The 70429-nt window shown below is 37.3% G+C and overlaps 7 protein-coding genes and 1 long non-coding RNA gene across 18 annotated transcripts; 5 read left to right on the top strand and 3 right to left on the bottom strand.

Moving 5' to 3' along the window:
* Window positions 1–8151: 8151 nt before the first annotated feature.
* Window positions 8152–11124, bottom strand: LOC147859285 (F-box/LRR-repeat protein 4-like). Of its 2 annotated transcripts, none has more exons than XM_087326388.1 (2): window positions 9946–11124; window positions 8152–8581 (listed from the first exon to the last, which is right to left on the bottom strand). In XM_087326388.1, the coding sequence occupies exon 1, from the start codon at window positions 11082–11084 to the stop codon at window positions 9996–9998; it is 1089 nt and encodes a 362-aa protein (XP_087182514.1). In that variant the 5' UTR covers window positions 11085–11124; the 3' UTR covers window positions 8152–8581; window positions 9946–9995. The 2 variants fall into 2 exon arrangements, with proteins under 2 accessions (XP_087182514.1, XP_087182513.1); XM_087326387.1 differs by having other exon boundaries at window positions 8152–8592.
* Window positions 11125–16170: 5046 nt separating this feature from the next.
* Window positions 16171–17949, top strand: LOC147859286 (uncharacterized). Its single transcript, XR_015530329.1, has 3 exons — window positions 16171–16423; window positions 17591–17708; window positions 17887–17949. It is a non-coding gene; the product is annotated as an uncharacterized LOC147859286 (long non-coding RNA).
* Window positions 17950–18096: 147 nt separating this feature from the next.
* Window positions 18097–23099, top strand: LOC147859287 (protein DYAD-like). Of its 5 annotated transcripts, XM_087325469.1 has the most exons (14): window positions 18097–18142; window positions 18281–18474; window positions 18571–18653; window positions 18726–18797; window positions 18916–18984; window positions 19050–19203; window positions 19296–19387; window positions 19563–20473; window positions 20571–20966; window positions 21055–21157; window positions 21236–21331; window positions 22093–22148; window positions 22272–22323; window positions 22957–23099. In XM_087325469.1, exons 2-14 carry the CDS (start codon window positions 18450–18452, stop codon window positions 23056–23058), a joined length of 2211 nt encoding a protein of 736 aa, XP_087181595.1. In that variant the 5' UTR covers window positions 18097–18142; window positions 18281–18449; the 3' UTR covers window positions 23059–23099. The 5 variants fall into 5 exon arrangements, 4 of the variants coding, with proteins under 4 accessions (XP_087181595.1, XP_087181594.1, XP_087181596.1 ...); XM_087325468.1 differs by having other exon boundaries at window positions 18103–18474; XM_087325470.1 differs by having other exon boundaries at window positions 18103–18474; window positions 18571–18635.
* A 2151-nt stretch (window positions 23100–25250) lies between these two features.
* On the bottom strand, window positions 25251–26046 carry LOC147859288 (putative germin-like protein 2-1). The gene has a single exon (XM_087325472.1). It carries the CDS (start codon window positions 26023–26025, stop codon window positions 25339–25341), a length of 687 nt encoding a protein of 228 aa, XP_087181598.1. The 5' UTR covers window positions 26026–26046; the 3' UTR covers window positions 25251–25338.
* Window positions 26047–31069: 5023 nt separating this feature from the next.
* On the top strand, window positions 31070–37205 carry LOC147859289 (CDP-diacylglycerol--glycerol-3-phosphate 3-phosphatidyltransferase 2-like). Its single transcript, XM_087326301.1, has 7 exons — window positions 31070–31358; window positions 33983–34080; window positions 34153–34203; window positions 35431–35544; window positions 36056–36112; window positions 36197–36285; window positions 36779–37205. Exons 1-7 carry the CDS (start codon window positions 31070–31072, stop codon window positions 36900–36902), a joined length of 822 nt encoding a protein of 273 aa, XP_087182427.1. The 3' UTR covers window positions 36903–37205.
* A 2631-nt stretch (window positions 37206–39836) lies between these two features.
* On the top strand, window positions 39837–43548 carry LOC147859290 (cytochrome b561 and DOMON domain-containing protein At5g35735-like). 5 transcript variants are annotated; one of them, XM_087326583.1, is made up of 5 exons: window positions 39837–39897; window positions 41279–41352; window positions 41498–42147; window positions 42672–42920; window positions 43054–43548. In XM_087326583.1, exons 3-5 carry the CDS (start codon window positions 41500–41502, stop codon window positions 43387–43389), a joined length of 1233 nt encoding a protein of 410 aa, XP_087182709.1. In that variant the 5' UTR covers window positions 39837–39897; window positions 41279–41352; window positions 41498–41499; the 3' UTR covers window positions 43390–43548. The 5 variants fall into 5 exon arrangements, with proteins under 5 accessions (XP_087182709.1, XP_087182710.1, XP_087182711.1 ...); XM_087326584.1 differs by having other exon boundaries at window positions 39847–39897; window positions 41289–41352; XM_087326586.1 differs by lacking the exon at window positions 41279–41352 and having other exon boundaries at window positions 39876–39897; window positions 42672–42925; window positions 43054–43222.
* Window positions 43549–48851: 5303 nt separating this feature from the next.
* Window positions 48852–53466, bottom strand: LOC147859291 (peroxidase 57-like). The gene is made up of 4 exons (XM_087326005.1): window positions 52750–53466; window positions 51510–51698; window positions 50776–50938; window positions 48852–49741 (listed from the first exon to the last, which is right to left on the bottom strand). The coding sequence occupies exons 1-4, from the start codon at window positions 53065–53067 to the stop codon at window positions 48981–48983; spliced, it is 1431 nt and encodes a 476-aa protein (XP_087182131.1). The 5' UTR covers window positions 53068–53466; the 3' UTR covers window positions 48852–48980.
* Window positions 53467–62519: 9053 nt separating this feature from the next.
* LOC147859292 (pyruvate, phosphate dikinase regulatory protein 1, chloroplastic-like) lies at window positions 62520–66576 on the top strand. Of its 2 annotated transcripts, XM_087325881.1 has the most exons (5): window positions 62520–62795; window positions 62826–63401; window positions 64570–65203; window positions 65315–65438; window positions 66052–66576. In XM_087325881.1, the coding sequence occupies exons 1-4, from the start codon at window positions 62583–62585 to the stop codon at window positions 65416–65418; spliced, it is 1527 nt and encodes a 508-aa protein (XP_087182007.1). In that variant the 5' UTR covers window positions 62520–62582; the 3' UTR covers window positions 65419–65438; window positions 66052–66576. The 2 variants fall into 2 exon arrangements, with proteins under 2 accessions (XP_087182007.1, XP_087182005.1); XM_087325879.1 differs by having other exon boundaries at window positions 62520–63401.
* Window positions 66577–70429: the final 3853 nt, after the last annotated feature.

The following is a 70429-nucleotide window of genomic DNA, read 5'->3' on the forward strand; positions in this document are numbered from 1 at the left end:
CGAGCCTGTACCATCCGGTTCTCCGTAACCGGGTCCACCTCATACGGATTCGGCCTCGGCCGAGTTTGTTCGTCGGCACTATTCTTCTCCCTTCCCATTCGGAGGGACCTGTCTCCCAACAACAAGATGGAATTGAACAAGAAGACTAGATTGATGTGTCAATGACTGGCTTTGAATCCCTTGAAAGGGACCAAGGAGGTTACAAGTATTTATACAAGTTCTGAGATTCAATATCTCTAGAATATACCGTGCAATATTTCTAGAATATACTAACGACTAGAATATTTTGATTCTGAAATGTATTATATGCTAGACTATACTAGAATATTAAAGTACTATACACCAATGCATGTTCATATCAAAATGGTTGAGCATGACATTTTGTTGATGTGAGATTTTAGGTTCAATCCTCACCAACTATATATTTCATGTCATTGTGTCGTGACAGGCGGGGGAACAGATGTGGGATGTGAAAGGGGGATAATGTTAGTTGTGTTATTGAGGTTAGCAGGGTTGTTGGGAGGTGCCTTGGGGCCTATTGATAATGATCAGGCAATGTCATCATGGTCTTCAACGTTGGCCTATGGAGCTATCATCGCAATACCTATGGTCAAGTAGTGTGCATGTAAGGTGTGGTTTGGTTTTTCTATATGCTTGGAAGTTGGGTGGGATCAGTGAGCCCCTTAATGAATAATATTATCATGATTGCTATTTTTAAATTAATTAATCAATTAATTTACCTATCTATCAATTTCATCTTTTGATTATATTTAACCATTTGATTTAATTATGCATTTATCGACTATGTAATAATAATAAGCATAATATTGTTATTACGGGCATTTCTAGCTTATACTTACTATTATTTATATAAGTATTTACTTGATAATTACTAGTAGTAATCTTATTTATTTGTTATAAGAATTATTATGTGTTTATTTAGATTTAGATTTATTTATGTGGGAGTCGGGAGTATGACAAATAAGGGGATGGACAAATAAAGTTTACTCTCTACCAAATAGGAGAATTGGTGGTGCCATGCATAGGTGGGGTGTGGTTTTGAGAAGAGTTTTTAGCATGTGTAAGATGGATGGGTGGTCCTTGGGTAACAAGCTTGCATCACATCATGTGCAGAGGCGGGTAACCAAGACAAAATAGTTCACCGAAACCATCTTGGCTTTATCACAAATTGCTTCAACACATGCCAAAAAGAATTCCCTTTTGTCACCCTTGGGCAACCATTAGTTTTTCAAGTACTTCTTGTGTGTGCCTTCCACTACGATGCCATGTACATTCACCCACATAGTCCTTTGTATTCCGTTCATGCCTCCCTCGGGAAACCATTAGTTTTTTACACACTTGGTATGTAGTTGAAGTTCCTTTGTGTGGGTCCCAAACCATTATGACATGTTCAATCACCGATGCATTATGTGTTATGTAATATTGTGTGTTTGGATAGTTGAAAGTCTATATTTTGTTTGTGTCCTATAGCATTTGCCATGTACTTGGAGTTCCTTTGTGTGGCCCTTAAACCACGATGCCATGTACATTCACCCATGCATTATGGCGAGTCTTTTTAGAGATCATACTAGGATCTAGAATACATGATGGGCATTCATAAAGTTGGCTTGCACATATAGATGTGATGTTAAGGGAGTTGTTGTCATTTTCTTTAATTAACATTCCTATAAATCTTAGTGTTCCCAATTTACAATATTGATCATAAGCCAATTGTATAAAAGAAACATGACATATTGTAATTTGTGTGGAGCTACCCTTTCTTAGATGGTTGGATTGGTTAATGGCCAATGGGCTTTGTAATGTGAAAGGGGCCTTGTAGAGTTTCCAACTTGTATAAAAGGCCAAGAGGTTTCATATAAAAGGAGCCTTTGGGTGCCCCAAGTTTAGGTCCTCATTCTCCCCCCTTTGCATCTATTAAGAGCCATCTTCCTCTATGAAGATTTTCTACACTACTTAATCAAGATATACATATAATTTTTACTTAGTAATGATTTATTTCATTGAGACATTTCATATGTTGCTTATATACTAATTATCTACTTATTACGATAATCATATATTCTTAATTAGTGTAATGATTAGGTGTGTGTTTAATTTATATTAACTTATGATGCCTTTAAGGTCTCTGTGGTTATAAGTGCTTTTATATGTTGATGTATGACATGGACGTTGCCATTGGAGAGTGAAGCCCCTCAATGCCACATTTAATGCACCAAGAGGAAGGCGACCCCTCATGATTAGGTAGTGAACCTTTTAAGTGCAATACTCCAAGGTTTGAGTCATACTACCCCCCTTGAGAAAACGCGATTCATTTGATTAGTTTAATTTCAAGTTTAGCTCAAATAGATGTGTTTAAAATGAGAGGTGCAAGATCATGTGCAAGCGTAGGCATCGGGGAGACGATTGGCTTGAAACCAAACCCTTCACTACTAATTCTAGAATGAGGTCACTTGTATTACACTAGTTGCGCACTTGGAACAACCTTACACTTATTAACTTCACATCGATCTTGTCCAAGCATGCATGGTTTTGATGAAGGTTGAGGCATTGCCATGTGTCTATGTGGGTGTGAGGCATTCATGTCAAGTGCATGTCTTCATATCTGTAGAGTTTTGCCTCCGCGTTGATGTTATTAGTCGAGGGATTCAAATAATCGTATACCCTATAAGTGGCAAACTAGGCATGAGTGGTAATCAATTAATCTTGAGCCACTAGCTTCGCAAGCAATACCCACATGAACTCACTCTCACTTCCTTATGACTATCGTAATATCCCAAGCTTACCCTAATTAAGGCTTACGTCTCAAGCTTACACATACACAAAAGACAAGTTTTACACATAGTAATACCAATGACCTAAAGCTCTAGAACAAGGTTTGTTCTATTCCACCTTTTTTGCTAGTGTTATGTTTATTCTTTTGTGTCCTTTCAAATTTTGTTATCTTTATGAGTTTCAAGCTCTTAATAATTTCTCAATGATGGGCATTTTTAAATCACATAAAAGTGACATCAAAGTTTACAAATACCTTCCATGAGGATATGTGAACCAAAATCTAACCAATGTTTATATGATATGTTTGTGATCATTACATAGATTGTGGGATTCCGAGACAAGATACATTGTTCCAATTTCGGACGTTGTCTTCAATGAGTCGATAATACACAAAGCAATTGAACGATAGATCAAACTTCGACAGGTAACCTTTGTTGACCTAACAACTTCTTTTGATGGCCCAACCCAACACATTCGATCAGCTACATGGCAAACATATGATCCTACTCTTCAAATCTTATCGACAACTATCAACATCCCTAACACTTCGAAAGACATTAAAAAATGATATGATGACTTTAGTCCTACCATGATGATCCAAGAGACCGTCTCATCCACTTGAAAGATATTCACCTAGTATCTTCTACATAGATGTTGTTGAACCTTCAACGTACAAAGGCGCTACGACAACAATTGACTACACTAACTAGTAGCTAACCATGGAGTCAAAGATGAACTCCAATCGAGAAAATCAAAACACCTAAGACTCCATTACCAAAGAATCAACAAACACTTCCATGTACATAGATGGGTCTTTCGACTCAAGCAAACATACATTCTTGGACATTTGTACGTTCCAAATTCTTTTGTTAATAATTCATCACTTGCATAATGCTGGAGTTAGAGACTACATCCCCACAACACATATTGGGCCATGACTTGTTGCCCATACATTTTTCATTTCACTCACATTCGGCCTCATTGAACTAGCCTTTTTTTCTTCCTTCACTGCTAATTTAAGTTTAATCTTGTTTAAACACTCATTTGTTCCTTGTGAACCTTGCTTATATTCTCTAATCTCATTGAGTTTTGAAACTATTTTCTTAAGACTCTCATTCTCAATAACAATAACTTCTAGTTTTGCATTCTCTTTCATGAGGGCATTAATCTCTTCACCTAATTTGTTTATGTTTTCTTGAAGAGAAATCAAATGGTTGATAAGCTATGGTTGAGTTTGTTGAATTAATATTAAGAATATTTTCAATTTGTTCTAGACACATTTGAAACCACAATGAACTTTCAAACTTAATAAATATGGAGAATTAAGGATCTACATACATTTTGAAAGAGATATTGGTTTGCAAAGAGGGCCATGCCGTAATGTGATTACTCATCCATTTTTTCGTGCTCTAAAACACCAAGGAATCTATGGAATTATCAAGCCTACTTAAAACATAGTGGTATATGATCCATATTCACACTTATAATCAACATTGGTTTTGTGCAAGAATCCATATTTTGGTAAGGCAAATGTCACGACTCACTCTCAATGTTTAAACTTGATTGTTTGTAGTTAATTTACAAAAAGTTTGAAGAACAAGAACTTAATCTGTTTTCTAAAAAGATAAATATCAGGTTTTCTATCTATCCACTTTAGAGTCGGTCCAAAGAAAAAGTATTAAGTACCCAACACAATTAGTGGGAGAAAAGTATTTAGAATCCACCTCTGACAAGCATAGATAGAATCATAGATATATTATTATCTCTCCTCTCAAAGTTCATACAACCTCCGAAAAGTATTAAGTGACCAATCAGCCTCCAAAACAATACAAAGTTACCTATCTCTCCTCTCAAAGTTCATACATCTTTAACCTCAAACCTTGTAAGTATCGACAACGGTTTACTATCTATCAAATTTTAATGAGTCCCAAGATAGGTTCTTTTCACAGGAGATTATTAGTTTCCTCTATTGATTGATCATGAGCCCATACTCATTGAGTTTGGGCATTCTGATCATTCTATGCTTGGAGGATCTGTCAAATCTAAAGTTGTCCATTGTTTGAAAAAACTCACAACATATTTTTCTTCCACTTGTTACATGTTTTTATGCCATAGCTCATTAGTATTGTAGGGTCTACCCTCTACAAATTGAATGTTCTATTTTGAGATTGCATAGTTCGAAAACATGTCAAAAATGCGATATTAAAATGTGCTAGATTGGTCATTTATTTGATTTGTTTGATTGTCCACCAAGGTTTTTTGCACTTCGATGTATCCTTGAGTAAACAAATTTGTATTGGTTGCACAACCCAACCATTTTGTCCTAGAATCTTGTGTACGTGCTTTCATTGAAAATTTTGAGCATGGATGGTTTGATCCTTGTTCCTTTGTGAGAACTAAATCCTTCAAGAAGTTTTTTATTTTTTCAAATAGAGTTGTTTATCTCTTGTATCCTCGAGGGATTTGGGGAGGTAATCGAGAATTGTGATGGTATTTTGATTTGAAGTTTATCAAAAAAGATGCTTGTATTGTCCATGTCATGCGGTGGTGGCAAAGGTCTCTCCTAACGAATGTTGTGGAAAGGATTGCCCCACATACAATGGTTACAGAGATGGTTGTCCCACCATCATATTTGGGAGAATCGTCTCAACAATCATCATGTGTGGGACAACCCTCTCCACAACCTTCATTTGTGGGGAGACCTTCTCCGCAATCACATGATACGGACAAGAATGAGCACCTTTTCAACAAATCGAGACACGACGATATCAAAATGTCACTGCAATTCCCGGATTACCTCACCAAAGCACTTGGAGAATACAAGAGACTAATGATTCTCCTAACAAAAACACTTCTTGAGTTCAAAAAAAGGAACAAAGGTTTCATCCTGATAATTTGTGGACCAAATTACCCAAGTTCAAAATGTTCGACAATAGAAGGTGCAACCAATACAAAGTTGGTCTACTCGACGTTTACATTGAAGTATAAAAAACTTTGGTGGACAATCAAACACATCAAGCAAGTGATTATTTTGGCATATTTGAATCTTGCATTTCTCGAGCTATTAAACCTCAAAATTTTCGACACATGTGAGGTTATCATAGAACATTCAATTTTAGGAGCTACACGCTACAATGCCAATGAGTTGTGTAACACATGTAGCAAGTGAAAATAAAATATGGAGATCAACAACTTTAAGCTGAAATAGTTCCTCCAAGCGTATGATGATCGCAATGCTCAAAATCAACGAAAGAAGGTCGCACTCAACCTTATGCCAAACAAATTGTGAAAGTTCAATGTAACCAAAAAAACAAAAGAGATGGCAATCCCACTTGTATCCATAGATACAAAACTCGTGGTCAAAATAACACCGCCTCTAATCAACAAGGTGTAGCACAACCATAGAAAGGGAAAGAAAAAATGGAGATCCAAGGGAACCAAGAGAATTGTAAATAAGCGAAGCCTAAAACTAATAGATGAGGAGGGGACGACTCAATCCATCCCTTTAATTGTTCACATTTCATCTTCACGGCCACACTAATGTTTTAGAGATATGGTTTTGTGGAGAAAATAAACAATTCTCAACCATCAAATAACGATTCCAAACATTGATAAGAACCCTCTTTTGGCTTCCTTTTGTAAGCCCAAAAGAATACAACGTTTGTCTTCTCAAAAAATAAATAAATCAAGGAGCTAAGAATTTTGGGATATCCAATAAGGCTATCCATAATCTATCTTCCTACTCTTTGACATACCAAGATTCGAAACTTTGGGTCCTTGACTGAACTTCATCCCCCCATCCAAACCCCCTACAACACAACTCCTTAGAGATTATCGAAGCTTCATTGGACAACTTCACCTCCAATGGTACTTCTGTAATTTGGAACGAGCCCCACCCCTTTTCCGATCCCTAATCCAAATGGGAATCCCCCATCAACTTGCACCCCCCTAGAAAAAATCATTCAAGCCACTAAACATTTGAGCTTGAACTCCATCAAAAGTCCTAGTTTACCATGGGTCAGGTTTTCTCCTTACCTTATCATCATGCTTGTCAACAAAAACCTCGGTCTCATCTTCCTTGACCACAATTGGTATATTCAAGAAGGAAACATGAACTTGGTAATAAATTTGTCTACAAAAAAGTTAACTCAATACTCCTCAACAAGTTACATAGCCAAATGATGTACAATTGCATTGGTAAATATACATATCATTTGAATTTTACATTCTTCGTCTTCATTTTCTAATTGACATATCATATTATGTCCTAAGTGATTCGTGTAGCTATTGATAAACAACTCAATACACTTGAGATGTTAGTTTTTTCAATAACTTCTCACTCTCTTACCCTCATAATCATCTTGCCTCTTCTATTATCCCTTGCTAGACATAAAAAAGTAAACCAAAGCCATTAGCACAACCATGCTGTGCAATGAAAATTGGAAGCATAACGTAACTAATTGGTCTATGCATATTGACAAGGATGGAGAAGCCACAAAATATTCTTGCTTCAACGAATATCCATGATTGAATCCCTAGATCAAATGAAAGTTGATCATCATAGCTCTATGATAGTCAAGATGCGATGGGAAAAAAACTTATATGATAGTGCCATAATCCTTTCGAAAGCTTCCCTTAGAATGTTGCGCGAGAGCATAGTGCTAGATTCAAGTAGTCAATATTGGCTCAGTGTATAGAAAGCAATAATTGAGCCATACAAACTCAATACATCACCTAAGGCCCAGGACTCTAAGCCATTCCACCCAAATGGGATCATAATCAAGAACAAATTGCCCACCTTAAAGAACATATTTTTAGCTTGCAAGCTAATTATGTCCTCTAGGAATGGAAAATGACTTAAGACAGATTCTTGAGAAAGTGTAGATGATGATAAGAAGAAACGTGTTTTTATGTGAGCGGAGTGGTGTCTACCTGAAGATAAACTCTTCTATAGGTTCTTGTCATAACACTTGGCCACTTTTCACAATTTTTGAAATGATAACCATTGCCACATATATCACAACTTGTGAATTGAAAGCAACTACACAACATAGTAAGTCAATGTTTACAACATACAAGTCCATGGAATAATATATTTGGAATTACAAAAAAGAATACAAATACCTGGAGCAACACATAAATATTCAAATAGCTTGACAACATATACAAGTCCATGGAACACTATATTTGGAATTACAAAAAGAATAGGAATACTGGGGCAAAATATAAATCTTCAAATAGCTCAACAATGTAGTAAGTCAATGTTAACAACATACAAGTCCATGGACCACTATATTTGGGATTTCAAAAAAGAATAGGAATATCTGGAGAAAAATATAAATTTTCAAATAGCTCAACTGACTGCTACCAATAATGAGATTAAATTAAAAATTTCTATATTTTACAAATTAACATGTTTTACAATTTACATTTTTGTTGAGTACCAATTTTGGCCAGTAAAAATCCTGTTATATGCTATTGTTCATTCTCATTTTGTACATATTCAACATTCAAGTTTTTGTGTACATCAACTTTGTGTATAAAAATTTGACAACGCGGAGTATTTTATACAATGCGGAAAGTAAGAACCTACCAGTGTACACGCCTTAGTACCCTTAATGATCATACACACAAAAGTCTCATTTTCAGAGGCAATAACTGAGAACTATCCAATTAAGGATGAGAATTTTTGCGTCTTCTGTACATTGCTGCTACTACTACCACAGTTGCAGGTATATCTTCTTATGAGGTATATAATCTATCTTCAATCACATGGGAGGAGGCCAATCTGCTGCACCACTGTTACATGAAGATATCATTAACTTTTAATAAAAAAGGTATTTCAATGTGCAGAATGACACTAAGAAGTTTTCTCGGTCAAGAAGTGCAAGACCATACAGCACTAATTACATCATGTATATCCTTACACAAAAGCTAATGCACTGAGTGAAGGCACATAAAAGAAACAATGAACCAGGTTCCAGTCAGAATTTGAGTTAATATTTCGATAACTAAGTTTTAGCATCCCTTAGCCTAACATTGTAGAGCTAATGGAATCATTACGCTCACATGGAATAAAGGTCATTCCAACAGTTACATCTACAAAATTTTCTCATATCCGTCATATAAACCCTCAACTTTCTATGTTAATATCTAAATCTCATGTACTACCTTCAAGCATGAACAGCCATATTAGTTACTTCAACTGTGATGCTCATTGGCGATGCCTTAGCTACTCAGCGATTGATGGACAGAAGACATGCCTATCATTTGCAATAAATTCACCTATGACCCAAGTGTAAACATTATTAGCTAATTTAGTTGAAGAAGGAAGCCTTCAAACTTTTTTAGCTGTACAAAATTGTGCCCAAATCTGCTTAGATAATAGAGTTGATGTTGCTCAATTAACACATAAAGGCCAGGAATCACACACTTGTGTACATATGTACACATGCAGAGTGATGATATTGCTCTTCAAAATAAAAAGGCAATGCATGATGATAACACAATGAAGGAATGCTTGTATTTTTTGTGGAAGATTTACGAAGATATTCTCAGGGTTAGCCAAAAAAAGATGATCTTGCTCTTATATGCCTTGAATTCTTCGTAAAGTAATATACATCAAAGCCGTGTCATTGACGTTCATTTATTATATTATACTTGTTTTCCTAATATTCACTAATCTTTTCAGTTTTCAACCCCACTTTTATTTTGGCTATATGATCTAAAATAAGTCAGGCTTTGATGTACCGCAACATTTAACTTGGACTATATTGACTCTCCAATGCAAGGGAATCCTAAACCAATACCAAAGAAGACGAGATATGAAATCCCACAACCTGTTATAGAATAGAGTCTATGAAGAAAAAGGCATGAAAAGTGAGCTTTCAATTGGTGCAAACAGAAATGACTCATTCGGAGCATGAAATGAGATCATAACAATAACTATTCTAAACATGATGGTCCATGAATGGTGCAGTATGTAACTATTCAATGAATATTCATTCTCTTGACATGACAACATTATTCTCAAATAGCTCCTTATGACACAAATATTAACCAATCTGACAGATTCGTACACTCAGCATATACAATACTACATTCTTCCATTGAATTAACATCACTCCAGACATCGTAAGTATAGAAAATTACCTTGAAGAGGCCACAAGAATTTTGAAGTCTGAAACTGCCTTTTGGAGAAGCTACAGCCATTCGATAGTGCACTTGCTCTCCATGTTCTTTAGACAGCTTAAAGGAATGTATCTCCTCAAATCTTTATCCAAACCAAGATACTCTAAAATATGGCAACCACTGACTATTGCTTCCACATCCTCTCTTAGAATATTCTGACAAGAAGAAAGAGTTATTGCTTGAACACGAGCAAAACCTTGCAATGACAATCCAGTGACTAAATCACATCCTGAAAGTACTAACTCTTTGATATCATTGCAATCTGCTTGGATTGCAAGTATGGACAAATCCGAAACTTTTGAAAGCCATGAAAGATTCAATCTTTGTAGTGACTTCAACGAAGCTAGTAATATAACCCCCCTATCTGTGATGCTTGAACCGCATTTAGCAAGAGAAAGGTCTTGCAAGGATACCATTTGAGGTAAAAGACCTATTCCTTCATCAGTTATTCGAAAACATTCACATAAATCTAGCGTTTTCAGGCTCGAAGAAGTCTTACCTCGAGCAAGAAAGTGAATGCCAACATCACTAACCATCTTACAACCCTCTAAGATCAAACTTTCCAAACAGTTCGCATTGGATATAGCCTCAAGGGCAATATTCGTGATCCTTTCGCATCGAGAAAGATCGAGATGAGACAGAGAAAAACATCCACATATCAGAGAACGTATACCCCGATCCTCGACATTGCTTCTCCACCGTAGATTCACTCGCTGAAGATTCTTGCAGGACGAAGCAATGGCTGAGATTCCCTCACTCCCGACCCCCCTACACTTCTCATTCTCTTCGGTGAAATTAAGGTCGACAAGGTCACGTGACTTCGATAAGCCAAGATTTAGGGTTTGCAGGGAAGAGCATGAGCGTGAGATGAAAGAGAGGTCTGCGTCTGAGAGACCTCTTCCTGCGTCTAAAGAGAGGAGACGAGGGAAGCGATGGAGGAAGCTGAAGAGAAGGGATGGGTCTAAGATTCGAAGCTCTGTTCTGGTTTTGCCTTCAGCAAGGAGCCATCGTTTGCAGACCTGGGCACAGGATTTCCTGTCGACGCGACCTCTGATTCTGCACAGGATGAGGAAGAGCTCATCGTCGCTCAATCGATTCATGGGGAAGGAGAACGGAATATGGATGGGACGCAGGGTTTCGCGTACATACATGAAGAGAGGAGCTTCTTCTCCTACTACGTATGTATGTATGTATGTATTTATACGTACGTACGTACGTATTTATACATACGTATGTGGGGTACGTATTCGTATGTGCATCACAATGTATGTACGTACGTATAAAATGTAAGTACGCATTTCGACTCATATGCATATGTACGTACATACACACGCTCGTGTCTTGACTCTTATTACAATACAAATATTAGAGAGGGCAAGTGAGTGGGCGCGGACGGACGGTGCAGGTCAGCTAAGCTAATGGATGGCGCGCGCGATCTCCACCGTCCGATGTGGATAAAAAAAACACTGACAGCGTTCGTCACCAGCAGCCCGACTCTCTCACAGCTTCTCTGTCACAAGGAGCCCCGCTCTGTTGTCAGACAACCCTCTGTAACCTAGAGCTCGACTCTGTCAACAAAGAGCCCCGCTGCCTGACAACCTCTGTCACCAGGAGCCTGACTGACTCAGGGCAAGACCCCAGCTCATACCATGAGCCCGACTCAGAAACAAACTCCAAAAAACTTTTAAGTGTACAACAAATATTTGCGATGAAAATTATGCATAAAGATTACTCAAAAAAACAAACCCCAACTTCCAATTGCACAAAACCTAAAACTTAAAACTCAAAAATCACACAAACTTATATCTCCAGGCTTCAACTAACAAATCAACTTAAAGTTTCAAATAACAAGTCTTACATAAAAGATCAAAACATCAAATGTCGACAATGGGAATAATCCAAACCAAAAACCCTAAAATGAAATAGGAATACACACATTACATTTTAAGATTATGGCTCATGTCAGGATGATAGAAAAATGCAACCACAATTTTTACAATATGTAACAATCGAGTCCCTTGAAGTCAAGGTCAAGCCCATCGCAACGCAAATACCGAACCTTGTCATGGTCACATATTGACAGTTGCCTCCTAGCCCAACTTGCACCTCTTTGTAGTTTTCTGGTGTGGGATTTGGAAATGTTTGGGGAGTTGTCAATAAGTTCTTGCAAGATGTCTATTGTTGAGCTTCTTTAAGCACTGATTTTGTTGGTTGCGACTTATTGATATGCTATCTTCTTCATTGGTTGATTTTGGTGCACCAATGCGACACACCTTCTCAGTCATATCTTCCAATGTTTGTATACATTCCAAAATAGTTGCACAGTCGAAGGTTCCTAACCCTTGCTTGAAACATTGAAGTGGCTCCTCAGTCGTTTGTATTTTGGACTTCAATGATTCCATCTTTGATGTTGTGGGGTTTGTCTCCCCGACTCGTTCTACCTCTGTCTCCACTTCTATTTCTGTATTATGGTCCATTCACATTTGGGTCGTGCGACCTATAAAAGGCAACGAGCCACATAAATGTGGCATGTGCCTCTCAATAATCATTCGGATACCGAGTACATGCTTACATCGAAGGTCTTGGCAATCACAATATGAGCATTAGAGTGAGACATTATATACCATAGAGTGGGAGTCATCATGCTCAAGATTCTAAACTAATATCGGGCCTTGTTGACAATATGCATTGCGGAAGTATCGTCGACGTACCTTTCCAATATTCTCTCGGCATCTTTAAATCAGGACCTTTGATCCCTACAATTTGTACAGGGTGCAAATTGACCACTCTCAGATATTTCTTGTCATTGCTTGTACCACTCTACGACTGTTCCTCCAATGCAAGTGCCAATTTCATTGTCCTCGATTAAGACATGCACAAGGCCGGTAATTGATCGGTTTATTCTTCCTCTCGCGACAATATACTTGATAAACTCTCAATGTCTTTCTACAATATGGGTAGTGTCAACATGTCTATAGTTGAACATTTTACCAAACTTGGGCCAGAGTTTCCTCCACACACATGTCAAACCACACCATCCTCCTATATATATGCTAGACACCGGGCTTGTATGCATATTCTACCTTTAACTCCTCACACATCGCATTGAATGCGGATTCAATAATGCATTGCATCAAGTGGCACATTCGTTGATATAGATTACTTCTCTCGGTTGCACTTACTTTTGGCAACAAGTTGTCCACCCATGATTTTTTGGCGTGAAATTGACACAACAAAAGGCGACAATGTGTTTGTGACTGTTGCCCATTTACAACAATCCAAGATTGACGGTCTGTTGCAACCACATTAGTTATGGCATTATATGATGTCCAACATTTATCAATCATTATCGTATTTGACCTCATCATGGGCATCCTTGTGAATATGACTCTCAAGCAAGTTTCTATTGCGACTTGGTCATGGTTTGACCCCTTATCAGAACTACAAAGTATGTACCATAGCGGGATCCCAATTCCCATGGTGTTGGGGGCAACAACTGCATATAATGGTAGCCCGAATTGGTTTGTTTTAAATGTCGAGTTGATTGCCCAAGAGTTGTTTTTGGGTCAACCGCTCACACATTTCCAACATCCATTGATTTTTAAGTATCAAGATAAATGGTTGTCTAACGGGAGATCCTGGTTTATAACAATCCAAGGTTGACGATCTGTTGCAACCATAGTTCCTAATATTCGCGTACGTCCAATTTACTGGACGTATGCGAACGTTTGCAAACGTACGAGTATGATACGCGATATTCGTTTGGCTGTTTTTTTTTTACTTTTTTTGGGTTTTTAAAATTTTTGATATTCATAATTCTTTGTGAATAGAAGTGACGTTTGACACACACACACACACACTCTCTCTCTCTCTCTCTCACAGGAGAACTGACAGATCTTCTCTCTCTACAAAATCTAGATATCTAATATACATATTACACACTCCCTCACACAGACAAAACCCATAGCTCCTCTCTCTCTCTCTCTCTCTAGAGTCTAGATATACACTCAACCACGGTCTCCTCACACATGCAAAATAGGGCTTCTCTCTCTAGACCACACACGCTCTCTCTCTCTCTCTCTCTCTCTCTCTCTCTCTCTCTCTCTCTCTCTCTCTCTCCTCACACACACACACACACTATGTACACCATATACACCATATGTATATATCTATGTACCACGTATGGATTTCAATCATACTTGAAGCCTTTTCACATATGAGCATGATACGAATATTGGCGTTTGAGTATGACACAAATGGGACGTATGGCTAGAACTATGGTTGCAACCACATTAGTTATGGCATTATATGATGTCCAACATTTATCAATCATTATCGTATTTGACCTCATCATGGGCATCCTTGTGAATATGACTCTCAAGCAAGTTTCTATTGCGACTTGGTCATGGTTTGACCCCTTATCAGAACTACAAAGTATGTACCATAGCGGGATCCCAATTCCCATGGTGTTGGGGGCAACAACTGCATATAATGGTAGCCTGAATTGGTTTGTTTTAAATGTCGAGTTGATTGCCCAAGAGTTGTTTTGGGGTCAACCGCTCACACATTTCCAACATCCATTGATTTTTAAGTATCAAGATAAATGGTTGTTTGGCGGGAGATCCTAGTTCACTAGGCAAGTAGGGTTGAACATGAGCCACTTGCCCAAGATCTCGGAGTGCATTGCCATCTTGCATCATCAAAGACCAATCAACCTCTCACATGGCACTCCCAAATTTAACCTATTTGCCATGTTATGAACCTCCATTGGTATCATAAAGAACCTATAGCTAACAAGCTCTAATGGAATAGCCTTGGACTTATGATATGCTTTCTTATGCATGCTCATTTGTGCCACATGCCTTGCACACCCAACATCAAATAGGTCATCTTTGCAACAACTTATGGCATTAGGGTGTGCTGGCAAATGGTAACATCCGACCTACTACATGGTACATGACCACTATGAGGTCCATATATTGAAATGGTCAGTGTCTCATTGTCAACCCCGTCATTCATTCTATTGTCCACATGGAATGTACACTCACATCGGGGTGTGCACCTACATCGTTGAGTGGAATTAGACGCAAGTTGAGATATCCCAGCATGATGACAACTATACCTAGTCACACGCATACCCACGTTGACTCCTTTCTTTACGTGTGTGTGATACTTGGTTTGCAAATCCATGAGCGCATCATCTAACTGGTGGGTTTCTAACTTGATTACTTCTATGGGTAGGGTCTTGTTATATTTGGCCATGCTCGCTCCCAAACCTTCATTCGGGCCGACATTCAACACCATTTGGCAACCACAACTTCTAATGAGTGTTTTTACGTACTCCGCTGCGATGCCATAATTACGTACATCGGTCGGCGCGTAATCCCGCTTTAACACTTTAAGAGTATTTGAAAATGTGTGATGGGATGTGTCACCATGTGACGCTAATACTACCTCCCTCCATTTCTCAACGTATTACTTGAAGATTAGGTGATGCCTTAAGGTAGATTGCACTCTCTTTCCCGAGTATGAGACGATAGACATATACATACACACACACACACACACACACATGTAGACAAATACACATCCGTATACGGATGCATATACAAACACTTTTATACATGTATGTATACAAATACAAAGAAAAAACATGAATTGACTCACAATGAGCAATTGTGCGAACAATTATGCATAGTAAAGCATGTTGCCCAGTTGTGGTGAAGTGTTGCATGGATGCCTTGTGGATGAATATTGTGCCGGAATTGTGGGGAAATGCAATAAAAACATAATCTCACGTACAAGATATGTACATATACATATAAACATGAGATAAATATACATATACATATGAGACGCATACATATACAAACACATATATACATATACATGTATGTATACAAATACACATATGCATATACATACATATATGACGTACATATACATATACAGGACGAAGGAGAGAGAGAGAGAAAGAAGAAAGATATATTAACGTCTTCTAAGGCCAAAATTGGCCCATGAGACAAATGGTGTACAACAAAAATGGGATATTTACCCATTCATCGAAAGTAAAAATAAAAATAAAAATAAGATAAAATAGAGTTTAAGCTAAATAGTTCTAAGAAAACAACAAACATGTTCTATATAAAAAACATGTTCTACAATGAGACATTGCAGCGGAAAAAGACATTGCAGAAACGGCCAAGGAAACGTCTTTTTAAAATCCTGATTGAAGCGAAACGGAACGGAACGTAACGAAATTCAAGTGCATTTGTTGAGAAGCCGTAGCTGCAGCAGCTTGTTGGAGAAGCTACCATTTGTCCTCTGGATTCTCGCAGAGAGAATCAGTCAATCAATCATCTTTATTCACCATCTTCAGATTTGCCTCGTCTTCGTCTTCATCTTCATCTTTATCCACAAACTAGCGACTCCAGCGCAGGTAACTCTAGTCCATCTTTTCTCTCATGGTATAATCTGTCCATCTATCCGTCATGGAAATCCTCTTAAATTAGGTGAACTGTATTACTTTGGTAAAAAGCTGGTTCCTACTTAATTTCCATGGTATTTATATACTACAACCAGAAAAACACTGCTGAGAGATGGCAGGCTTTGTATATTCCAAGTCATGATCAGCTCGTTCTTCCGAGCTCTCCATGCGTTTTCTCTGCTTATAGAGATAACTATTCGAGATTAACCTGTTTGTATATTGAAAATGCTATTGAATTATGTTATTCTTCTGGCAAAAACTCGATCGTATTTTCTGTGCCATCCTTCCTTCTCATCCGATATATTAGGGAATTAACAGAATTTGCAGTGACATTATGCATTGTACTACCTGTGAAGTCAGGTAATTTGATTCTGAATCTTTCCAGGACCTTGTCTGCTTATGCAGACATCAGTTTTAGGTTTCAGTTGGTATATTGAAGAACTATCTTGGATTAGGTTCTCTGTAGATGTTAAAAGACTTTCTTTCCATGGGATTATAGAAGCACAATTCTCAGTGAAATGGTGTGCTCTATACTACTTTCGAAGTCAACTAGCTATTCTTTTGAAGATCTCTCTGACTTTGTCTGCTAACAGTTTTAGATGTTTGGTTGCATATTACAAATGTTCTAGGTAATTGTCTCTGGTAAAATTTTGATCATCTTTCCATGCTGTCCTTTTCCATGGCAATGTAAAAGCAGAAATCACTGTAAAATGGAGTCATTTGATTTCATTTTTAAATCTTTCTTTTCCTGAAGCTCCCTGTTACTTTGTCTGCATGAAACTTTAATGTTTCTATTGGTATATTGCAAATGCTCTACCATTAGGTAATTTCGCATAAAAACTTCTTCTTGCCTCACATCCTGTTCTCCCTTTCCATAGCAGTATTCAAGCAGAAATCTCAGTGAAATGGTGTGTTTTGCTTCCCATTAGGTGTCAAAAATTTCCTTTCCAGAAGTTCTCCATGATTTTGTATGATTTAAACAGTTGTAGGTGTTTAATCTAATTGAGGTAGACATCATCTGGCAGCTTTCCACAGCTTTGTCTTTTTATACTTTATTCCTCAAAGATCTCAAGTTGTCACTTTTTGTTTTTTCTAACTGGAAATATCCATTTCTTGCAGCATGTCTTGCAATAAGTGAATTGGACCAAGCAAAAGGTGACATGTTGCCCCCCACACTTGGGACACAATATCCTCCATAGAAGTTGTGCACTTCCATTGGGAACCATTGTGCATATAGGTAAGAAGAAATCGATTTTAATGTGGATCTTAATGCCGCGAGAACAACAGAAATGCAATATGGTAAGTAATTCTCTATTGATCTTAATGTTATTGGTATAACTAACTACAGAATTGCAATACAGGGAAAATTCTGTTTTGCTCACACATAATAACAAGTGTTTTCTTTCATGTTGGAGGTGATTTCATCTATATTTTACCAGGGGCTGACCCCTCCCATGAAGCATTCATAGAAAGAATCACCATTTATCTGAGCCTGAAGCAGGAAAACAGTGTGTCCAAGTTCGATGGTATAACATTCTGCAAATTGCAATTCAACATTTATAAGATTTATAGACAGCTCAAGAAATAACTATTCATCTTTAGATTTCAGTGTCTTCAACTACAGGCTTCATCATGATCCACCGTCAATTCTGATAGCAAATGAAGTTTATTGTATCCTTTAACTCTAACATGGATGGTCAATTTTTCATAAATATTTACCTTCTATGGTTTAGTTGCCTCTGTTTTGTAACATGGCTACACATTCTCATCCCGACAAACATTTTACAGTTCCTTTAACAATTAATGTAGAAATAAATTTCCTTGCCTCTGTCTTCCTGTTTAATTTCCATCAATCAATATCACAATAAATATGTGTCTCTTATCTCCTATAACATGGAGGAAATCATATATATAATCTCGAAGCACCACCAAAACACACATCTCTAGGTACGCATATTCTGCAGAGGCTGGCATATTTATGGCTGTGTTACCAGAGGATTTTGGTGAGAATCTGATGCTGAATGGTTCAAATGTTATCACCATGAGAAATTCATTCTTTTCTTTCTAGCATATAGGAATTCCCTCCCTTCTATTTGCAGATTATTCATGTCATCCATTGACCAACAACATCGGAGAACTTAATTGTGAAGATACCACTGAAAAAGTGGGAGACCTTGCCTATGTATTATTCTTTAAGCCTAAGGTCTGGGTTAATTAAGAACTCTTCTAGTGATTTATTTTACTTCTACTGCAGATGCTTCTGAATATTGAACGGGGGATGCCATCAGAAAGTGCATCAGTACATCCTCAAGCTCAAAGTCCAATTGTAAGGCAAACTGCATTTAGAATAACCATCATAGAGATGATGGAAGAATAACAGAATTGTGCGTATCAAAGCAAATCAAAGGCTAACAGGGATAAAAGAGATTTTTATGGAATTGCAGAATGTATATGAAGGCTCAACAGATCAGAGTGAATGGAAAGAGAGTAGGCATGCTGCTAGGTCAAATAAGGTAGTGCATTCATGTTGATTATCTTTGCGTTGAATATATGCATGAATAGTATCTCTTTAACACAGATTGTACGGTATATCAAGAATTTTGAGTCCAAGACATATGCAAAAGGAAATACAACTTTTAAAAATTCAGCTTCCCACAGCAAGAAGCTAAAGAGGAAACAGCCACCACATCTGGTGGAACTACCAGAATTAAAACTGAAAGCGTCTGAAGAACGTATGTACAAGATAGATAGATGCTTCTGACATTTCAGCATCATTTCTAGTTTGTAAATATATTTCGTGACACATGGAAGAAAAATATTGTAGGAACATTTAGACATGGATCTGCCTACGAGATAGATCAACAAAATGTTCCTGCCAATGCACCCCCTGATTTGAAGAGTATTCACAAAGCAATTGTAAAGCTTCTTTTTTCTCTCATTCATCTTATTCATTGCAAGCATACATCAGCCAAATTCACCATGATAGCAGTCCAAATGAACACGCTTCTTTGCTGATAATGTACATCTGGCTTCATGGTGCTACATAATTTATGTAATCTTTGAAGCATCTTCCATGTAAATGTATTTGCAGATCACAGATTCGACAAAAGAATATGTCACCATCAGATTTCCTAGCATTTCATCCTTGAATAACTGTTTTGGGGAATCCGAAAAACCATGCAAGGACAAAGCAAGGAGTAGATGCCTTTTAAGTCAGAATACAGTTCCTAGTGAAAAACCTGAATTGGATAAGGAGTTTCTCATGACACATGAAACTGCTAAGAAAGTGCTCCGATGCCCCATTCCTTCATCAGATTACCTCCAGAATTCTCATAGCAAAACATTTTGGCGACCTCTGAATATGAACATGGAGAGAGAGGATCGAGCTCCACTTGTGGACAAGGTACAGACAGATGCTGATCATGCACAAGGTGACAATGATGATGAGCAGGGTTTGCCAACAACAGTTGACAAACTGATTAAGAAAGCATTGCACTCACAAGCCAAATCTCCAGCTCTAGGCTACAGTCACAGAAAAAACAAGCATGATAACACCTTGAATATATGGAGGGATGATAAATTCTCCGATTTAGGACAGGTCTCAAGGCATCATGATCATAAAAACAAGGACAACGATGGAAAGGGAAATGAATATCCTGCTCACGATTTGGATGCCCCAAACTCTTCTGTTGAGACTTGTAATCGGTATAATGTGCTTAGAACACACACAGAAAAGTCCCTACTTTTTAAGGCATCCGAGAAAGACCATGGCATGGTAAAATGGGGAATAAAAAAGAAAGCCACTTCTCAGAATAGGTATCGAGGAAATAGCTTGGGAGTCCAAAGAAATGCACACGATGTTAAGAAAGCATATGGGCAGAAGCAAGTTAAACCTTCAAAATTAGACAACCATGGTATAATAAGAGAAACACCATCAGGTATTAGAAAAGGAAGTATCCTAAAAGTTCCAAAGGAGATGCAATGCAGATGGTCTTGTGAAAGGTTGATATATTACAGATACTTTGTAAAACCATCATCAAAACTTCTCTTTAAAAGTTATACAAGACAGAATATGGATTAATGGAATGCCTTATTACAGGTATAAAGCTGCACAGCTGAAGCTTTTACAAATTATGCATGACAAAGGTGCGATTCCTGGAAAGCCCCTTTTGAGACCTGCACTACGCGAAGAAGCTAGAAAACATATTGGTGATACAGGACTTCTTGATCATCTCTTAAAACACATGACTAACACTGTGATAAGTAATGGTCAACGTTTTCGTCGCCGACACAACTCTGAAGGTGCAATGGAATATTGGCTAGAAGATGCTAGACTGATGGATATAAGGAAGCAAGCTGGAGTTGAGCCATATTGGGTACCCCCTTCTGGATGGAAAATTGGAGATGTTATAACAGAAAATCAAAATGGGCAAACATCGATGATTCATCTCATCGAATTAAAGCAGATAAAAGAAGATGTAGAGTCCATGAAAAGGTGAGCTATTTCACTAACGTTTTGGAAAATATTTGGTTTGAAAAGCACTTTAAATTTGAATACCAGTACTGAAATCCTCATGATCCAGACAACTTGAGGTGTTATGTGCACATATCAAAGCCCATGTTTCTGAACCTGTAGGGTGTCTATCTTTGCAAAAGTTCGAGAATGATGTAAGAAAACATGCACAGGTATGATATTGCACCATAACAATAACATGAAGATATGAACATGTTTTCATGGTACAAAGACAGAGGCTTTGCTTTCAGGAAATGAAGATGGAGCTATACAAACTTAGAGAATTGGTTGAACCTAATAGAAATTTTTCTCAGAGATCACCGAGACATTGGATCCCTCCAGAAACTGTATGAATTACATATCTAATGCTTTTAAACGTTTTGAAAGTCAGATAGTGGCAAATGAAATAAGATGGTGAATACAGTAAATCAGTCAAACAGCTGAAACTTACAGATCAGATTGTAAAGGTAAAATGCCAGAATAAAAATGAAATCGCAAGCGTGAAATCTCTTCAAAGGCTGAAAGACCAAATATCCATCTGGAAAGGGAAGTTACATTCTACAAAGGCCTCTCATTCAGGAATCAGAACGAAACAGAAACACTGAATTTATGTTCTTTCTATATATGAGTATATTCCCCAGCTTGAAAATCAGACAATGTTCAGATAATGATGTAATTATTTTGCCGCGTCAACCATGGCAGCATCATTTTTTGTACATTAAGCATACTCAATCCCTCCAACCTCAGTGCATGCCGTTTACAAGTAGGATTAAGTCTCATGTTAAAACAACTTTTGCATACCACATATAAACAGATATGGATACTGTTGCCATCTAACCAGATCAAGCTAAGAATTTTAATTTAAAGTATCATCTGTAGAAATGAAAAAGTAAGCTTGCATCCAGTGGCGAATATATAATTTGAATATGTAAGATCCTAATCACACTATCCACAAAAAGCGAAAACACAAGTTATTAATACCCAGGAGGAATGGATTCATAATGAGAACCAGGATACATAACGAAAAATGTTTTAGTCCTCAAGTAACCTCATCAAATTTTATGATTTGGAGCTTTTTGGGACCTTTTGTAAATCCTAGTTTTTTCAGGTAACCAAGGCAAAGGAATGGAGTATTAAAGAGAGCTACAATGATCCTGTAGGAATGTAAGCCATCTTTTTCCAAAATCATATCAATAAATGATTAATATATAAGAGAATATTAGGTTAATCTATTATATGCTGAAATCATGAAGTGCTGTATAATTCTAATGATCCTTCAATGTGCAGTGCGTTTGAGCTCCTGAAGATAGGCAGACATGGAATAATTAACAATGTTGAGGTAACATCCTTTGCATAAGTTAGCAAAAAAGCATAGAATCTATTTACAAATGGTAATGTCAACGAATTTGTTTGTATATTTGTGAAATCTAATTGAGAGATATTTCAAGAAAAGAGAATCAATGACAAGCAAGTTCAATGTCACCTTGTTGTCACCTTATTGCAAGGATAGTTGCATATTTGTAGGCAAAAATATGCTTGTGTAGATATTTAAATGTTTAAAGAAGATAGGTTATTGAAGGCTGAGACCTCGCCTGATGTCTCATATTATCCCATAAGTAATGATAACAATGTGATTTTGAACAAATTGTGCATAAATAGCCGTGACTCCATGAAAAGGAACCTAAATGTTTTGAAGGAATTTTGTATGGTACAAATCTAATACATCTATAAAAATTTATACAAGAAAACAGATAGTCTGCTAATAATGATGACAAAAAGTTGTAAAAAAACAAACTGGTAGGAAGATGGATGGAAATCTCCGAAAACTGTAGTACAAAATCAAACGGCACAAGCTTAACCTTGTATATCTGTGCAAATACAGAGGAAATATGGATGGAAATCTCCAAAAAAAATGGAGTAAATTTGAATGCCACAACTCTAATCCTGTATGTCTGTGCATATATTGATACAGGAAGCTGATAGGGACAAGGCAGATTCAACAGAGGCATGCCCATATTGTGAAGGAACACAGGAAGGAGCCACGCATGAAGTAATTTTCTTGCTAGCACTATGACCAAGTTTATTCTTTCAACATGTATGTTTGTCTGTGTGTATGTGTATATGTGTGAGTGTGTATGAGAGAGAGAAAGCATGACTGCAAATACGGGTGAATTCCTGTTATCCATACTTGCACAGAAATAATCTTGATGCATGATCATGATCATGATCTTAATCTTAATCTAATTGCATGCATATGGTGGAATGCTTTTGGAGATGGTTTACAAGAATGAAGTGTAAAAGCAATATGTATGGGTTGAGTATCGTATTTGAGGTTGGTTGGTGCAATGGGGTGAGGCTATAAGAAGTTCAACAAGTGCATTTGGGTGTGCTAGTGAGGGTTGGGGAGAGAGAGAGAGAGACTACGTAATTGAGAAGCTAGAAATTTCATGAAATATATGTTGCAGGGAGATGCCTCACTAGACAGCACAAGGTATGAACCTCCAGAAGAAGACCAAGATGAAGCAGAGGAAGAGGAGGATATGGCAATCATAGCCAGCAAGGCTGAGTACAAGGCCAAGATTGAGAAAACCTCCACAGTTGAAGGACATGTAGCCAAGGGAGGTTGCAAGAGGAGATCAGATAACATAAGCTTCTTCTACAAAGCAACTCATCGTTATGTCCCATGAGGAGAGAAGGAAAAGGCAAATGGCATCACGACTATAAGCTCTCAGGCCACAAAACTAGTCCTGTGGAGAAAGAGGTAATTTCTCATGGGTAGCAGCAATATATCAACCAGTTTTGTGGAATCAGACAATTAGTAGAACCTGGTTAGCTTGGACATGGAATTATTGAACTTGAACTTGAATATGACTTTTAAGAGATCTGATCATCAGCTTCGGCGATCAGGGGGTGGATTCAAGCAGTGCACACTTCCTCGGATCAAGAGACTTGTAGATATTCAAGTTGGGAAAGAAGATGAAGAGTCCTTAATCTCTTTCTAAGCATCCAAACTGCAAAGTAGCGTATGGGTCAGTTTTACCTACCTTTGCTATATGAGAAGGCTCCTTTTTGCAGTAGGTTTACCTGCTCTTCTGCCTTGAGGAATGAATCAGCCATTAATCACCACCACACAGATGCTTCTTCATGGCTTGTGGTTGGAACAAGTTTTGAAGACACAGTCTTTTACTTTGAGAATCATTTGGCACCGGAATTTGAATCTCATTTCATAGTAACCAAATTTGTAGGTTTTGCATTTAATTTGTAAACTGTTGGGCCACCAGAGAGACTCCCATCGATGCATTGCCAAATCCTACTTTGAGAATCATCCTACAGTCCTGGTCCTAATAGGAAATGACATCTTGCTTTGAATCATTTTTCACTAAATTTGAAGTACATTTGAAATGCATTCCCTCACCCCTTGGTTTGAATTTTTTTGCATCAATGAGATAATTCTGCTCCATTTCATTAAATTGACCGCTCACGCATCAATTCATCATACTTGGGAATCATTATTAAAGAAATACCACTCCATTTCATTCACTCCTCTTTGTTGAGTCCATTCATCCATCTTACTTGTCTCGGATTTTGTAGCTTTCATTATTACATGGGCATGCGTAAAATGCTTTGTGCATCTTAATAACGTCACATGGCAGTGGCTACTTTACGGGCAATGACATCCATTCAACTACTATTTGCAAAGGCTTTGGTAACATAGGTTTCCACTATTTGCAATGCTATTACTATTGACATAGGTTTGATATTTGGTAATCTGATTGACAGTCCCAACCTTACATCTACAATTCTATTCACAAAAAGTAATGCAACAAACTAAAGCATTCATAGCATGGTTTGCATAGTTTATAATGCTCTTAAAGCAACTCGTCCTGATACCCGAGTTTGGACTAAAATCATTTCACTAGACTTCCAAAAGCATTACAATCCATAAGCTTAAAAAGGAACAAATTTTGATTACACCAGAAAGAGCTGGATGCAATTAAAAAAGATCTGAAACGGATCAACGAGGTAACATGAACACTTCATTCATAAAACAGAAATGAAAAACAAATCGATCAATGATAAACATAAGACTCATAAAACATTTGATTGGTAATCCTAAACATAAATTATTAATGAACCAGAAATATAACACGGTTGATCAATAATTAAAAAATTAGAAACACTTTAACCCAATAAGCCTATGTCCAGAGTGCCTGTGATTTTCATGATTTTCATAACCACGACAAGTTAAGATCAGTAAAAGGATACTTATTAAAACGAAACTTTCATTTCATTACAAAACAAGCAAGCCAAAGTTTGACATGATATTGGTGGGATATGATTAGGAACATGCAGTTCAAGAACTAGAGATGATTTCCTTGAGATGTTGAATTTCTGTTGCATTGACGCCAAATGAGCGAGCCAGGATGGCATCATCGATGGCGGGGTTTGAGGCAAAGAGAGCTTTCGGGATGCGAGAAGTTCCCGGGTTCTGGCTACTAAAGGACACAATGGCGACAGCACAAGTCTCCCCTATGTTCATCTGAAAATGAATCAAGCCTTGTGGGAAGATGAACAAATCTCCAGCATAAAGAGTGGCCGAGAATAGCTTCTCATCGGAGCTAACGAACCCGACAAAGAGGGTTCCTTCGGAGACATAGATGAGTTCGGAGGCGCGGGGGTGGACGTGTGGCGTGTTCACCCCACCAGGTGCGAAATCGGATCGGGCGGCCGAGAGGCCCAATGTGTTGAGGCCGGGAAAGTTAGCGGCATATGCGCGAGTGGTCACGTAGCCAAGGCTAGAGGCCGATGCATTGCCGGGTTGTCTTAGAAGGGTTGAGGAGAAGTCAGATCCGGTTACGTCTGCGGGGCTCTTGCATACGAAGCCATTCACTCGTATGGTCGAGTTCGTGTCGGCCACGCAAAAGTCTTGTAGTGGAGCCGGATCGCTGGCAGACACAGCCAAGGCCAGAGTGATGGCAATAGCCAATGTGCACCACAACATTGAGTAAGAGGAAGAGGAGGAGCTTCTACCCATCTCCATTGCTGTGTTTGGTTTTAACTTGGGCCTGCTTCCCTAACCTTATGAGAGTAAAACAGAGTGTATGCCCCCTCCTATCTCTCTCTATACTTATATATTTGTGTGTGAGGCATTTGCATTAAATAGTTTTCAACAACCTGCTTGGCACAAAGTCAAACTGTTAGTAGATTGAGGATGAAGGACTTAATAAGCCTAAAGTAGATGAGATGGGGATGAGACCCAACCCCCCCAAGCTCAAGTCTTGTCACTATAAATGCCGATGTTTCTTCCTTTGTTTCCGCATCACCACCCAAAAATGCCGGCCCTCCTCATATCAATTCCGAATATTTGACATTCCTTTTGTATGATCAACTGTTTTCTTAACCCTACATGTCACCACTTGCGGATTTCCACCCATTGTTCGAAGCCTTCCCACTTACTTCTAGCCTTATATGTCAACTCATCTTGAGATTCAGTTCAAGCGAAAAGAATATATGAACTATATTTGGGGGTTTGTGAAATGATGTGATTTTAATGTGTTAATCGGAATAGGACATTGTCAAAGAAGTGTGTTTCGGGGTATCAAAGGTTGGTTGGGTGCACGAGCGTGGCTCCCCTTTCCATCATGGAAAGGAGGCTAATTGTCAATTATTTAAAAACATGTCTTGTGTGACAAGTTTAAAAAACAAATTAATACGAGCTTGGAAGTTAAAAAGGTTGTTTAAAAATTATATGGGACGCTTGTGGAAACTTGGAGCATAAGAAACCAACATGCTAAAACCCTTTGCGCTTGTACTTTACACTGGCGTAAACATAGACATTCGTGAAACTTATATGCAAATAACTATTTATATTGTCATACTCAATTTCACCATTGTAGATCTCCACTATAGGTATATTTTTTGTGGTTGAAAATGTCCTTTTTTCAACTTTACACTTGATGAAAGTATCTTTCAATGTTTCAAAAAAGGAAACAACAAAATAGGACAAAGGGTTTGTTAAGAGAACATGTGACAAAAGTGAATGAGTAAAAGGTTTCCAAAACGCAACGATTTTTCGCTTCCTCGTGAAAAGTATACAAGTTTAGTACTCGAATGTCATATATGACATCTGAGACCAAAAGTGGAACATTTTTACATGGTATCTGCGGAATTAGGTAAATTGTCTTATTGTTCAATAATTTTAATAATAAACTTGCAATCAATAATGCACATTGTGACTATGAGAGGAATGTGAATATGGATAGAACCAAATTGACAATGGATGGAAAGCAAACTCAAATGCGGCTGAATGAAGTGCAAGGTGTGATACTTTGACTTCCAATATTCTTTAGGGCAAAAAATGCTTAGTTGGCTAGCCTCCTTGCTTGTGGCCCATGGCATATTCAAGAGAATGTGACCTAGTCATACAAAAGCAATGGTGCAGATGACAAACAAAACAAATGGACTCACTAACATTGTAGCATAAATCTATTTGCCAACATTGTCAACTCATAAGTGAGATGCTTGTGTTGGAAATTTTGTAGAAGGGGCACCTCTACATGATGATCAAGGGGTCATTGTGATGAAAGTTGTTTATCTTTCCATGCGATGGTTGAAGTTGGTTGTTGTGAACCCCCTATACTAGATAAAAACAATTGAATTATGGTTTGAAATGAACCTCGGCGTGATGGTTGATAGTGAGCTCTATGGGATAGTTTATAATGACATGCACACATTGGTTTTGGTTTATTATAACCTTGTCTAAAGGACAATATCATGTTTTCCAAACCAATCAAGCGTCCACATTTTTTTAAACAAATTGATTCTAACAAAGCATATGATGAAATGAAGTGGGACTTGGTTATAGGCAACATCACATTCTTGCACATATAGGGTTTAGAGTCTATCTAATTAGTTGGTTGGCTAGGGCAAGTTATCTTCCACATAAAAAATCTAAGTGAATTGTTAAGAATTAGGTAAGTAATTAACCAAGGATTAATTAGTACCTAATTATGTGATTAGTTGATAAGCGGAATATTATGTGATATGTGTGTGTATGTGTGTGAGAGGAAGAGAGAGAGAGAGAGAGAGAGAGAGAGAGAGAGAGTGCCCAGATGGATGTAGCTCAGTTGGTATGGTTGCCCAATGGAGATCAGGTGGTCATGGGTTCAACCCCTACATTCCACAGTGGCATCTAGTGAATTATGAGATGTATAAGAAGTATATAATAGAGAGGTGAGGAAGTTGGGTTTCGAACTCACAACACAGACAATGCTTGTACTGCTAACAACTTACCAGTAGGGTAAGGTAATTACGATAAAAAAGAGAGAGAGAGAGAGAGAGAGAGAGAGAGAGAGATACACTTATGAACAATTCAAGATGGGGGATGAGTAGCTATATGTTAAATTAGCATCAACGTCATCAAATACAAAAATACCCTCAATGAGGTATATATACATCTCATGTCAAAGGTGCACATGTGTGAGTAGAATATAGGTACTAATGTGTAAGTCCTATATTAAATGTACTAAGGAGTGGAGGATCTAGAATATCCCACTTAAGTACAAGGTCCTATTTAAGTCGTTATAGTCAACACTTCTAACTAGATTCTATCTAGGTAACTACGAAGTTACATGGTTGACTAACTAACTAAACTAAGTTGAGCTTGATCTCTCAACACACCCCCTCAAGCTCAACTGTGAGGCGTCCGACATTTGCTTTTGCTTTTGTTGGCTTCGTGTGCTTCCGTATGGCCTTCGACTTTCTTCGTCGTGGCAATCGTGGCAATCTCGGTTCCTCCCCCTCAAGCCGGTGACGAAGGCTTGTAGTGGGTGGGTGAAGGTCGACTACTTCCACCCATCGTGGGTTACGAGCCGCTTCGGTGGAGCTCTTGGGCTCTTGTTCTGCCGCTACCTTCATCTCAAAGGCGTAATGATGGCCCATATACTCGTTGTAGCCGAGTCGAGTGACGATGTTCTTCTTTGTAGAAGAGCGTCGAAGTTTTTCGCTCGCCGATGTGAGCGCCTTCTTTACTCCGGGTGTCCGTATGATAGGTACACTGAACTCACTGTCTAGTGAGGGAGCCAATCCATCCGAATCATTGTCGTTAGGGTGGTCGACTTCGTATTCGGGCATCTTACCTTTGCCTTTCTCCAAGTTCGTGCTTGGGTCACATGGGGGCTCTTGTGGCCCACTAGGCTTTGCCGTAATCGAACTTTCTTCGAAGATATGCTCGAAGCAATCTCCATGTTCTACCTCTTGTTCGGCGGATTCCGAGTCAAACATAGTATTCGATGAGTCCACATCCTGGTGATATCATGTTAAGAATTAGGTAAGTAATTAAGCAAGGATTAGTTAGTACCTAATTATGTGATTAGTTGATAAGCGGAATATTATGTGATATGTGTGTGTATGTGTGTGAGAGGAAGAGAGAGAAAGAGAGAGATACACTTATGAACAATACAAGATGGGGGATGAGTAACTATATATTAAATTAGCATCAACATCATCAAATACAAAGATACCCATAATGAGGTATATATATATCTCATGTGCAAAGGTGCACATGTGTGAGTAGAATATAGGTACTAATGTGTAAGTCCTATATTAAATGTACTTAAGAGTGGAGGATCTAGAATATCTCACTTAAGTACAAGGTCCTATTTAAGTCGTTATAGTCAACACTTCTAACTAGATTCTATCTAAGTAACTACGAAGTTACATGGTTGAGTAACTAACTAAACTAAGTTGAGCTTGATCTCTCAACATGAACCCTTATAGTTGTGACTAGATTGGACTCAATTAGTCACATGTAATTGCTCTTCCTCTAGTATTATAAGTTTTAGAATGTTTCTCCATCCATGTTAATTGCCAACAAACAAGAAATTGCCCCCAAGGGATCAAGAGTTGTCAAGCATATGGAGAAAGTTTAGAATTATCATTTGTAAGTGCATCTAGGATAAAGTGTTTCTTTACTATAAGAGCTTGATTTGGTTTCCTTCTTTATTTGAAGCAAATGTTGAACAAGGCAGGAGGAGACAAACATCCAAACTCATTTGTATAGGTTTCCAAACTTGGGGAGACATTTGGAATTGCAATACCACAATCAAGAAACGGTCAAGTGAGGTTTGAGCCAATTGTGCTTGAAGAAATGAAGATGAATAACTAATTAGAACTACAATTCAACAACAAGAGGAATATAATCTATCCTTCATCCATGTTAGAGGTCCTTTATCTCTTAAAGCATGTAGCTTGGTACAAGATTGCATGTGGTGTATCAAGAGGAGGCTCAACAAAATCCTATCCCTACCTTCTCACATTAAGGGTTATGCTAACGTTAACAAGATATGCACTACTCTAGTTGCTCCATTCACTAGTGTAATTATAGTTTTAAGCAAATCCGGACTTCAATATGCACAAAAAAGCAATAGTGCTTGCATACGTAATCGTGCTAAATGGTCTTATCGACTGGCCAAAAGGCTGGCAAAGTTGGAAATTCTGGCATATGTTCTAGATGTGGGGCATGGGATGAGGTTCTTTTCCAACGGTCTTATAGACTTGCATTAAAGGCTGTAACAATTTTATGAGGGGCATATGCATTTCGACGTGTACACATATGCACGTCTTTCAGGTGGAAGAGAATGATTCTAGCAGATACCAATGGTATGTCTCCCCACATACTTACATTGAATGATATGTATGGGCATTATCTCTCAATAGAGACACTATGGTGGTTATAAACTAAACGAAGATATAAGCTATGGATATGGCGATGTTAGGTATTGTGTAGATACCTAAGACTCCTACAGGCGGGAAGTATCGCTCAACCAATTGTAGATACCTAAGACTCGTGCGGGAAGTATCTCTCTAAACAGAAACTAAAACAATGAAAAGATCCAATGTGTATATACACACACACACACGGAAGTGAAGCATGTAGCTCTCAGCCGACACCACGATCGGATTGTGTATCTCTCGATCAATTTTGTAATATAAGCAAAGATTAAAAACAAAGAGAAATGCAATCAAAAGAATTTGGGACCTCATCATCATTATTGATAATTTGATGAATTTAAGTGAAAGTATATATGTATATATTTTTGAACCTAAAGAAGAAGAAAGAAGAAAGAAGAAAGAAGAAAGAAGAAAGCAGCAGCAACAGGAGGGATCCCCTGCTGCTGCTGCTCGTGTCTTCTTCTTCTTCTTCTTCTTCTTCTTCTTCGTTGCTAAGAGGAAGAAATCGGGCAGAAGACCCTCAGAAAGAAGGCCACATGGCCCTGCTCAACCAAGCTTTGCTAAGTCATGAATCCAAAGTCCTCACCCTTCCCACTCTTCTCACCCTCACACGTGTCGCAGCAATACCAATCTTGCTCTGTGGTAAGATCTCCCTTCTTCCCTTCCTCCCTCCCATTTTTTTTTGTTGTCTTTCTTACTTCCCTTCTCTTCATATTTGTTTATATTGATTTGTTTTCCCTCCCGTTACTTCAAGGTAAGGTTCAAAATTCATGTTTTGTTTTCATGGTAGAACTGTATGATGCATTCATGCATTTCTTTGTGACCATGATTGCCACACGGATATAATCTCTCCTCATATGCATGCCCTTGATGAACCAAAATAATGTATTCGATATATGATTAGATGTTCAATGTTCGATTTTGGTCTAATAATTAGGTCAATTAATGCTCTATGGCCATTTTGCAATCAAGAAAACTATAATAGGAACTCTCGACATAGATGTTCAATGTTCGATTTTGGTCTAATAATTAGGTTAATTAATGCTCTATGGCCATTTTGCAATCAAGAAACCTATAGTAGGAACTCTCTACATAACCATAACCCGTGTACAATCCCTAGGGTTTTTGGACTTATATAATGGTACATCAACATTTTGTTTTCACATTTAATATGTTTAATAAAGGCAGGCTGCCTCATCACCAGTGGTCACTTGCAATCTTGTCGTGGACATTCTTGATATGCAGTTCCCTAGTGTTTGCAGCTATATAGTGTACGATCCCTGGGGTTTTTGGACTTATATAAAGATCCGACAACATTTTGGGTTCACATTTAATATGTCCAATTGATGTGAGAAACTGTCAATCAGCAGTGGTCACTTGCAGTCTGGGCGTGGACATTCTTGACACGCAGTTCCCTAGTGTTTGCAGTTATATAAAGGGCTATCTAGTTACAAGTTTTATATGAGGTAATAAGTCAACTAACAGTGAGAGGTAAGCCAATTAGTATTTAGATGGCAGTTTGGACACAAACATCATCCAATCAGTGTTCCTAGGGTGCAGAGATATAAAACGATTAGCAACCTTGGGTACATATTTGAGTTAAGTAAAGACTAGTGGTAGAAAAATCAGCAGTCAGACGCTATAGCCATAGAGGGTTGAGAACTATACATAAAGGGCTAGATACTCTGAATTGTACATTTAAATATGAGATTAGGGGTAAAATAAAGGCTAAAGATAAGTCACATACTAGGCAGTGGCCTTAGGCATTCCTAAATTTGGGTAGCTATAGTATTGGCACATGCATTGCCCATGCCCAACTTCTAGAGTTTAGAGTTATGTGAAGTCCAACTACCGTGAACTAGACATTTAATATGTAATTAGGAGTCAAGTAAAGGTGAAAAGTCCATTTTGGACTACTTTATAGCCAATTGTTGTCCTGCACTTTGGATAGTTATAGTCTGGGCAGACATTGTCAGTGCAGGAGTTACGTAAATGGCCCTTCTGAAGCAAAACATTATATATGCTACTTGATCACTTATATAATCAACACCCCTTTCTTTCTCTTTCAGTGGTTGATCAGGGGCATTTGGAGAAATAAAGAAAGACTCAAGGTTTTCCCAAAAACGGAGGTATTTATGGATTGTTTGCTAATGTCAATGGGTATATATCTCTCAAGGCAGAAGACATGAGGTGGGGGGGGGATACTGCTATCTGGTTGTACATGTAGAATCTGTTCAATGAAAACTATAAAGTGTCTTTCCCTGCTACCCATTCTAGTAGATGTTCTATGTACAGAACAAGGTAGTTGTTGTGGATCATGGCCTCATATGCGTTCATGAAGTCGATGCATATGCATATTTTGCTAGTTTTCTTGGGTACCACCACTATGGGGATGCCCAAGCTGTTAGCTTTATGGAGCATACAATGCCAGCTTTGACCTTTCTCTCACTCGTCTTTAACTTGCTGTGCATATTGAGGATTCATTGTCCAGAACATTTGTCTGACTGGCCTCGCATCCTGTTGCATAGGGATTGCACACACATCACCACTTCGGGTGACACTTGATAGCTTCATGTGAAACGTTCATGAATTCTGTGAGGAGCTGATTGGGGAAAGTTCCTCTTTTAGAGTTAGATAAACTGCGATGACCACTGGCTTAGGGTTTTCTTCATCCCCGAAATTGATCTCTTTCAATCAGGCTGGACTGTCAATGATATCCTATGCCTTCCCTTGATAGTATGGAGAATAACTAGGTAGTTTTAACAAAGGATTGTTATCTTTCCAGAAGTTTTGGTAGAATCAAGTTGGTGCTACAAAACTTTTACTGCTCAGAAAGTCTCTATGAAGTCTGACTGGTTTCTACATTTCGTCAAATGTGATATGATATACTCAATGATCATACATTCCATCAAATCACCAGAATGTAGCATAAACCATATGTTAAAAAGCTGGTGTGAGAAAACGCTAATTAAAATTGAGAATTTTCCAAGAGTTCTTGAGATCAATATTCGTGAATCATAAAGTTATATCTCCATCAGTAATTAAATCCTGGAAAACAGTAATCTTCTTTATTGCAGATAAATACTTTTCAGAAATCCAGACATGCTGAGTTATTATTCCATGTAGATAAAAAATATTTGATGACCAGAGTTTCCTTCCCATCTTCATTTAGTAAAATATTAATCTGGTTTTCAGTGGATGAGCATTCAGGACGTTGCAAGTGCATATATATGTATTTCTAAAACGGCCTTGCATTCCATTGTCAGTGTTTTACTCAAATGAATGGTGGGCGACAACTGCTGTAGCTTGTATTTTCGTTTTGGCAGCAATCACTGATTGGCTTGATGGGTTTTTGGCGAGGAAGGTACTAACATTTTGTCTTTCTAGAATACTGTCGATCATGTTTATGATACCCAAATTTCTGTGTGGGATGTAGATGGGTTCAAACTCTACTTTTGGAGCATTTCTAGATCCAGTTGCTGACAAGGTAAAATCTAAATTTTATCTAGCATATGCATGGTATTCTTTGACCATCTTTCTATAAGCATTTATGTAGCGTAAAGTACAGCCTAAGTAGGTTTGCATTTTATAACAGCAGGTGTGTTATGATATTAATTTCTATTTAGAATGTGGAGATTAGGCTTTAGGGATTTAGAGGTCTGTTAATGAAACAAACATTGTTAATTTTCTTAGTTTTTCCAATCAATGAATAACTTTGCAAAAACACTGGACAAGAATTCATTTTAGGGAAAAGTACTAGGATACCCCTGGAAGTTTGTCTATTTACCAGAATGCCCCTGGAAGTTCCAAATTTACCAAACTATCCCTATGTCCAAAAAATTACACTTTATAAAGTAATTATACACTCAAATCTACAAGCCCTATTTACCAAAGATGAAAGAAATGAACCCGAACTAGCCCTATTTACCAAAGATTTGAGTGTATAATTACTTTATAAAGTGTAAATTTTTGAACATAGGGGTAGTTTGGTAAATTTGGAACTTCCAGGGGCATTCTGGTAAATAGACGAACCTCCAGGGGTATCATGGTACTTTTCCCTTCATTTTATCATAACATTCTATTATTATCTTTTCTTGGTGCAATTGAAGATGTTATCAATTTCTATTTGGAACGTTGGGATTAGGCTTTACGGATTTAGAGGACTGTTACTGAAACAACAAAATTAAAATTTCTGTCTTCCACATCTCTTTACCTAAATGATGCAGTTCAATAACAACCAACAGTAATCAGTGAAGTGTTATTGGCTGCATGGCTAGAATACATGGAGGTTTATCTCATCATTTGCAGATCTTATAATTGAGATTACCTATCCACATTTTCATGTCTGTATAATCTCTTAGCACGCTTTATCTCTTATCACCAAAAATCTTTGTTGATTGCTCATCAATCAAATCAAAGAAATGATTGCATACTCAGTACTGAAATCAATGCTAATGAAAAGGTAGCATAGTGGATGCTCCATAAGTTCTGACTGAATGAGTTTCATATGGATGCACTGGAAAAAACATCAAATGTCATAACATATGCATGTAAGAATTGTGTTTTATATTATTGTGATCCCTTGGAATTCATAAGCCATCCAGAATGTGGTCTAAGGCAAATTAAGAACTTGTTGAGGCTGGACTCTGTTATGTATTATTATTATTATTTAATCTCGATGAAGCTTTCAATCTAAAATTTTATCCCTTTGCAGTTGATGGTTGCAACAACATTAGTTCTCCTATGTACTAAGCCGCTTCATGTCCCGTGGGCTGTGTCAATCCCCTGGTTGATTCCATTGCCATCAACAGCAATTATTGGGAGAGAGGTGGGGATCTTATTAACCATCTCCATATTTATCCGCCGTCAAATGGCACTAGTTTTTTTTCATGATGAAAAATAAGAATGTCTATTATCTTTTTTCCATGTTTACTACCATGCAATGATTGCAATCATATAACAATTGTACCTTTCTCTCTCCTCATATACTGTGCAATGGTTTCTATCACCTTGACTTGGAATTTTCCTTTACTCTCCCACTTTCTCCTTCTCTCCCATGTAATGTCTTGCTATCCTTTACTGATTTCTCTTTGTAAGTTTGTACATATACTTTAGAAGCATACTTAGGCATACACTCACATCATCTATTTTATTCTTCTCATAGAACAGGGAACATTTTCAGTTGTAATCTCTTTTTCAGTTTCAAGATACTTCAGTATTTTAGAGATCTCTCTGTCTTTTTTCTATCTCCTCTCTAACTGTAACCCATGTGTGAAGTTTTGTTTAAGCTTGTTTTAAATCGAGACGACCTATGTTGATTTATGGATCTTTGCTTTTAGATCACTATGTCAGCTGTTCGTGAATGGGCCGCAAGTCAAGGCGGGGAGTTGCAAGCTGTAAGTAAGTCCAGCACTGATGTGATGTTTCTTTTGATTATTTTCAAAATAATACATTTTTTTGACCTTCCACCATCATTGTAGGCTGTTGCTGTGAATAATCTAGGTAAATGGAAAACTGCATCTCAATTGGTGGCCCTTACAGCCCTCCTTACTACCAGAAGTCTTAGCAGGTATGGAGAGTTTATGTTTTACTCTTGAATGATATATAATGATTACTTTTTGAGAGGTGAAGAGTAGAGTTTTCTTGATATCTGGTTCTTGAATGGATGAGAACTCCAGTGATTGTTAATTCACCCCCTTTTCTTGGAAAGATACATGAAATAATGAAGATGTGTTTCAATACTTCCATTTTGTTTCGTTGTTAAAGGATTAAGAAATGTAATATCTACTCTTATTTATTAATTGATATTTGATATAATAGATGTACATTTCTTATTACTAGAATAAAATTTTAATTCAAAGCAAAACTACATTTTTGCTTGAATAATGAGAATCAATATACATCACACAAGATATTAAGAATCACTAAAAGCTTTTCAGGTAAGTGTTAAATTAGAAAATAGAGATTTCACGAATTAATGATCACTGATGAGTGTTGAAAAAGACAATTTGAGACACCTGTATTACCTTCTTTGTCTAATTCATCATTTCTTCCCTTCCCAGTGAGGCTGGAATGGCTTATTTGCTTGTAGGAACTGGTGTTACATTACTTTACCTCTCAGCTGGATTGGCACTTTGGTCATTGGCCATGTATATGCGAGGAATTTGGGGATCATTGATCAAGTGAATGAGAGAAGATTAAAGCTCTCTTGAGAACTATGTTCATATTATCTTGATGTTAACCCAAAATTTCTCTTACTACAATGCATACTCACAAAAGGTATCAAGAGCGACTCTCCCTTATGACAACTATGTTATTGCTCATGCATTTTGTATTAATTCTGGAGTACATAGTTGGTCAAGTAACTATGAAGAAAATAGATAATGATCAATTTGTGTCCAGAAATGCCACCTCAGGCATAATATATATAGGTCGGGCCATGTCTTAATACATCATTTTATCTTTAATAAATATCCCACCTTACTTTGCTATGGAATTATTGAAGACATGGAAGATAATTATATGTATATATACATTCTGTGCTGTCGCAAATTCAATGTTTGCTTTGGAAACTGACAAGTTAAAGAATTTTTGGAAGAGCTGGTAGGAAGTAAGATAGGTGCACGCGTAATGTATCTTGCATGTGTTTTAAGAGTAAAACAAATGTCTCTTTTAACAAAATTAAAATATAAAGTGATTGTGTAGTATGTAAGATTTTTAATAGTCCCACTTCATCTTGATTGTTGCATCAAAGACTGAGAGATGAAAAAAAGTGTTTAGATTTTGTCATGGTGATTGTGTATTGTCTTGTCTCTTGTGGTCAAATTGTGTGATATCGTGAATCAGTAAGTAGTGTACATTTCTGTGTTCATGCAAAACTTGTGTTATTATCAAATGCTTTAGAAATATGCCCATGTTGAGTCCATTACCATTTCTTCCCAAGCATGATCTATATTAAAACTTTTGTAGAGACGAAGTGACATCTTAATCCAACAATCTTTGATAACCATGGACCACGGTCTTTCTAAACATGAAAACCAATGGATAAAGGAATATGTGTAAATAAATGTTCTCACTTGGAAAATGATGTGAGAAAATATTGATAATTGAACACAAAATAGATCATGAAATCATTGGCTTCAAGATAATGTGAACTGAAGAAATTACTTTGCCATTACTCATAGGAAAGCTTGTAGGGTTTCTTCATGCTCCCTTTTAGTGCGATTGCTTGTAGCATTTGAGATTTACTAGTAGATGTGATAATTTTATGCATTTGTGTCTTAATAGTAAACTTATACATATTACATTTGGCATAGTTGGTAATATATGAAGATATAGCATCACTTTAGATATTGACAATTTTCAATAGAATTTATATAATCTTGTCTCACATGGCATCCTCATCAATGGTCAAGAAGGTGCGAAAAACTAGTTTCAGTGTTCAAAGAGGTGGAAGCAATGGAAGGTCTTTGAGAGTGGAAAGCCGCATGATGGGATGTCAATATGTAGAATTTATGCTTCATTGTGGGATGCACAAAATAATGCACTTTTGTAAATGGTACACATCATGGTTGGAATGGAACATGTCATTGCCTTAGAAGGAATGTTAATTGAACTTGTCCCTGTAGCAAAACTATACGAGGCATTCCATGACAAGAGGCCAATCACAATCACATTTGCCATTTAGGACCTAGTGCCCAAAATGAATAGCCAATATAATTAAAGAGCCACTACTCAAAGGAGTTCAAATGAACTAGTATGGGCTTATACCTTGTAGACACATCATTAATAATATTGCAAATGTATACATTGGAATGGAATATGCAAACTATGATGACCAAGATATACTCATTATGCAAATTGATATAGAAAAAACATTTGACGCCATAGAATAGAACTTGGTAACATAGATGAGATTTGGGATTTTGACAAAAGATGACGAAGGCACCAAGAAATTTCAATACTACATATTCTTGACGGATACTTGACAAATTCATGGACGTTATTCAAGCTAGTAGGGCTTATCCACCAAGTGTACTAAAATGTACCCAGATATGCACAAATGCATGAAATCAAATTTTATTTGAGCTTGGACCATTATCCTTTGGGATGTAGTGTACAATGGCAGTATTGTATGATCTCCATTTGCTAGAAAGTTGATTCAAAATTGTAAGAAAGTCACACAACATATGAGCCACCACACATGTACATCCAATTTTCTTACTGTATAAGATTTTGGGGATTGTGAACTATGTGGATATCACGTAACTATGTTGTACATGAATTCTTCTTCTTCAATCAGTCTAATTGGCAATCATTGCATTATTGTCTCAACCCCATGATATTTCCCTCAGCAATGTACAAATATTCCTTGAGTGCTTCTAAGCACAACGTCGTACATTAGTAATTTTTGTTGGTTTTCACTTCACCGTGAGGTTCACATAAAAAATATAAAGCATGACTAAATAGACGAATTTGTTAATAATGACTAGTATTCTGATCTTACAATGATATCCTATTCATGATGATAAAACTAAAATATTCTAGGAGTAAATGTCTAAGAATGGACACAAGAAAGATCTCTCAACATAGCGTGAGAGCTAGAATATTTTCTTATTTAAGTGAAAGTCACAAAGAAGTTGAATGTATAATGGTAAATGAAATTGAGATATTGAAGATGTTTATGAATAGAGGTTCACAAAGTTGTGTGATGCATTGCATACGATGTTTGTTCAGAAATCCTAGGTTTAGATGTGAAAGTAAGAATTAATGTTCGCTTATGACATAAGGTGGTGTGCTTTGTGTCCCACCCAAATCTTGGAAAATGAGGCACTCAAAGAAATAAAATATAAAAGTGTCAAGTGAGTTGAGGGTTCAATAGACAGTCTAGAATTAAAAAACTAGTGGTCACATGAGAGAGAGAGAGAGAGAGAGAGAGAGAGAGAGAGAGAATTCAAAAGTTAGCCAAGGTGTGGATTGCAAGAGATGTAACTTGCCAATGATGTTTCTTTTTTCTTCTGGGAGTGGGATGGGTGGTTTAAATGCCTCAATCGACAAATTAGTTCTAGTTGCTTTACTAGTTGCACACTATAAAAGAAATCGATGAAAACATTGGATTTTGAATCCTAAGTTTATTTCAAACGCACCAATATGATGCAATCCAGTACTTTTGCTTGCCATAGTATGTAATGCCTCTCCTTTCTTTATTTATGTTTGGGAGAAATGCACAAAATACCGCTAACATTGTTGGGCATTTTTCCATAGTATCCCAAGTTCTCAAATATTGCCTAATGGTGTTATTTATGGAAACTTAGGGGTACTCTAGTGAGTGTTTTTCCCTTTATTTGGTTGTAAAATATGTGTACCTAGCCCCATAGGTTACATTCAACTATCTATTTCCAAGGAAGAAAATAAAAAATATCTTATATCAATAATATTTGTATCTATCTCTTTTTGTATTAGGGCTTTCCTCTAGGTGATATGTCATGTTCTATCATTTTCTTTGTATATTAGGGTTGTATCCTAATGGTAAGCTCACTAATTTCGTCTAAATTAGTAGATGTCACAATGGAATGTTGGAGTTGAATACAAGACGTATTTCTCTCTTTCACCTTTGAAGCATAAATTGCATGAATTCGAACCCACCCATTTGGAATGAACTCTAGAACTCATTGAATGGATAACTTAATTTGAGGATGGCCTACACTTGGAGTGGGTTGGGTAATAACGTTGAGTTCTGCGTGATGTAATGTAATATATGTACAACCATATAGTGGCCTTAGGACGGTAGTTATGGTAACTAATTTAGGTTGAAATATTGGATGGGTTGGGTAATAACCTAGAATTTAGTGAGATGCTTTTATGTTCAAACCTCATTTTGGTTTTGGCTCAAAATAAAGACAATTTTTTAATCTTCATTAATTGTATATGCATTGAACCATAAACAAAACATGGAATAACAATTTAAGGAATAACGTGAATCATTCATTGCCTTCGCCTTCATGCATTAACTGTAAGAGACCTTAGACATTGGGTCCTATTGGGATATACAATATAAATGTATAATTTATAAACATGATGATGTTGCAAAGGTTTGTGCTTTCCAACCTTAAGATATTGGATTCAAATCTCAATAATGGGTTTGATGTTGTGTTCATAATTTCGGCTATGACTTTACAACATTTATAATGCCGTTTTTTTCTCTAAAACGATAACATTACCATCTTCTCCATAATCAATGGGAATGAAAACAATGATATTGTCATGCATGATGGGCTATTATTTATCCAATGCTTAAAATCAAATCAAATTGGTTTGAACAATGTTCTTGATGAAATTAAGTTGAAGTCATTAAATTATAAATGCGACCACAATATCATCTGTGCACTTTAGATGCTCTCAATCCAACCTTTCAAGTCTTGAATTATATTTCATGAAAACATCATATTTACACTATAGTTCATTGTTTGGATTTGAGGTCACAAAAAGTTTATTAACACCTTGGTAGTAAATCATGTAATATCATTGGTTGATGAATATACTAAGCTTATTATCTCCTCAAGTTGATGTTAGGTAAACAACCAAGTGGATCTACACCAAATTTGACCTTACATCCTAATCCTCAACACTTTTGGAGGTGTCAATTTCCTTTCCTTTAAGTTCACATCAAAGTATTGATCACACTCTTTTATGAATGAGCACTTTTACAACCCTATGACATCCTTGTTTACTTTCCCGTTAAGTTTAAATATATATTAAGTTTGGTTTTTCCAAATTGGTAGGCATGAATCTAGTGGTTCGGTTGTTGGTGGTGACTTTGATACTAGGGACACAATTGGAGTTAGGTGGAACATGTGAAACATCATTAAAATTAAATGGTAGGAGATTGTCCTTCGTAAAATGCTTGGATTTGGGAGCACAAGGAGCTTCATTAGCATGGAGACTAACATATCAAAACAAAAATGAGGTTGAGCTAGAGGTGGCATTCTCTGGGGTTGCACCGATGCATGAGGGTTGGGTTGGGTGGGGTTTGAATCCCAACATTGGTGCACCACAAATGGTGGGTTCTAGTGTGTTTGTGGCATTCCATGCTACAAATGGTAGCACACTTCTCCCCTATCGATTGACAACATCAACTATGGGTGGTACTCCCCTAACTTGCTCTACTATTGACTATGTTGTTAAAGACACTGCCCTCCAAATTACCAACAAATCCATGGTCATGTTTGTTCAATTATCTCTTAATGCTTCTCAAACACAACAACTCGACGCCATGAATCATGTGTGGAATCGTGGACCTTCTGTCACCCATTTTCGACCTGCACCTCATGCAACCCAACCTAACGATCTAAAGACTGTTGCCCAAATCAACATGACTTCAGGCTATCCTACATCATCGTCAATTTCAAGCACAAAGGGTAACCTCTTAAAGGTAAAGTCAAACCATGTTTTTTCTCCATCTAGTGGATACATGTACACATCACAATGTGTGTTATGCATTGCATGCACATTTCACTTCCATTAGTTTCTTCCACATGTGTGATGTTAGTATTTGTTTTGTATCAAAGTTCACATGTATTTGAGTGCAATGTGATCTATACGCATGTTGTCATGGGTGATATACATACATCATAAATATGCTTGACTTCTCCAATTTTCTTATAAATGTGTGTAAATGTTATGATCTGCATGCATTCATGAGTGTGTGTGTGTGTGTGTGTGCGTGCGCGCATATATGTGTGTTATCTTGATTCATGAGTTATTGCATATTAGCCAAGAACATAGGAAGCAACACATTATGATATTTGTTCTCTTGGTATTGCTATAGCATGTTGTACATATATTTCATGTCAGCAAAGAAATTTGAATCCACTCATACTCATTTCTAATAGGCATTTTGTTTTTTATGTTCTCTTCACTTCTCTCTATTAATGATCATGTCAAACATAATTGCAGACCCATGCAATTCTAAACACCATTTCATGGGGAATCTTTCTTCCATCAGGTGTTATGTTTGCACGTTACTTCAAATTGTTCTCAACTGCCTTTTGGTTCTACCTCCACATTTCCTTGCAATGTATAGGATATGTGTTAGGAGTTTCAGGGTGGGCTACTGGTCTCACCCTAGACAGCGAGTCTAACGAATCCGTGCTTCAAAAACATAGGAACATTGGAATGGTGCTTTTCGTATTCTCAACATTACAAGTAATGTGTGTGTACCATCACAATCCATACACCAAAAAAATAAAATATAAAAGGAACAATCAAATAGTTGAACCTTATTGTATATCATATTTTGATCGATTTTCTTGTGGTGCATTGGTGTGTTTGCTTGCAGGTCATGGCACTCGTGTTGAGGCCAAATAAAGAACATAAATCAAGAATCTATTGGAATATTTATCATCATAGTATTGGCTATTTAGTGGTGGTTCTCGGAATACTCAATGTTTTTGTCGGCTTCTCTATTATGATCCCCAAAACACTTTGGAGTTATACATACATATATGGGATTGTTATACTAGGAGTCCTTTCCCTACTAATGGAAGTCCTAACATGGATTATCTTCTTCAAAAATCGAAATCAACAACAAAGATTTGACATTACGATTTTTACACACACAAAACCATCTTTTAGTTCAACAAGTCCATTTGAGCATATTCTTAGGGTATGGTAACCATAGGCTACCTTAAAAGATTAGGATAACTTCTTACATTTTGTTAAAAAGGGGAAAACGTCAATGCTAACTCTTATTGTTTTAATATGAATAGTGAAATTTTAACATTTACAAGGGTAGAGTTTATATTACCCAATTTACAAGGTTTCTTTTTTGGTATTAGGGAAATTGTTTATCTAGAACATGGTAAATTGTGAGGAAAGGTGTGCATTATGAAAGAAGGTATATTAATGTGATATATTAATGTGGTAACCCATGATGAAAGGTGTGCATCATGAGAGACAATCTATTTGTTTCTTGAAATGTTGCAATAAACTCAATTTAGATATGCTTGCTTGTTAGGTGATGCGGTAAGAATTCTAGTGCTTTAGTTTTCTCACGCAAAACTTGGCAAAGCCAAATCGGATTCAGCTTTGTTAAAAGACATCGTGTTGTGAATAAATAAATGCAAGTTATTTTTGTATTTTAGGGTTGAATTTCAATTTGGAAAATTTGTTTTTCATACATCGAATTATGATGTAGCATTAACATTCATGGGAGACCAATACAACATGTAAATTATAGTTTAGACCATGGCAATGATTGAACTTAGGATGATAACATTGATTCTACGGTGGACGCATATTGTGTACGGAGCTGATTAGTGACTTTCAATGTTCACAATATTTACTAGTGGAAGTTGCGAATAGAGTGACAGTGTGAATGCAAGAGAAATGTGCGTAGATTGAGGTTTAAGTTTAAAATATGGAGAAAGTAAACTTGAGTGTGATCAAAGATATATTGTGGTATAGTGTGATATTCACACTCCACCACAACTAGTTTAGGGCAAACTACATAGTCAATGAGTCACCTTGTCTCGCATTAAAGAGAATGTGATCTAAGTCGTTGGGCAACAATGGTACTCAAGACTCGATACCACATGAACAAAATGCAATGATCTAGATTGGTTCATGTTTCAAAATATGGACACCTTTAGAAAAGCCTCCTACTCTATATCCCAAATCATCCATGTCAGACAAAAATCTTGTCAGAATCCCATGATTGCACAAAGGTCGAGGACTTCTACACCGTAAAAACTATTGAGCTAGCATTACAAAATTATTGGTGGCCACATTTATGGAATCTAGCCAAGGAATTTATCAAACTTTTTGATACACGTGCCTCCACCAAATTCCTCAATCATTACCCTTATGGTCTTCTACACCCCCTTTCAATTCCAATCTAACCTTGGGTTTTGATGGTATCAAATATGCACCTTGAATGTAGCACATCGTCAACAATATGACTTTGTTATGGTAGCCACTAATTGGTTACAGTGGTGCTAGTTTTATTTTGTGACCTAAATCCACCTCTTATATAGAATTGGTGGATCTAATACACACAAATATTGTTAAACTATAAAAGCTCCCAAATCATGGTCTAGAATTCATTCCACCTTTCTAGAATTGCATGTGTTTCAATTCCTCAAGATCTCAACCAAGTTTTCAGCAATATGTCACCTTTAGACTAATGGTCATATCCTCAAGAAATATGTATGGTGTATGGTAAGGTATCATCAAGCTGAAGATTCAATTCTTACCACTACCCAAGTTTTCCTACATGAATACAATATATTCCTCAACCAATATGAGTCCATTCTTTGTTAATTACAATTTCCATCCACATTTCAATGCCAGATGTAACCTCTAGTTTTGTAAACCCTTCCATGGAAGAATGTGTACGTACACACAAAAGGCATTCATCATCGCTTGATCATCATGCTTACTCACACCCAATGAAGACATAAGGATCAAGCTAAATAGCATTGAACCACTACGATGCAATATTTGGATGACCCATTGCACTTAACTAAACCACAAGAGGTTGAGTCTCTTCCGCATCATGAAGCAAATAAACCCAATGGCTTTTTTACTCCGGTCTCCACACGCTTCCAAATCCGCAATGTATTCCACATTATGCTTGCAAGACCTTATCACACATCCTTGAGTTCTTATTAAAAATGTGCACAATCACCATTGATCAAATTCAAGGACAAAAATGAGTACAAAATCACGGAAATGACCAATTCGACAAAGACACGATAGAAACTCTAGATTCTAGATTTGTGGCAAGGCTACACATTGTCTAAAGCCACTTGGGAATGGATCGACTACCTCGTGCAAGATATGGTTTAGGAGTACTCTCTTCGTTATCTTCAGAAACATGCATCTCTTAGAAGTCGGGGATAGAGGAGGAGATGTTGCCACAACCACCAATGAACTAAGAGTAGTACATGTGTATGGGTAATATAGATATTGTAGGGATACTATAAGGGCTAGAACAGGATTGTGAGAGTTTGTGGAAATTTGATAATTGTGTGATTGTGAGATGGCATGGATTTACATGCTGGTCCCCTCATTCATGTCCAAGAGATCAACATCACTCATTAGATGTAATCATAACCTTTGTCTTGAATCTTCTCTCTTCCTCTTGTCGATTCTCTCGCTTAACTCTCTCTTCTTGTTGCTCATCTCTCATAGCCTCACATTTGCCCGAATGCCTCGTCTGTTTTGCCTTATATATATTTGCTTTCTCAACATCCATGAAAAATGTTGGAATTGTCTTTATGTAATCACAATAACTAATAACTACAAGTCAATGGCTTCAACAAACCAACTGGATTGTGTGTGTGTGAGTGAGTGAGTGAGTGTGTGTGTTTTGAAGGGTTTAAGGCTTAGACCATTTGCTCAAGCGACAAATATTTAAATAATTGAAATTGACCAAGCAATAAGTGACCATTTAATAACCAATTAAAGTTAGGAAACCCAATTGGAATGTGCTATCCCATGAGCTCTAAATTTGAGCAGGTTGACATATTGAAGGACCCAATTTCATCCCAATTTGCATATAATTAGCTATAGGTAATAGACAAGTTTTTGTATTCAAAATTGAGATTGTTTCCACAATATGTGTAGGACTAATTTCAAAAAGACCAAAAAGTGCCAACCAAAGTAAATGTGAGGACTACACCATCCTTAGATTCCAAAGCAAAGGATTGTATGTCTGTGTCAACAAATAGCTCTGCATTTGTCTCTTTGAGTTCTTTCTGTTGCGTGGTATAACTAACGTCAACATAATAATGTGTTCTAGTATAATCCAGAAGAAAAATGATTATTTTGAAAGAACAAAACTTCCTTACAAAACATGAGAGAGATGTTAGTGACATTTGATTGTCGCATTGTCTATAACCTAGGCTGGTTTTATAGCTAAAGTTTGGGAAAATAATTGGCACATGTACATGTCATAACTCTAAAATATTGTTGCACCAATCCAATGTTTCTTGGAATCATATGCAAATGAAATACTATGGGGTATTATATATGCATCCAACTCCTAACAATGGTGAACCCTGAGAACTTAAATTACAAATAAAATTATTTTCAATTTCGTATTTGCAGCAATTTTGTAGTGAGCACTTCAATGAGCAATCAAAATCAAATATTTCGCTTTTATCTCATTTCAGCCACTCGACTTACAAGTAGAGTGGAGCATATGTCACACCAAATATCTCAATGATACCAAGAACGATAAAATGTGAAGGACACAACTGGTGACAGATATCATCGTGATGATAATTGTGTCGACCAATGTTGATGAGTCATATATGGCCCATCACGTTAAATAAATTTCGCACTAGCCATCAAAGTGTATGGTTCAATGAATTGAATGGACAATGAGACATTAAGTCATGGTCCATAGCCGCATGTGGGCCGTGCATGCATGCAAGTTGTTCCTTTTTTCACTTTTCTCTAACTTACAAAGGTGTATCATGATATAGTACAAGACGTAAGATCATGTGCATTCCTACAAAACAAAATCTCATAAATTTCATTAAGCATGTGACTTTTTTACATGCATGTAGAATGCTTCAATTGTTCTTGTTTAAAACTTTGAGAGAAAATAAAAGAAAGAGGAGATTTATCTAAACCTTTAAAGGTCGTGTGGTCATGTCCAACCAATTAAAGCGTTACAAATATACTGATGCAACAGTCCCTCGACACTTATCTCGAAAGGTGTATGTATCCTTATCCAAGTATGATGTCAAGGATTGTACAATGGTGGTCCTATCCATAATTACATGACACGCCCATAATTGCGTCTTCAAATTATTTTTCGTTAGAAAAGAAAGATTACGCTCATGTCCAAGTGCGAAACCAATGGTTTTGTGGCATCTTTCAAGAAATGAAAGCATTGACAAAACAATAGTGAATTCCTGTCTTCAAATTCTCCGTCCAAGTTCCAACCAACAAGGCAACAACCAAGTGTCAAAAGGTGCAAACCCATCATTGTTGTGATGAATAAATCTGTGGGTGTTTAAAGACAATAAATAGGAAACTAATGACAACCATGTAAAGCAACATCGTTGCCAATACAAGTTGAGCATGTACGTTATGAATTGAAAGAATTCTAACTAACATGAATACGCGGAATTGAAAAGTAAATTCACGCAAAATAAATAAAAAAACTTCACTACAGTATAAAGGCAAGATTACGTGGGCATAGCTAGGCCTAACCAAATAACAAGATGACATATTTGGAGGGGAAGGCCGCATCATCACTTGGGTGGGACGCATAATGAACTAGGAAATTGTAAACATAATGATGGTAGTGAAAAAGTTTTTGCTTTGCAACTTTAAGAAAGTGGTTTCACGTCTAAACCAAATAGGTGCTCTTTGTAAAAATAAACTGGTTATATGTAAGCGTACTGATAGTTTGCCCCTAAAACCGTACCTTTATCAATGTCTCAGTCACCTAAGGTTTTGAAACAGTATACCATTATTAGCTTAGGGGCAAGCAACGATTGCCATTGCGAGCTATCTATGAGCAATGTACAAGGCAACTGAAATAAAAAGATTTGTAACAAATGTGAAATGAAGATAGGGACCCTCTACTCGGATCAAGATTTTGTCCAAGTTCGGCGAGGTCTCGAAACGATGAGAGGGAAGAATGTGGATAAGATTTATTTGCTCATAGGGAGGACAACTAACGGATGGTTGCAAGGCTACGAAGACGGGAGATATATGTTGCGCACGGACCAGATAGAGGCAGCCCACGAAAGGAACGCAATAAAGCGGGATTTTGATTGACTAATTGATTGATTGATTGATTGATTGGCTACAAAATGTTTGGTTGTTGGTGAGGAACTAAGTGAAAGAAGAAGCTTAAATCTTAAATTATTTATGAAGGTGGGTGTTTTGTTTGTTAGGTCCAATAAAAAACAAATCTCGTTTGCAAAGAAAAAGCAAAAAGCAAAAGGCAAATAAGCAGCTCAATTTTATGGAAGGCATTTTATTTTTTTTAAACAGACTGACAATAATAAGTAATTAACGATCATTTTTTGGGGTCTTTTGTACATATACTGTATACATATATGTACATAGCAAAATAAATAAATAAGAGAGAGAGAGAGATAGAGAGAGAAGAGAAAAACAAATTTCTCGATATAAAATATGGATAACAAAAAACATTTACATACAAAGCAAAAGCAAAAAGCGAGAAGACTCTCTCTCTCTCTTGCTTTTTTTTCTCTCTCTTTCTCTCTCTCTCTTCATTTAGGCTCCTGCTTTTCGGTCTTCCACTTGGGCGGCCGGCGGCGGCGTTTCTTTCCGGCCGGCGCCGCCGCTAGTTCCAATGGCCTTGCTCTTGCTCTTGCTCTTGCTCTTCCGCCCGTGGCCCCCCCCCCGCCCATCTTTCTTCTTCCCCTTCCGCCCGCCGGACACTTTCCCGCCCGGGCTCCGGCCCTCGTGGTGCCGGCCTCCACGGCCGGCCGGTTCCGGCCCCAACGGAGACACGGGAGCCCCGCCTCCGCCACCACCCAAACGTGGAGAACGCGAAGAAGAAGGCCGAGCCTTTTGTCCGGGCCCGAACCCGGACCCGGACAACGAATGCGGGTTGGACACGTTGCACCTCCGGCGCACCTCGCCCAACGGGTTGCCGGGCCCCGTGAGCACCCCGATGTTGCTCATCTTCACGAGGGAGCGTGCGAAGGCCGGGAAGAAGGCGTCGGCCGACGTGAACTTGGCCACGAGGGACGCGGTCGACGGGTCGGCCGTGATCTCCTGGTCGATCTGGAGGATGCCGTTGCCCGACTGGATCATGCGGAAGTAGTTGGAGTCGAAGACGTGGGGCGTGGATTGGTCGAGGTCGATGGGCGGGTCGGCATTGCTCTCGGTGAAGAACGGGTTGGGGCACACCGTGGACAGCCGGTTCACGAGGCTCGTGTTCATGTTCGGGTCGGCCGCCCCCGTGCCATGGAAATTGAAGAGCCGGTCGTTGAAGAAACCGCACAGTGCTGCACCCACTGTATGTGCACCTGCAAATTTTTCATTTTTTTATTTTTCTATATGATTTCATATACACATTATATTATATATATAATCTATCTTCTGACATTTATAATTGTATATAATCTCTCTTTTGATTGAAAAAAAAAAAATCAAAAAATTTGTCTTTGTTTCCTTCTTGTTTTGCTAATGATTTTTTTTTTGTGTTTGTGTTGTTTTGTTTTCCTATCCCTTGTTTTTTTGTTTTTTTTTTTACTTCTCTGACTCTTGACTTTTTGTTTTTTTGCATCTGCTATTTGACTTGACAAATTTTGGAGTCTTGATCAATCATCTACCCATCCATCCATCGACTTGACCAAAAATCCTACTCAAATGATTTCCTTGCTTATCTATTTAAGTAATAATCCATACACACACACAGAGTTGATTGACTGACTCGCTTGAATTGACTGACTCCATTAGACCTACCCAACTGGATTGATTGACTACACATACTGGCTGAGGACCAAAGTTCCCACATTGTCAAGCCAGGCATTCAGTGGAAAATACAGTAATTCTTTTGCTACTGAAATGATTGGGCAATGCACAGTCCAATTCCCTCCCCCTCCCATGACGACTAACTGACTACATAATTGAGAGATTTACACTTGAGAAATCCAGGAATTGATGCCTGCAGGCACCACAGCAATTGACTGTTTCCCTATATAAATACTTAATAATACTAAGAGAGTTTTTGAACTGATTTTTGCTCAGTGGAACACATTTCTCTCCTGGTTTTGAGTGTTAGAAAGATTTAACATCATCATTCATAGCTAATCAAATGCGCTTTTCTTCCATCATTGGTATGTACGCTGTAATTTTCAATTGCTCACTGTCAATCGGGGGCTTTCCAGCTGTATTTAAAAAATTTTAAACTATTGAAACGATTCTTTGTGATCGAATTTTATAATTAATGGCGCCGATTTGATTGGATTGGATTGGATTGGACTGAATTGAGGTTTTATGGGTATAGATTTTCTTTTGATCAGCTCCTGAGTAAATTATATTACATATTAGTAATTACCTAGAAGGGCGACCATGTCATCTGAGTCGAGACCTTTCTCGATGAAGCTCTCTCTGGACTGCTCCACAGGGAAAGCTGGGCTGGGCAGCGTCAGGGCCTCCTCCTTCACAGACATCTTCCCGTCCAATCGCCCCGTTGGCACATCGAATTTTGGCCCTCCAGCCTAAGTTTCCAAAAAATGCACAAAATCAGGCCCTTTTTTGGTTCCAAATAGTGTTAAAATCGAGTGATTACTGCACTAGATAATCGTGATTAGTGCGACACAGCTAATCGTGATGATTTTGGGAGTTAACGGATTCCTCCTGATGTGCGCGCACAGATTACTTGCTGTGATTAGTGCACATTGACCCCCCCCATTTATTAGTGCTAATTAACTTAACCATCATGCCTAATCCTGACGAGGCTACTTACCCCAGATTAGTGCTACTTAACCCTGATGATTTGTCTAATCCCTTCCTTGATCCTCACATTTACAGTATGATAATCATCTCTCCATGAGATTAAACTGGGCACACCATGATCCGCACATTTGATGCGGATTGAAGAATTAAATGCAATCTAAAGCTTCATTTCACCTAACAATCTAACCCTTTACTCATAATAAAAACAGAACTTTGCTCTAAATACCACTAATTAACCAGAATAAGAATGTTCATATGTCCATTACCCCTGCACAATATTAATCTTAAACCTCTTTCGATAGTGAATTGATTCATCATTGCAAGTGTACTTACAAGAAAGACTGAATCACGAGTGGCTAATACAAGAATGTCTGCACAGGAGACAATGCCAGGGCAGGCTGCTTCTAGTGCTGATTTTATGTCGTCTATAAGATCGAATCCTCTAATGGTGAGATTAGGCAGGGCTTCTTTCTCAGCTTCATGTCCAGGCTTGGAATCCAACATTATAGATGCGTCCGTTCCCTATTACACATTAGAATCAATAATCGTTATCATCAGAATGAAAAACAAAAAAGTTATCATCAGGGTAAAGGATCTACACTGAGAAAGACAGAGGAAGCTTAGTAGTTAAGCATTAGTCTTTGACTACTAAGCAAATAATAATTAGAATGCACATTGCACAGAAATTAAAGCTGAACAGAAGAAATTAGTAAAGCAGAAAGGTGAGCTAAATAGTGACATACAGTAGAGAGAGAGAAAGAGAGAGAGAGAAGATTAATTAAGCATTGCTGGAAAGCAAGCATCAGATAAATCCTTCATAGTAGATCAAACAAAGGACGCACATATTTTCAGAGAAATTACTTGGATAATTAAAGCATTTGAGCAGAACAGGTTAGGCAGCTAACAGTGAGCTATCTGCAGAGAAAGAAAGTGACCTACATACAGATAAAAACAGAGAGTGAAGATTAAGGCATGTGCAATGGAACAGAAACATATGCTACAGAAATCACATTTCGCGGAAACTGATCAACCAAAAAGATTGAAGAAGATATACTGGATCTAGAAAGGGGCTGGGCACAGAGAGATTTCTCAGTTAATAGACTAATTAATAGCTCACACTGAGCTATATATAGAGAAAAAAAGTGATCTAAACACAGAAACAGAAGGAGAGTGAAGAATAAACCATGAATTGAAACGTTGTGCAGAAACATATATTAAGAATGCACATTCCTCGGAAACTGATCAGAAAACAAATTTAAAGTCATATTGCCTACACAGATAAATTAGAAACGAGAGAAGGTTAAATAAGCATTAATGGAAACTGGAGGGGAAGCACCTATTAACACAGGGAACTGCACAGAGTTAACTAATTTGAGAGAAATATCAAAGAAAGAAAGAAAAAAATATATATTGAGCTACAGAAGACCACGATGTTAAAAAAGAAGATTTGAGCTTTAATGGAAACGTTACAGCTCAGGAACTTCGAAAGAACATTTACAGAGACTAGAACAACCGAAGGTCAGATGGATTAAGGTTTGACGGTAAAAAGAAGAATTCATAAGCAAGGCCTTACTCTGACGAAGGAGTCATGGAAGAGCATTCGAAGCAGAGCAGGAGTAATGGTTTTATCGATGAGAAATCTCTTCTGAACAACAGAAAGAACGATTGATTCAGCCTGCGGGCAGGCTTCATTGTAAAAGCCGACCACAGTCGCTGCATTTGAAGGCAGAACTGTTGTTTTAGGTGCAGAAGGTGAAGATACCAGCTTAGCCAACACAGTAATCGAAGGAGAAGAAGACAGAAGAAGGTAGAATGTGAAGAGGAAGGTGGATATGGAGAGAGAGGTCAAGGACGGACAAGGAGGAGATGGGGAATGTAGCAAATTAACCATAGCTGGCGTTGTCAAACAGACCTTGTCTCGCGGCTAGATCTAGACAGAAGACGATGAGGATGCCAAATGACAATGATATTGAAGAAGAAGAAGGAGAAGAAGAAGAAGAAGAAGAAGAAGATTACAGTAATGGTAAATGGTAATTTTTTGCAGAAGAATAGTGATGGCGATGATGATGAAGAAGGAATTTAATGAAGAAAAGAAAGATGCTTCTGATTCTGCTCAAGAAGAAGAAGAAGAAGAAGAAGAGATTGAGGAGGAGAGATCGCAGTTTGAACTGCTTCTGGTTCTGTTCACTGTTTCAAGCCACTCCTGATTCTGCTCAGAATTATGCGCTGATGTGACTGAAAATCAAGGAGGCGAGAATTTACGCTACTGATGATCTGTAAGAAGAAGAAGAAGAAGAAGAAGAAGAAGAAGAAGAAGAAGAAGGCTATGGTGGGTGTCGACGAAGGAGGAGAAGAGAAGAGAAGAGAAATTGTAAGAAGGAAGGGGATGAACAAAATGCGTGCTGTGTTAACACAGCCTTCTGCTCTGCTAATAATCCGCCATGGCTCAAGCTTAGGGTTTTCTTTTGGGAAGTGTAGGAAGAAGGTCAAAAAACTGTATGTAGCCTAATCGTCTGCAGGGAGAGATGCTGTGTTTGTTCATTTCGGTTTGGGTTTGGGTTTGGATTTCGGCTTCGACTTCGGTTTCGGTTTCGGCTTCGGCTTGAGTTTGGGTTTGGGTTTAGGGTTAAAATTGAATGTTGTGTGTGTGTGTGTGTACGGGGGCTATCGCTTTTGCCGCGTTGTCAACAGAAATTTATACGCATACATACATTATTAATAAATTTTTGGTATATAAATTTTGTTCTCTTTTTGCTTTTTGCTTTTTGCTTTTTGCTTTTTGCTTTTTGCTTTTTGCTTTTTGCTTTTTGCTTTTTGCTTTTTGCTTCGTCCGTCTCTCCCTTCCCTTCTTATTACAAAAAGAAAAAAAAAACCGCGTCTTTCCTTTTTCTTTTCTTGCCCCACATTATTTATTTATTTATTTATTTATGCATTCTCACTCTCTTTTTTCGACTTTTTTGCTCTCATTTGCATTTTGCATTATGCATTTACTTATTTGGTTTATTATTATTTTCATTCTCATTTTCAATTTCCGTATTTTTTACTTCCATTTTCAATTTCCTCTTTTTCTTTTTCTTTTTCCTCTTTTTAATTTTCCATTTCCCCATTTTTATTTTCTTTTTCTTTTTTTGTTCTTTGTTCTTTTTTGGGTTCTCTCTCTCTCTCTGGTCTCTCTAATTTTGGATGATTTATTACACCTCTTCAATGCGCAGCAAAAGGACGTTGTTTTTGTGTGTGTGTGTACAAATAGAGTTGGATTGCCATTGCCTTGTATATTGCATTAGTAAATTTGTCTTCAATCCTTAGTAGACCATGGAACTAACTCTCCCTTTATGCACACACAAAACACATACATTAAGGCTTATGACAGAGCGAGAGAGAGAGAGAGACACACACACACACACACACACACATCCATTGCGATAACCCCTTTTCTGTTCATCCGTAGAATGTGAAACTAGATAGTATCTTTGTACCGATCTCGTATCGTTATTGTATCAACTCTTCGCAATATTCATCTCCAACTGTGTCGGCGGAAACCGACTTTGCCAAATATGTCATGGGGAATGTGGTTTACCATCTTCTGCAAGAGAACGTAAGGATGACAAGATATTGGAAATATGTGCTTTTACCATTCTCTTTCCCTCTTCAACGTTGAGCTCTTCTATAACACAGCTCGATGGGGCGTTGGGGCTGGATAGGAGTTGCTCCACCAGTAGTGTTCATGTGTTTAACTCCCTTGGTTAGGTGTGCCCCTATATATTGTTTGTGCCAAAGATAAGCATATATGTGCTGTTGTTTTCCTTTTTGGGTTGGTGTTTTGGGGGTGAAGAAGTATCCTATCTTGTTTTGTGCCTTTAGACAAGCATATGATCATACGAACCATTTGCCTGGGACCTTGTAACAGGTACTCTAATAAGTGAAAATATCATGATTCAATATACAATGCAAACGAAGTGACATGAAATATACGAGTCTAGGAATATGGTAAGCAAGGAAGGAATATGTGCACCAATGAGTGAAGAACAAAATCCATTAGTGGGTGTGTTATGGTGTTTCTCATTCTATTAAGCACTAAACCTTATAAGTGAATCCGTAGAGCCATGCCATTTTCTTTGGTGTTACCTTTTGCTCGTAGAAAAAATGATACATGGGGACCAACTTATGAGCAACAATGTGTTGTCATTCTTGTAATAATGTTCGTAAATTTTTAAAATCACAAAGGCGCAAATATAACATAAGAGAAAGCATACTAAAATAAAATAAGTTTAGAACAGTTTCCTTGTTAAGCCCATCATGTCTTCCTAAGTGCGCACTTGATTCCTCAAAACTTCAAAGATCATTATGTAAAACATGTTTTTATGTTTATGTTCCCAATATATGTGAGACACACGAATGCTAGCATACATATACATTGTAAAGTAGAAATAAACATCACCTTCATTTTGTTGCTCCATAACTACATCAATGTCCTCATTATCTTCTTCATCATTATGATTCAACTCTTCTCCATCCATCCTCCTCCTAAAGTGTAGGTGGACTACTTTCTTCCTTGTGTGTAAGCTAATAATTATTTCACTTTGCATTGTCAAGTATATAAGAAAGCTGAAACAAACAGATGTTTGTGGCAACAAGAGCTAAGTTATTGGTATTTCCGGTGCCAAAGGATTTCTCCTCTTGATTGAAATTGTCACCGATGGCTCTAAGCAATCTCTCCATTTATAAAGAGCTACAAGATTGTGATGGAATTTGAATGGCCAATGCGTGCAATTCTTTCTTTGTGAATGAACTATCTTTGGGTTTTCTTTTTATAGTTTTAACTTTTCAATAGTTTCCCCTTTTTTTACCGAGAGTGCCATTCCTTACTAGACTCCAGACTACAATGTGGTTGGAACTTGGGCATTCATGAGCATTTAGACCCCCTAGGAATGAGATCTAGAACGTGAACCAAAAAATACCCTTTCTTGTTTTCTCTATTGTTTTTTTCCCACCATTTTTACTTGATCATCTCCGATCCAATGCTAGTGCCACGCCTACCTTACTAGTTTTCGAGGTTGCTTTGCTCAACATTATTTGTGATGCCCCTCATGTTTTGAAAGTTGTTAAAACCTCACTGTAAAGGAAATAATACGACAAAGGCATACACTTTGATTACACATTGTCTTTGAGGACATAAGATGACATATTGATATAACAAGACAACCATATGCTAAAGTTCAAATTGTGGTTCCTAATTAGTTGATGAGCTAGTGCTTTCTAAAAATCAAATGTGCTCCTTAGAAAAAGGAACAAACATGTTATTGGTATTGGAAAAAACCAACATAAAGTCATGTAATCTTTTAAATTCTTGGTTTTTTCTATGTTATCTTATAGAATCAACTAAATGTTAAAATTTGCGGTTGGGGTCAAGCACAGGGTTATGCCTATTATAATAACCACACTAGTCGAGGGAACTACAGGTAAAGTTTGCATAATTTCCCCCACTTGGCACGAGATAAAGGATAGGTGATGAACAACATCCACAATCTCCTAGATTCTGTCAACCTTAATCACATGCTAGACATTGCCCATTCAAGGGGCCATGCCATTCTTTGTATGGTGGAAAGGTGACAATGCCAAAGTTGCAAAGCCATAGTCATAGGAGCTAACAACTAGCTGCACAACTCAATCGAGAATTGTGAAAAACTTTATTTTGAACATAACATCAAACTCATTGCTCAATGGACTTTTACTCTTTGTATCATGTTTCACTGACAATGTCAGAGTTACAAAAACGTTTTTTTTTGTAGAAGCAAACAACTAGTTGCAGGTGAAGAAATTTATAATGAACATAAGATGAAACCCATTGATTGAGATTCAAACTGACAACCTTTATGCACAACAAAGTACAAAGTGTTTGGTTTGGCAAATTCCTTATATAACATATAAATCCTAAAATATGATGCATAAAGGCAATCATTTAGAAGCAATGTCTTGTTTTAGTTTTTAATGGTTAACTTTCACCTTATAAACTAGGCCTTTGCCATATACCACATGGCATATCTTTTGTTTTGTTACTTCAAATATGTTAAGCCCTTAGCCCTTGCTTTAAGTTCACAAAAGTAATGCTATTGACCAGATTTAATAGTTCTTCCTTATTCAAAAAAATTCATACAAAATAACATTAAATCATAGGTTTAATATTTCCACACTTACACACCATATGGCCTCACTCCACCAACTTGTGATGCCAACATATGTTCAAATAAATGATTAATAGTGTAATTTGAAAGTTATTTCATGCGTGGAGTAAGTATTCCTTAGCTAAGTTATTGGTGGAGTTTTAAAGAGCAAGAAGAGTACTCGACTTCCTTTGTATACACCTTCCTACATAAGAGTATTTATGTTTATCTGATTGACTTCCCCATATAGTAAGGGGCAAAAGTGAAGATAGTCATTGATATTGCGTTTCAGAATTATTGATGTAAGATCCATGCATCACTTTTAGAATACCATATTTAATGGTCTTTCTTACTATAGGTTCCATACAAAATGCCATTAAATGGTATAAATGGGTTCATTGAATACTCATACATTTCTGTTATAAGAACCATCTCAAAGAGTAAGACAATGTACTGCCCAATAACCACCCAATCATCCAATATGTATGCAACAACCCGGTTGTTGTTAACCCCCCCCAATATTACAATTTGTCTCACCACCTTAGGTTAGCATAACATATTGGCCCCTATACTCATGGGTCATAATCCGAAGCGTAAACTATGTAACTCCTCATGGATCAAAATATCTAAACTAGTCTCCCAAGCTTAATTTCGTTGGGCAATCCTAACAAATATTTACATTACACATATAGAGGTAAGTCTAGATATACATAACATAAAATACAATGTTGATCGTAGCCATCGTCCTTATTGCAGTGATTATCCTTAATTGTAGACCCCAACCAATTCCCAAATGGAAACATTATATCCATTATGGAAAGAAGAAGGATAAGCACATCACAAGTGTGAGGATTATTATGAGCTTGGTAGTCGTCCATTTTCATGGCACACGATGCCGATGTTTCGAACAAGAGTATGACAAACTTCTAACCATCAAAGGAATACAATTTGTTACTCATTCCCCTTGAGCATATAAATTGATGCTTACACATAAGGAACTTCTAGCATTACACATTGCAAGTGTTACTATTGGCATATGTTGCACCGAAAAGTAAATTTAACACATATTGCTTTCGGTGATATCAATGTCTAGTTGTGTTCATAAGCTTGCTAGCTATGTTTTGATGCTTATTGAAAAATAACAGGGTTTGTCATGCAACCATTTGTTGTTATGTGGATGATGATTGAGCCCCTTTTCTTATCTAAGGTGTCACACAACGATAGCCAAATATATATGAAAGAGACTTGTAAATATGTAGTAGAGTATCTATAGATACCTAGCGTGTACATAGCCTAATATGTAATGGGAAGCAATTTTTTCTCGGAAAAAAGAAGAAGTAATTTTAACACAAACATTGTAAGTGTTGATTTGGTGTTCACATTGCTCCACCATAAGTGTGTGTGCCCGCGCGCATTTCCCCCTTCAATTCATTATTGCACATCAAATTTACATACCTATGCTTGCAATGTGTTATAGTGGTCGTGATTATATCTAATCACATGAAGCAAGTAGACAATAATATCCTGTTTTTGTTTGCCTATGTTAAATATTGGCTATCTTTACTCGCACACATCGTGATATTTTTGTTGTAGGAATTGTCATGATTATCTCAACTCACATGTATGCTTAGTCAATACACACAAGTAAAATTGTATAATATTACCTTACCATTCATGTTCTTGGATCAAGATTATTTCTACTCACAATTCCTTGATTTTATTGCATAATGATTGTGTATAATCACACTCTAAGTGAGCACTCTAGAGTCCATACAACCATAATTCTTGTCGCATCATGATTATCTCTAGTATCTACTCATGTGCATTGGATGAGTTGATTTTAGTTGTCATCATAATTATCTCTATTCATACACATGTTTTTTCCCTCATTGAACTTATATCAATACTCATGCCAATATCCTAAGTGAGAAATATAATATTGTATAATGTATTTTTGTATGTGTAGCAAGCACTATGTATTCTTGTGTTTTGCTTGCATCATGATTATCTCTACTGGCATGCATCTACACTATCATCTCGATTTTTGTTTGCATCATCATTATTATACCAACATTATGCTAAGTGGACAACCCATAGGTTTATGTGATTATATAATGTATTGGATTGTGATAGATTACACTCACATGCATGGTAAGTGGGCATACACACTATAATCGTAGAAATTTGTTGCATCCACATTACCTCTATCCTCATCTCGGATTTTTTGTATGTCTCATGATTGTCTTGATTCATATGTATGTTGATGGTAAGAGTTTATCTCTATTCCCATGCTTGGTAAGAGAGTACAATGTGTAATAATGTGTATGCTTGTATTAGTCATCCGTCCTTGTTTGGTATGTGAGTACGTTATAATCATTTAAGTGGTGAAACCCAATGCATGTTTTTTCATGTATGCCAGTTGTGGCTTTAAGTGGGCGACTTGCCATTGATTCTATCATCGCCCGCAATGAATCTTGGGTGGAGAAAAACTTCCCTTTTTGCTCCCAATATCTACATCTCTTAGGCTCTTATGTCGTTATTTATGTGTGTGGGTGATACAACTAGAAGCATCAAGGCACATGCATCCTCCAACATATGTAGTATGCCGCCAAATCTTGTTTATGTCAAAAAAAGGCTAAGATTGTTTTGAAAATATGTAATTGTATAGTGAAGTAATGTGGTCCACAAATTAAGATAGAGCATTGCATATGTTGAATTCAAGTATGTCTTTGGCGTTAAAAAATGCGTGTGCCCAAGTTTATACATATGTTTGTGTGTGCGTGACTCTACATGCATATAAAATATTTACACCTTTTTCTACACTATGTTTATGTTAACAAGAAGTGATTGATATGCATGTGAAGACCTTATGGTCAAAATGAATTTGTGGCCGAGACAATATGGTTTTGACTTCGAGGAAAGGTTGAATTTCTTTGGCTATGTTCTCGAGACTAGAAGTATAAGAGATCCAAATTGAAGTCGCTTTGAATTGTAAAATTGACAGGGTAAAACAACCTTCGTATTATTGTGATATTTCCACGATTTTCTATTTTATAACTAGTTTTTTATAACATTATGGTACGAAAGTTTTCCATTTCATTGTTCTTGGTTTCCGTCCACTTAGGAATGTTACTTTCAAATAATGCATGTTTGCATATTCTGCAAATTTCCCTCCAAACGATGAGATGTTTCCTGTCAACACCATAGCCTACCATCATCGTCAACTTTACCCTTGATAAAGACGAGAATATAGTCTATGTAGTTTAACGATAACCGATCATGATTGGTCAGTTTCACCTCTAGCTCACTTGCTCCACCCCATAATTCCTTTGTAGATGTGTTATATACTATGATACCATAGTCTCTTTTGAGAGAAGGTTTAGACCATAACAAATTGCACCTCATCATGCAATCGCAGGACTAGGTCTCTATATCATGAAATTAGAGGCATTTACTAGATATTGAAAGACATACCAGTTCCACACAATAGAAAGAAAAAAGGAGTAAACATTGACCACAAATTGCCTCGATAACATAACATTTGCTCCACAACTCACTTAAGCATGAGTACAGTAAACAAGAGGAAAATGAGCTCAACTAAAGGAGTAAATTTGGAGAGTGTTGAAGAAGGCAATGTTACAAGATACCCTATACCACCTCGGAAAAGAATGAGACACTCCTCCACAAACATATGTGAATCATCATTATGAACTGTTGGAGGTTGTGTCAAGAATCCTAAAGCACTTCACTATAACAATCAGGATGACATGTCTGTCTCATGGGGCTTTCAGATGGGTCAACATGATCAATCTTACATCACATGTCAAATTCCTTTCTCCCACAAGCAAGAAACCTATATAAAATGGATATCATTCACTCTCGTAGGCTACAATGGCCTAATTTACAAATGTTAATCGATCTTTTCTTCTTCTTCTTCCCTCTCTCTCTCTCTCTCTCTCTCTTTAAAATCAATCCTCCGCTACCTTCGTCCCTTACTCTCCTCCCTTTAACATTGTAATACGAGGCACATGTTTTATACTTCATCGAAAGATTTCTAATCAATACGACAAGTTAATGTAGCTTCATAAGACATGTTCAACATATTAAACATGAATCCTCAATAGTTTGGTTGCACAAAGAAGAAAGAATGACAATGTTTCGTCTCGAACTATCCTTCATGCACTATGATGTTATCATTTGGGCATTCTTATTGTTGGTCTCTCTTTGGCAGTCGAAATTTTATCGGTTTCGAGGACAATGTAGATATTCATGACCTACAATATCCACACACAAAAACAAAGTACACATGATTTATGGCAATGCATAAGAGGTTGAACATGAGTATGTTGTCATTGAAATGGTTATGAGTGGACAACATTTGTGCAAATCCCAAAACATAGGGTGATATAAGGCCCCTTGTAAGAGTATCGTGTGTGGTATGTTGTAACGAGAACTTAGAGTGCATTTCGTGTTCGCCATGATGATCAACAATGCAAAACTAAACCCCATGTAGTGCGCGATTGCTATTAATAATCGGCCATGTGACACACAAGGAAATCGTAAGTGTTGTATGTAGAAAACGATAAATAGAACATCGAAAGTTTTATAACAGAAACCAAAGGATGGCGATAATGTAAACCTAATGGAAGATGTTCAAGACTGCATGTCTACCACGACAAAGGCAACAATGCAGCGTAGATAAAGAAAGCACAACATTGAGCTCCTTGATTGCTAAAGGTGGGACGTTGAGAGTTATAAACTGAGCCCTCTGTTGGGCTGGAGTGTTGTACTTGAAATCGGAACGGCAAAATAACTAAGGCCTTCAGAGGTGCACGCCTATTTCATGATGATAGGACACCTATTGCGAGAACAAGAAGGGTTGACAGAAATATCTATCTAGAGTGACGTGATGTGAGGGTGGTCAACACGCATACACAATGGCACATGGGTGAACAAGAAACACACACACACACGCGCGCACGCACGCACACGCGCACGCACGCACACACACACACACACACACACACACACACACACACACACACACACACACACCATGTCCCATGTCCAGGGAGAGGGTCAAATAGACATATTAGTCCTAAGCTTCTATTGAATGAATGACCATGAATCATGATAATAATATTGAATGAATGGCCAATGAGAAGAAGAAGAAGAAGAAGAAGAAGAAGAAGAAGAAACAGAGCATACATACTCTTCTTCTAAGAAGAAGAAGAAGAAGAGGGGAATGGCTTCTTCTTCTCTATCTTTCTCCATCACCACCGCCTCACCAGAGCATGGCTTCTTCTTCACCAATCCATCAGCGAAATTCCCCCTGAAACTTCCATCGACGAAGATGAGCTCCCTAGGTCTGATCAGATCTCAGTCAGCAACGGCAGACCACACAACGATGAACACATCATCATCATCATCATCGTCGTCGTCGTCGTCGTCTAATCAGGTATTATCATCATCATCATCGTCTAATCAGGTAGTCTCGAAATCTCTATCTAAATCCGAGGCGGGCTCGGAAGAGGTTCAAGAAGCTCCTGGTTCGACCCAGCAGGGTTGTTCCGTAAAAGATGAGATGTGGAATCAATATAAAGGTAGTCAGCAACTCTCAAAATGGGCACGATCTCGCAAGATCCGTCTGGGAAGGACGTCAAATAACATGTTACCACCATCTCCATCGCCGACACCGTCAATTCCATCATTATCACCATCATCTTCATCATCATCATTACCATCACAGTCATCAGTATCATCATTATTAGCAACACCACCACCACCATCATCGCCATCACCATCACCATCAACAACATCACCATTGTTGTCATCATCTCCTCACGATCATGATATCCATACGCTTAACATGGACATAAAACTCGCACATAACAATGATAGTCAGAATGATTCGTCATCTCTTGAGCAACTGGAGAATGTGATTTATATGGTCTCAGATGGCACTGGTTGGACGGCAGAGCATTGTGTTAATGCAGCTCTGGGACAGTTTGAGCACTGCCTAGTTGATCGAGGTTGCCCCGTGAATACACATCTTTTCTCTCAAGTAAATATTCCTTCTTTATTTTCCACTTGAATCTTGTCTAGTGACATGTAATGAATCATGATGATTGATTATATGTTTGTTGTGAAAACTAGTGAAGAAATGGAAGTTATCTTTAATGCTTATGAGCAAAGCACAAGGAAAAGTTGGATCAAGCAAATGCTTTTTGATGCTTTTGAAGCAGGAAGAAAATAGAAGCTTTTTAATGCTTATGAGCAAGCATAGATAAAAACAGCCCAACCAAGTGAATGTGGATTAGGTATTGTGAGTGAATCACGAGGTTTGCTTCACAGAACTTGCTAAGACGGGAAGCGTTTCGTAATGCTTATAGACAGGATAGAGGAAGTTTGGTTAAATTGAAGCCTTTTTAATACTCATAACAAAACATATGAAAGGTTTGATCATAGTAAAAATAATTATTCATTCTTATGAACAAGACATAGGGAGAGTTTGATCAAAAGTAAAACTTCGTAACCTTGTGCACATTGAGAAACATCTTGCTAACTCCTCGAAAATCAACGGTCACGTCTTAACATATTTACTAATATGTTCCTGTTTGTTGGTTCATACCGGATTCGGTCGAAAGTTGAATAAAAATTGAATTTTTTTAATTCGTATGAGCAAACGTGGAAGTTGGATTAAGTAGAAGAGTTTTTTAATGCATATGGATGAGCATAGGAAAACCTGGATCAAAATCAAATTTTTTTAATGATTATGTTTCAAAAATATTCATAAATCATAGGGAAAGTCCAATAAGGTAAAAGGGCATGTTGAAATATCTTAAAAAGGCATCTGCTGGGTTGAAATTTGACAGACCCAGTGTTTTCTCCTGACTACTACAAAGAAATGATGACAATATATCATAGGTCTGAAATATTTCTGAAACTTGGGCATTAAACAGAATTGCTCAACTTTTTATTTTCTTCCAAAGTTATTTTGACAAAAATATGTTCATGAATCATGGGTGAGATGCTTTAAAGCTCATTAGAACATATTAGCTTATAATGATTTAGAGATTGTGCAAAAAGTTAAGTTTAATGGATGCGGATGCAAACTTATAAAATTTCCAATATGCATTAAAACACAATAACTCTATTTTCCTTTCAAATGAAGGAAGGATCTGATAAAGAATGGATTTTATTTATTTGTTACATTTCAATTTTGTTGTTAGGTGGTTGATGTGGAACGATTGGTGGAGATCATTAGGGATGCAGGAAAAGAGAATGCAACATTGATCTACACTCTAGCTGATCCAGTGTTGGCTGAAACTGCTAAGAATGCTTGCCAATTGTATGGTATAACTCATCTCGATTTACTTGGTCCAATAACTGAGCTACTAGGTGGACACATGGGTGTTGCTCCTCTAGGGTTACCACGAGGTGCACCAGGTCGGACAATGGCTCTCTCTCGAGAATACTTCCAACGGATTGCAGCTGTTGAGTTCACGATTAAGCAAGATGATGGAGCTCTTCCACAGAACCTTCACAAAGCTGACCTGGTCTTGGTCGGAGTCTCTCGGACTAGCAAGACACCGTTATCGACTTACTTGGCCCAAAAGGGGTATAAAGTGGCAAACGTGCCGCTTGTGCTTGGGATCGAACCTCCAAAAGAACTCTTTGAGATCAATCAAAACAAAATATATGCATTGACAATCAACCCAAATTTCTTGCATTCCATACGGACGGCGCGGTCGAAAACCTTAGGGCTCTCAGGCTCGATCGTTTATAGTGAAATGGAGCACATAAAAAAAGAGCTCGAGTATAGCAACAAGCTTTTTGTTGAGAATGCAAAGTGGCCTGTCATTGGTTAGTTTTTTGTCCATCAAATATGTGCAAAGTTATTTACTAGTATTTTCCGCTTGAATTGAAAATATGGTCTATTATTGGTATTTTTTTGTTATTCTTATGATCCCCTAGAGGTGACTGGAAAAGCGATTGAAGAGACAGCAGCTGTCATTTTGCGGATTTATCATGACCGGGAGGGGAAGCATGTCATGCCACGCATTTCTCACCGATACTGAGCTTCATATGTTTCTTACATGTAAGCCATCTAGTGTTAGAAAAGTAAAGGAAAACACATATATGATAATTTTGAAACCTAAATATCAAGATAACCCTAACTTTGTGGATATTCTCTTACTGGAACATTCCAAAGTCTTCAAAAAATACTAGAATTGCCCCTATGTACTAGTAAATTCTCTACTTCTGGATCTTTTCTTACCGGAATACATATAGGAGTGTTATGGTGTATTTTAAAAATCTACATATCATGATATTCATGACTTTCTACATATTCTGTTACCAGAATACCCAGAAGTCTTCAAAATGAACCAGAATATCCTTTATTACTAGTTGGGCTTTTGTACTGAAAGGGTTTTGTGATAAATTTTGAAATCCAATGTATTCAAAATGACCAGAATACCCATATGTACTAGTAAATGTGTTGTTCTACAAAGGGGTATTATGTGATTTTTGAAAACCTATGGGTATTTGTATACTAGTAAAAAATAACGTATCCGGAAGTCTAGATGCATTTCAAAATTTTCCCTCCACTTGGAATAATTGGGACTAGTCTTATATTGAAGTATCTTTTGCATATATATTACCAGATGTGATTGACAGTTTTTTTTGTGTTTAAAATTCTATGTTTGCAGAGAGATGCTGACAGTTCTCTTTTATTCTACTCAACTGGAAATTGCGCCGTGTATATATTGTACTGCTACTTTACATGTGCACAAATGCAAAAAAAGCACTATGTATATATGTGATAGATACAAATACTTAACAAAAAACAGAGATAAAAGAATTTGAGTTATGCTATCATGAGAAGAAATTCTTCTGAACTTATGTAAGAATGAAATATTTAGTTTCCGTGCATGTAATATTCTAATCACGTGATCATATCCTTCTCTATCTCATCATGAAAAGATAGCTTTAAAAACCAATACATCCCCTCACGTTATGAGAAGAGATTCAAGAAAACAAGTATAGATATATGTGTACGATCATGTTTATGTATATGAAAGAAATTTTCAAAGGGGTTGCGGTGAGAAGTACAATTCAAGGATTTTGTTTGAATATCGAGGATGTTGAGAAAGCTGGTTCTATGGTAAATATTGTATTGTAATTCATGCTACTTGTAGCTCTGACTATGTTGATAGATACTTATTGTTACCAAACCTTGCTGTCAATGTGAACTTTTTGAACTCTTGGGCATGTTCTGCATGCAAATCAAGCCATTATTGTACATGATAGTAATGAGAACAAACTGAAAGAATGGAATTTTGTAATGACATCGCTCCTGACCCAATGGATCTAAATATTATTTTCCTCATGTATTGTGAAATGCATGACTAATTCAGTTTTTTTGATGTACTGAATTGAAAGATGGTTAGAGAGATAGTTATGCTTTTGAATGAGATTCTTTATCATGGGTCATTGCTATGCAATCTAGTGGAGATATGAAAGTGCGTACTTGGTTGGAACTTTTGTTATGCATTGATTCGTTAGTGGTTCTTTTCAATCTGGGGGAACATATCGATGTTAGTAGGGGATTCAATTCATGATCACCACTGTGGGTGATCTAGATTACTTTTGCTTATATTTTTATTTTATTATGTGAAGCTAGGAGGCATTTGTGTTGCTATGCAGAGTAGTTCGACAATTTTGGTCTTCAATCTTCCGGTCTCATTGCATCCATGTGGTAGCATATCATCATGTCTAGTTAATGTTTTGCATATTGAATAATTAGCATTATTCTGTTTTCACAATAATTCTGAAGCAATAAGATATCCATTGCTAGACTTTTTCAAAATTTTGAATTGGTTTCCTTCCTTGACATAAAAGATAATGCATTATGCTCTTTATTGATGAAAGAAACATGCATGTATATATAGGAACATGGGAGCTCATTAGTGAAACGTGTGTATATATATGCTAACAAATAATGACAGTGGAATATAGATTTCATGTTTTGTGGATATTCGTTTTATATAATTCACAAGATAGGCTGCATGCAGTACACATTCAATGGATGTATGTATTCGTGCTCTTCAAAATGAGTTGACAGACTTAATAGACAAGTGAAACAAAGATACATGGAGCACAAAATGAGCACAAACCATACTATACACAAGGGAAAATTGTACATGTGTTTGTGTACATGCACTCCATACAACATAAATATACAAGCAACATAAATAAATGTCCACATGTTTATCACCACATAAAGGAGAAACAGCCAATGCATGCACAAATGATGCTCAACAAAGCACACATTGATACAATTATGAGAATCCTACATTCCATTTACATGCATGCACGTGTGCAAACAATGATGCTACAATTATACTCATAATTTTTATTTATTTATTTATCTTGATGCCTAATGGCATAATTATGCGAAATTACACATTGTATCCATAACCTATACCTAATTCTAATGCATAGTTACGTTGCATAATTTCATGTAATTGTGTTTTGATTATCTCTTAATTATGCGCAATTAATGCATATTACATATAATATGCCTTGTTTTGACTCCTAATAAAAACTTAGTACTCATGTAACAAGCACATATATGACGCATACTTTTTGTTTCTAACGAAGCCTCATTACACCACCAGAAACCTGATAGCGAGGTCACACACAAACACACACATAGACACAAACACGTAGTTTTCCTATTGGTAATGACAATGCATAATATTTATGGCGGGAAACATTGAAGTGAGACACACAAACAGTAGAATACACATGGTCACACTTTTCTTCAACCAATTGCAAACAAGTCTTTGTCGATGTCGCATCGTTCTCTTGCATTTTGTTTGCGCGTGAATCACAAGGATAGGTGGAGTTATAGGAACCAAGAGTATGGGGTCATGCTGAGTCATGGAAAAAGTGCACTAGAATTATTGTTCTATTTCTTTTGTGTGTGTGTGTGTGTGTGTGTGTGTGCATGGAGGGAGAGAGGGGGGTTGTTCTATGGGTTCTCAAATGGGCTTTATTAATGGAAAAGTGCATAAAGCTCTCTCACTTCTCTATCTATATAAATCTTCCTTCTACATTTCTCTCTTAACACATTCCTCTACTCTTGGCCTCTCAATCTCCCTCTTCATCCCTAAACACACACACATAATACACTCATATGGCTACCTCTTCCTTCTTCCCCACCAAATGCCTTCATGCTACTAAGCATGAGTATGGACACAACCTCACCCTCCCTTCTTCTTCTTCCTCTTCTTCCTCTTCTACTCAAATTAACAACTTTCATCAACCCCAACCTCACCCCAATTTTATAACTTCTTCCAGAGGCACCAAAGAAGGAATTAGACTCTCTTGTGACAATACTACATTGATCAAACTATCTAACGCTTCCTTCTTCATTCACCACACCATAAACTCCAAAGAAGTGGAAGAAGAAGAAGAAGCCAAAAACCATGGCCATGAGCTCATTGGACACCCACATTTTTCTCCCACGATTCACGCCATAATCCCTACCATTAGTACCAATGCCATTGCCCCCACGGCACAACACTTCATTGGTCCTAGTTGCTCATGGCCTCGTCCTCAACCTATCACCTCGTATAACAAAACACGGGCAAAATCTACGTCGATTCCAGTTCCTCCGTCTCCACAATGTGCTTGGCCTAGAGTTTTTCGTACGTCCTTACTCATCAAGCCCAATAATGATTACGATTTATCACCGAGAGATGGACCCAAGTGTGCTTGGCCTAGGATGAGCTTGAGACATGAACAAAATGTCCAGGGAAATTCTACTATCAACAAAGTTGAGGAAACATATTGTGTTCATGAAAAAGTAGAGCAAACCATGTATCAAGGTCCTCGATGCACTTGGCCTCGACTTTCTATCTCGGGATTAAGTTTTTAGGATAATAATTCATTTGGTGATCCCGTAAATCGTTCGAGATTTTCTGTTGTAATTTTTTAATGAAAATCTAATGCGGACATGGTTCGATATTTAACCACTTTTCTATCACTCAAAGATATAGCAAATGACTATTGTGATGAAAACTAGTTGTAGATCCAACAATATAAAAACAGGGACTAGAGAAGTGTCATTTTCTAGTTGACACAACTATGAACATGTGGTGCTCAAAACAAGAGAAAGTTACCAAAGTACAACCACAATTTCATGACTTTACAAAAAAACACCAAGCAAATTTTGTAAATGGTGACAATCACAGTTGATAAAGTGAATGACGATAAAATGATTATCAGATTAGCATAGTCGAATTGGCAAATGAGTGCATTACTATAGCTTATCCGAAATACTAATGTATAACCAGCTGTTTTCTCAGATGAACTGCCCATTCATTAATGAAATTAACATGAGAATAAACGAGTTAGTGGAAGGCAGCCAGTGCTGAATGGGGTAGAATTAGTTTATTATTTAGTGTTGGCAATAAGGTAACAATGCTTTAATTTTCAACAAGTTCCATGTTATATTGTCAAATATCCCTAAAAGCATTTTGCAAAACATGAACAATGCAATTCAAATGAGAGTTCCATGACACATTCAAAAATAGCATTAAAGACAAGGACTAGAGAAGGATAATCCTCTGTCTAATGTAGTGATTGTAATTTGTTCCTAGTATGATGTTAGCATATAGTTAGGATTAAGAAAAGGATAATCCTCCGTATAATTGAGTGATTGTTCCTAGTATAGATAAGGATATAGATAAGGATAATCCTCTGTATAATGTTCCAACTTCCTAGTGTGATCGTACCATATAGCTCTCTCATTACATTTAATCAATGAACTCCCTGATCTTTTGGTAAACTTTATATTTTCTGGCTGGCACGCTTAGAAGGAGCATAAATCTCTCTTCTTCCAGAATTTTGTTGTTACATACCTGCAGATGACTGAACTGACCCAGATGGGCGAATGAGAATGAGAAAATCAAACACAAATAGAATTGCCCGAGGAGAGGGGCTCACGTTTGATTAGACAATTGGTGAGATCGCAGGGGACTGAGACACAGCCCAAACTTCTACGGGTAAAAGCAGTGG

Source organism: Azolla caroliniana, unplaced genomic scaffold, assembly GCF_043228905.1.
Source record: "Azolla caroliniana isolate FFs.n. ecotype wild unplaced genomic scaffold, voAzoCaro1.0.p SCAF_10, whole genome shotgun sequence".
NCBI lineage: Eukaryota > Viridiplantae > Streptophyta > Polypodiopsida > Salviniales > Salviniaceae > Azolla > Azolla caroliniana.

What these genes read in the sequence shown, in the direction of transcription:
- LOC147859285 (XM_087326388.1), bottom strand. Translation starts at nt 11,084, where the DNA reads ATGAATCGATTGAGCGACGATGAGCTCTTCCTCATCCTGTGCAGAATC.
- LOC147859287 (XM_087325469.1), top strand. Translation starts at nt 18,450, where the DNA reads ATGGCTGTGTTACCAGAGGATTTTG. An exon ending in TGTGTTACCAGAGGATTTTG is followed by an intron (nt 18,475 to 18,570) that starts GTGAGAATCTGA and finishes TTCTATTTGCAG; the next exon opens with ATTATTCATGTCATCCATTG. An exon ending in ATGTAAGAAAACATGCACAG is followed by an intron (nt 21,158 to 21,235) that starts GTATGATATTGC and finishes CTTTGCTTTCAG; the next exon opens with GAAATGAAGATGGAGCTATA.
- LOC147859288 (XM_087325472.1), bottom strand. Translation starts at nt 26,025, where the DNA reads ATGGAGATGGGTAGAAGCTCCTCCTCTTCCTCTTACTCAATGTTGTGG.
- LOC147859289 (XM_087326301.1), top strand. Translation starts at nt 31,070, where the DNA reads ATGTATATATTTTTGAACCTAAAGAAGAAGAAAGAAGAAAGAAGAAAG. An exon ending in AATACCAATCTTGCTCTGTG is followed by an intron (nt 31,359 to 33,982) that starts GTAAGATCTCCC and finishes TTCCATTGTCAG; the next exon opens with TGTTTTACTCAAATGAATGG. An exon ending in AAGGCGGGGAGTTGCAAGCT is followed by an intron (nt 36,113 to 36,196) that starts GTAAGTAAGTCC and finishes CCATCATTGTAG; the next exon opens with GCTGTTGCTGTGAATAATCT.
- LOC147859290 (XM_087326583.1), top strand. Translation starts at nt 41,500, where the DNA reads ATGAATCTAGTGGTTCGGTTGTTGGTGGTGACTTTGATACTAGGGACA. An exon ending in CAAAGGGTAACCTCTTAAAG is followed by an intron (nt 42,148 to 42,671) that starts GTAAAGTCAAAC and finishes ACATAATTGCAG; the next exon opens with ACCCATGCAATTCTAAACAC. An exon ending in TCGTATTCTCAACATTACAA is followed by an intron (nt 42,921 to 43,053) that starts GTAATGTGTGTG and finishes GTTTGCTTGCAG; the next exon opens with GTCATGGCACTCGTGTTGAG.
- LOC147859291 (XM_087326005.1), bottom strand. Translation starts at nt 53,067, where the DNA reads ATGGTTAATTTGCTACATTCCCCATCTCCTCCTTGTCCGTCCTTGACC. An exon ending in TCCATGACTCCTTCGTCAGA is followed by an intron (nt 51,699 to 52,749) that starts GTAAGGCCTTGC and finishes AATGTGTAATAG; the next exon opens with GGAACGGACGCATCTATAAT. An exon ending in CTCGTGATTCAGTCTTTCTT is followed by an intron (nt 50,939 to 51,509) that starts GTAAGTACACTT and finishes TTGGAAACTTAG; the next exon opens with GCTGGAGGGCCAAAATTCGA.
- LOC147859292 (XM_087325879.1), top strand. Translation starts at nt 62,583, where the DNA reads ATGGCTTCTTCTTCTCTATCTTTCTCCATCACCACCGCCTCACCAGAG. An exon ending in ATACACATCTTTTCTCTCAA is followed by an intron (nt 63,402 to 64,569) that starts GTAAATATTCCT and finishes TTTTGTTGTTAG; the next exon opens with GTGGTTGATGTGGAACGATT. An exon ending in TGCAAAGTGGCCTGTCATTG is followed by an intron (nt 65,204 to 65,314) that starts GTTAGTTTTTTG and finishes ATGATCCCCTAG; the next exon opens with AGGTGACTGGAAAAGCGATT.